General features: G+C 38.2%; 1 protein-coding gene across 1 annotated transcript; it reads right to left on the bottom strand.

Annotated features, from left to right (window-relative positions):
- Positions 1-23,112: 23,112 nt before the first annotated feature.
- On the bottom strand, positions 23,113-32,014 carry MRPS30 (mitochondrial ribosomal protein S30). Its single transcript, XM_059417095.1, has 5 exons — positions 30,645-32,014; positions 28,892-29,037; positions 27,605-27,710; positions 26,341-26,517; positions 23,113-24,348 (listed from the first exon to the last, which is right to left on the bottom strand). Exons 1-5 carry the CDS (start codon positions 31,225-31,227, stop codon positions 24,077-24,079), a joined length of 1,284 nt encoding a protein of 427 aa, XP_059273078.1. The 5' UTR covers positions 31,228-32,014; the 3' UTR covers positions 23,113-24,076.
- Between the last annotated feature and the right edge of the window lie 40,075 nt (positions 32,015-72,089).

Raw genomic sequence — 72,089 nt, 5'->3', positions numbered from 1 at the left:
CCCAAGCCATTCCTGCCTTAAGCCTGTCTAACCTTCAATGCATATGTAACTATCAAACCACTCACCTGTGTAAGGTCAATAGGATTCCAAATCTTGCTGAAGCCAGCCCCAATTTAAATGTCTTGTTACTTCTCCACGTCTAATGCCCCTCTGCTGCAGATCTTTGACCATTTTTAAATGGTCAACCAATTAACACTGAAGACATAGTAACTACATTTAATAAGTATTTATTAGTAACTTCTCATGTTGTATCCCAGGATTATTTAGCATTAAAATCCACTTTTCTGGAAAAGAAATGAGATATGTCCTCTGGGGCTAATAGTACATTATATGTTTATTAAAAAAAGAAAAGAGACATGGCAAATAACTGATACAAGTGGAATTATCAGAATAACAAGAATCTGCTTCCTAATCCCCAGCTCTATGTTCCATGCCTAGGAAATGCTTTGTGACTACAAAGATAGGACAAAGAGGATGAGTACAATAAATGGCCTCCATCTCTTGTTGCTTACTTAATGCTTCCATGTTCAGTACTCTTCCCAGAGCAAATAATTCTTTTACTAAAAATACAACCCCTTCTCCACAGAATCTATGTGGTTCTATGCAGTATTTGACAACACTGAAGACATTCCATGTTGCTAGTCATAGGTCCATTTATCTAGGGTGTCAAAGAAAGATAAGAGAGTCTTTCAATACAAAAGTTTGGGTAGTTAATACACAGACCAGCCAAACTCTTAGACAACTTACCTTTTGGTGTAATATGGCTCACAAGTACTACTCTATGCTGGCCTGAAAAACAGAAATAGGGCAATGACTAATTGATTTTACATTGTGCAAATTACCAAAAGCTAATTATCACTTGAGCCTCAAGCTTGGTACTAACTGGAAAATTCCTATAGGGAAGTAAATGTTATCATCTGATAGTTACTCTGGGCATCCTAGTATTAATAAGCTCTATTTTTTTTTTTCTTTTCTGTACTATGAGTGCTTTGTGTTTTGATTGCCTGGGAATCCACTTCAAAGAGGCATCCACTTCAAAGACAGCTGTCTCTAATAAACACCTTGTCCACAGCACAACTAGATAAAGAGCTAGGCTGCCTCCTCGCACCTGAGGCTCCTTTATTTTAGAGATCTTTTTAGATTTCCTTAACTGACCATTTGGCCATTTATTATTTTCTCTTCACATTTTAGATTCCTGCCCTTATATTTTAAATTTGCCAATAATGGGACACCTGTTTGGCTCACTCAGTAGAGCTTGTGACTCTTGATCTCGGGGTTGAGTTTAAGTCCCATGTTGGGCATGGGGGCTACTTAAAAAAAAAGGAGACACTGTGAAACCCCAGACTCTACCCCAATAAAAGCAGAACCCCAGGCCCGCATTCCCCTCCCCCTCAAACTCTCTGTGTGGCCCCTGGCGTGCCAAGTGATTTCCACGACTTGTTGGTAATAAACCTTCTTTTTCCCAAAGTTTCCCGATGGTTACTGCTGAGGGCATCTTGCAATTATACAAACTCCAGGGGCTAGTCCAGCCCCAACACTGGTTATCGATAGTCTGAAAATAGTAGAAAATATATTTATGGAAAGCTTCTATGTACATTTCAAACAGTCAGAAAAAGTTGGAAAATATTGAATGAGAACCAACATACCATCATCCAATGTTAAATATTATTGTTTTAGTATATGTATTTGATCCTCCGTCTTTTTAAAAATAAATAAAATGTGGCAAATACAACTAAGCAAACATAACCATAGAACATATACATCACCCCACTCTAATGCTATTCTACTTCCTGTCTTATCATACTATAATATCCTGAAGGGTATACAGAGCTTTCAATTCAGATTTTAACACTTTACCACAGATGCTGAATTCCAAAACCAATATAATGTTCTCTGGATTTTTAAAAATTATGTAAATGGGATGATTGGACCATGTTTTCCAACAACTTGCCTTTTTCTGGATTCATTCATGTTAATACATTTATACATTCATCCACTTAAACACTGGTTAGTACATTTAAATGAATATATTACAACATATGTATCTATTCTTTTATTGTTAGAGATTTAGAGGTTTTCCATTTTGCCCATTACAAGCGGTGTCCCAAGGAATACCCTCTTACCTATCTTCTTGTGCCCCTGAGCGAGGGACCTTTAAAGTATTGATCCAGGAGAGCAATGGCTGTGTCACAGGGCATGTTCATCTTCAGCTGCACTGGATACTACACAGCAGCAATCCAAAGTGACTGCATCAATTGAAATGCCTGCCTGGAGTGTGCGAGAACTCCCATTTCCCCACATCCAAAGTGATAGTTGGTAGTTAAGACACAACTTTTTCCCATTCCAATGAGAATGATACAGTAATTCATTGTTTCCATTTGCATTTCCCACACTGATACAGAGGCTAAGAATTTTTATTGTTTTTCTTATATTTCTGGGCCACATGTCTTCACTTTCTGTGAATTGCCTTTTTACTAGTCCCTTTCAGGGACAGGAGCCCCTTGGAGGAGTCAGATGATAAAATAGTACTGGGGGGGAGGTCTGTTTTCCAGTCTCTGAGCTCAAGTCTTTAACCATGTCCATGCTTCCTTTCCCCAACTGAGTGTTTAAGTACTTAACCTCCACAGTCCATTTCCAGTTATGCTATCGCCCAGGCTGCTGAAGCACCACCCAGTGCTTGCTAGCTTTGACTGGTTCCCACTTATAGATGATTCCTCTTCCCCTCCTTCCTTCCCTCCTTCCAGCTTGGTCACACTTTTAACTTCTTTTGTGCCACATATTTGCATAATGAATCTGTAATAGAGGAAGAAAATGGTTGATACCTTAGCCCACCATGTTGCTTGAACTAGAAATCCCTGACACTTTTATTTCATTTCAAGCCAGTATCTCTACCTATTGTTTTGCCTGATTTCCTTTTTCTCTCCAAGATAGCCATGGAAAATCCCTACATTTCAAAACATCTGTATCCTGGTTTTCTGGACATTATAGAAAACTACTAGTTGATCAACTAACAACTATGTAAAGGCACTAATTTTAATGAAATGGGAAAAAATGGTGGAAGAGATTATGAGAGATACAGTGGGACAGAGAAAGATGGATCTTTAAATCTTACCTGTATTGATAATTGAGCCCTTTCTAGACATAGAGTAAGACTAATTCTATTTGGCCACAAGCTGTGGATTGCTCTTAGTGTAATGTTTAGTCTTCTTGATCAAGTTACCGAAATTTCAGATCAGGAAAGATTCCAGTTGGCACTAGGCACAACCTAGGAAAATCTTAGTCCTCCCCCAAATCCCTATTTTGGTAATGGAATCCCAAGACATTCTACTGTATCCTTAGGCAAACTTCAGTTTTATTTCTTTTTATTTTATTATTTTTTAAAAATTTTATTTACTTATTTGACAGACAGAGATCACAAATAGGCAGAGAGGCAGGTAGGGAGGGGGCTGGTGTGCAAAGCAGGCTCCCTGCTGAGCAGAGAGCCCAGTAATGGCTGAGGGAGGCAGCGGGGGTGGGGTGGGGGTAGGGTGGGGTGTTCAATCCCAGGACCCTGGGATCGTGACCCAAGCTGAAGGCAGAGACTTTAATCCACTGAGCTACCCAGGTGCCCCAGCAAACTTCAGTTTAAAACCACAGTACTTCTGGGCTGAAAATTACCTCAGGGATCAAGGAAAAAGTGAACATCGATAAAAGCAGTCATCATGGTTCAAAAAAACTTGTTAATGCTGGATGCTTTCAGAGTTCAGATATTCTGTTTCCTAACTTAGAGCTTTTTGACTTTTTTTTTTTTTTAAACTACCTATATTAACAAAATACCACAGACTAGATGCTTAAAATAACAGTTTATTATTTCATGGTCTAGAAGCTGGAAGTTCAAATTTGAGGTATAGGCAAAGCCATGATCTCTGAAACCTATAAAGGAGAATCCTTCCTTGCTTCTTTCTGGTCTCTTGGTGGTTTATGAGCAATCTTTGGCATTCTTTGGCCTTAGCTACAACTCCTTGATATCTGCCTTGCTGTCACATGGTGTTCTCCCTCCTGTTTCCAAGTCTCTTTTTCTTATAAGGACACCAGTCATAGTAGATTCAGAGGCTACCCTACTCCAATATGACGTGATCTTAACTGATTATATCTATAGTGACTCTGTTTCCAAATAAAGTCAGATACTGAGGTACTGGGAATTAGGACATATCTTTTGGGGACTCAATTCCAAATATAATACAACACAATCTTGATAATTTGCAAGAAATGGTGATAATGGTGATAGCCTTGTTAAAATAGAATTTTCCCAAACTATCAGTGAGAACTAGTGTCTGCTCCTACAAGACATTATATGACAAATGGGTATTTATGCATTTCATCATTTTAAGTAGTTTTATATAAATATTTGTTATGGGTGGAATAGTATCACTCCAAAATTCAGGTCCACCTGGAACATCAGAATATGACCTTATTTGGAAATAGGGTCCTTGCAGATGTAATTAGTTAAGGATTTTGAGATGAAATCATTCTGGATTAAGGGCTGACCTTAAATCCAATCACTAGCATATCGTAAAAGAAACAGAGAACACACACAGATACAAGAAAGGAGGCCAGGGAAGACAAAGCAAAAATTGGAGCTACGCCGGCAAAAGAACAAGGAATGCCAGGAGCCACCAGGAGATCAAAGAGACAAGGAAAGATTCTCTCCTAGGACCTTCAGAAGGTTCACAACTCTGTTGGAACTTTGATTTCAGACTTCTGGCCTCCAGAAGTGTGCAAGAATAAATTTCTGTCATTTGAAGCCACCAAGTATGTAGTAATTTGTTATGGCACCTCTAGGAAACGAATGCAGTATTCTTTCTATATAGATTGAGAAAAGTTTAGCTCACCAACCCCTTACTGGTGAACAATCAGGTTGTTTCCAATTAGAAAAGAACAATTAGTTTTTCTGATTTTCGTGTGGGTTTTTTCTTTTCGCTGTGATAAACAACAACGACGTGAATACAGTACATACTTTTTTGTGCATCTTGAAGTTTATCTTATCTTATCTTTGTGTATCTAGAAGTTTCACTGAGGACAAATTTCTATCCACGGAATTGTTGTTCAAAGGATTTTCAGACTTTTATGTTTAGCAAAGGTACTCTCCACAAAAGGCTACAGCAATGCATATTTCTAGAATATCCAAAAGTATCTCTTTTGTCATTCCCATGATACTCGATATTACTATTTTTCATCTTTGCAGGGGGTGGAAAATTTTTTAATCATAGTTTTAACTAGTATATTCTTTATCTTCAAAAATATTGATTATTTTTTATACATTCCTTCACCATTTTCAGTCCTCCCCAGGTGAATTGCCTATTTATACATTTAAGTCATTATTCTATTCACTAAAGTCATATATATTATAAAAATTATTTTCCAATTTATTGATTACCTTTAGATGTTGCTTAGGAGTATCTTCTAAACCCCCTGGATAGTTTTAATTTCTGCTTATGGGATCAGAGTTCTTTACCTATCTCAAGCTTTTATAAATTCTATTACCTCATTCTTATGTTATTATAATTTTATTTTTACATTTTAATCAAGGTATTTTACTCTGCTATAACTTGTATGTTATATATCAAATTTTACTTTTTTTTCTATTAGATGGCCAATGTGACAATATTATTTGCTGTAATCCTTTTCCCATTAACTTGAAAAGATCCTTTCTTATATACTATTATCATATATGTAATCAGATCGATTAATGGACTTTCTATTATATTCTATAGAATATCTATTCTCATGTCACTCAAATGTCTTTTTTTAACTTGTAGTTTTATATTATGTTGGGAGAATAGATCAAAGGGGAGAAATAGAGGAGACAAGAGGAACAGTTGGGAGTATTTTGCAATGGTTCATATGATGAAGGCCTAAATTAGGGAAGTAGTCATAGGACAGAAAGAAAGGATAGATTTTAGAAATATTTATGGAGTAAAATCAGCAAGGCGTCTTGCTTAATTGGATGTGTGGGAGGCAAGGCGAATAAAGAAAGAGAAACATCTAGGATGAACATGAAGTTTTTCACTTTGTTTTGCTTTTTTTACATAAGCAGTTGAATAAATGGTAATGTTATTACCTATTAAAATGAGTTTTGGGGAAGAAAGATAAGATTTCATTCTGAATGTAATTATCTTGACGTGCCTATAAGCAAAAATACTCGTTAAGCATCAAAGTGTATGATTGTGACTTGCAGGGTTAAGTTCAGGGCTGGCAATCAGACCTCAAGGATCTTGATTAAGAATGTGATTATTAAAATCACAACAGTGGACATAATTTCCCAAGGAAAAGATATCAAGCAAGAGTTCTCAAACTTAATTGCACATCAATAATCATTTGGAGATCTAGATTTAAAAGAAAAAAAAATACAGGCTCCACACACAGAGATTTTCATTCACTGGGCCAGGGGTGAGGGCTAGGAGTCTTCGTCTTCCTCAGGTGATCCCAGAGGTACTGATAGAGGGTTGTAGTTCTTTGTGAGATACACTTTTATAGGGAAGCGAAGCTATAGACCCGAACAAAACACCAAAGAGCTAAGAGCTAACAACACTTAACATAGTCCAGGAAAAAGAACCAAGGAGGGAGTGTGTGAGGAATAATCAAAAAGGTAGAAAGGTAATGAGAAGAAGATACAGGAGAAGAAGAAAGAGAGCACAGACCTTCAGGACCAAGGAGACCCAGAAGTGGAAAACGCAGTATAGGGACCAAAGGGTTTAAAGAGGTGAAGAGTGCTGGGATTAATAATCTAAGCCTTTCATGACTTGAAGGGGCAAGGGGTTAAGTCAGAAGGAAAACCATTGTGGAAATTGTGATATTTCATTCTCAACAAGAGTGACAAAATTCATGTTCCATGTGGACCCAGTGCAGGCAGGAGGGCTCCAGGCACCCAGAAGGGGTCCCCCCGCAGGACCAGCCAAGAGAGTCCCTGCTGGTGTGAAAGATGGAAAATCAAACACAAGCCAGTTGCAGAGGGGGGGCGGGGGTGTTGAAAGCAGAGTCTATTGAAGATATAGAGAGAGCATACAACACAGATGTTGTCCGGCAGACTCAGGAAGGAAAGGAGGGAGTCCCTCCTTTGTTCAGGGCCTTGACCCAGTGAATGAGAATCTGTTTGAGTTGAGGACAGTGGTCTGGTGTATGACATCTCTTGGGTATCCAGGAACTAAACAAAGATGAGGGCCCAGGTGTTAGTTCTTGGAGTTGGGGCGGGGTGGAGGGGGTGGGGGTCTTAGCTTGGAGATGTCTAGCGCCAGTGGTCTGGAATGTACATATGATGGCTTCATCCAGTCATTCTCACTCAGTCCTTCTGAGGTGGTTTTGGCCTATTGATGAGGTCCAGAGCCAATGGCCAGGAAAGAATTCTTGAGAGGTCTTTGCTGCAAAAAGGCGATTTTATTAAAGCATGGGGGCAGTACCCGTGGTTAGAAAGAGCTGCTGCCCCAGGGTTGTAAATGGTGCCTGATGATACACCTGGGAGCTGGGGCCGGTAAAGAAAAAGGGAGGTGTCCAAAAGGGCTTTGATAAGCTAAAGGAGGCTCCCAGGGTAACTGAGGCCTTGCTATTGTCAAGCTAATGTTGTTTTCCCTCTGGAAAATCATCAACATTAAGGCAGTTGGGAGTTTCCTGGAGGAAGGTTGTACTCTGCCTTTATCAAGTATTTGTCAACGGGCTGGGCTGCAAGTTATTAAGAAATTTTATTTACATTTCCTTCTGACTTTGTTTCCCATATCTCTGTGGAGGTAAGGGTGACATTAGGGCTTCAGGAAATTGATTAGGGGTCTCTGAAAGTTAGGCTTTTGATAAGAATGGTTTTTCCTAATAAATGTCTAGGACATTGGTAAAGTGATGGATACTCCTGTCCTGCAGGACTGTGATCTCGATCAGTTAACCACTTGTTTTTCCATTCCCTGATTTTGGACAGCTGGAAGTGCCGGAGAAATGTCACACATATTCCATGAGGTGGGGGGAGTTATCGGGTGTCAGCTTGTACTACGTCCTCAGCTTGTCTTCTGCTCCTTCATCACGTCCTTAGATATGGCCTAGAGAAATCAACTCCTTGTCCCTTACAAGGAAGACATACGCTATTTGCATTACAAGCCATGTGTAAAGAACTGGGATAGGGGTGCAGGTCCTAGCAAAGAATAGAAGCAGGAAAAGGTTTAAAAAGCAGATTTTTAAGGGGCACCTGGGTGGCTCAGTGGGCTAAGCACCCTGCCTCTGGCTCAGAGTCCTGAGATCAATGGAGACCCGCCCCTTCCCCCAGCTCCTGCTCTCCCCGTCTCTCAAATAAATAAATAAAATCTTCTAAAAAAAAACCCAAAAAAACAAAAAACAGATTTTTAAGGAGTCCTTCAGTTTCCTTGTCTCACACAGGGAATGTGTGTTTGTTTGGGTTCATACTGTAAGGTTTTATACACAAGATAAACACGACACCAGGCGAGGTAGGCACAAGGCAAGATTTATTAAAGGCACTCTCCAGCGAAGTTTCAGGGCTCAGGAGAAGGGGAGCCAGGAAAGTCATGCCGGGAGGAGGTGGGCACCCTTGGGCGAGGTTCCACGACTCTGGAAAGAGGAGTAGGGGAAGTCGCACCGGGAGGGAGTCGGCGGGGGTCTTTTATCGGACCAAGGCAGGGCATGGGCTCACGTCCATATATGGTAGGGTATTTCCTCCACAGGGGGGAAAAACCTATTTCATAAACTGCTTAAAATTCCTGGGAATTTTAATAATTTGAATAACAAATAAATTTAAACAAATTAAACTTATAAATTTAAATAACATGAATTTTCATATGTAGACTAAAACAGATGCATTCATACAAATAACTAATTCATGAAGATACAGCATAAAAGAAGAATAAACAGCATGATTTTCTTTAATAACTTATAAAATAAGTCAATAAAAACATTCACCTTACTTCTTGAAAAGTATTTACTTAGTATTGTTTGAGATTTGATAGTATTTATTATTATTACAAAGAACTCTGCATTTGAGAAGCAAAAAACAGGGACAGTGACATTTCCTTTGAAGAAGAAGAGCTCTTTGGAAGAATAAATGACATTACTGCATGGGATTAAGTACTTTGCATATGGTAGTTACTCAGTGAATGGTAGTGGCTCTCTTCTTTTTAACAAGGTAGAGGAAATAAGGCACAGCTAAAAAAGGCCTGATTGTAATTGGTAAGAAGGAAATAACCATCATAATAAAACTGACAAATTCCTTGGTAAAACAATGACCACATGATCTCAAAGTTGATTGGGAAGTTAGCCAAGCTGGGGAAAACTGAGCATTGTAACATTTTAGACTTTGAGAATTAAATATCCAAAATTTCAGAGAAAATATTGGCATCAACCCTTCAATGGGGAAAAAATAAGAACATTTTTAGCAAGAAGCTAAAAAATGTACTTGAACCTGCTGAAAAGAATGGAGGAGATACCCAGATAACCATGAGCTGGAACTGAGATGGATGGGAAGAAGCTACAAAAACAAATTTCAACTCAAAATGAACATTGTTTAGTAATCAGTACCATTCAAACTGGAAAATGGCAGCCTTGGAAGAGAGGATATATCTTCATCTTTTAGGCAGAGGAGTGACTATTTTGGTGTGAGTTTTAGAGGCTATGAAGGCCTCTAAATAGTGAGTTGAACTTGATGACCATTAAATTTCCTTTTATTCCGAAAGTTTATGAGTCTAGCTTCAGGAGCTAGTGCTGTGTGGGGGAAAAAAAAAAAAAAAAAACAACAGGAAAGAGTAATATTACAATGGAGAAAATCCATTGAAAGAACAAGGCAAACCCCACACACCTCTCTAGCACGTAAGAACATGACCACTCTGTCATTTAGAAACAGGAGGTTTAAAAAAGAAATTTAAAAAAATAATGTTAATGACAAATTAATCTGCCATGACAGGCTTAGAAAGACTGATTCATCATGCATCAATCTAGGGGGGGGATTTTGCAGACCGTCTCATCCAATACCCTCAATGTATGAGATGCAGAAACTCAACTCAAGAAAAAGTGATTGGGGGGTGGGGTGCCTAGGTGGCTCAGTTAGTTAAATATCAGATTCTTGATTTTGGCTCAGGTCATGATCTCAGGATCGTGGGATGGAGGGGGCAAGGGGTCTGTCCTCTCTGCAAGGAGTCTGCCTCTCTGCCTCTCTCTCTCCTTCCATCCTTTCCTCTCTCCCTCACTCGGGAGCTTGCCCACACTCTCTCTTTCAAATGAATAAATAAATCTCAAAGAAGAGAACAGAACAGAACAGAAGAGAACAGGAGAGGAGAGAAGTGATTGGTCCTAAATCACTTAGCTAAGGACAGAAGCAAGACTTTAATCTAGACTTTCAGAGCCACTGCCAAACTGATTTTAAAACTTCTTTACATTTGCAGGTGACAGAATTAGCCTGAAAGAATTGTTCTTTCAACTGACATTTAAAACTTTAGGTTCCAAAGGTTGTAACAAATTACACTCTACCAGATGATAACTGTATAGATATTTTCACCTCTTTTACGGCTTTCCAAATACACAGAACCTTTATTTTCCAATTATGAATCACACCCAGGTGGTGAGATACAGAAATCTTGCAAATATGTTGAAAGTCAGAATTTAATCATCTGCGTGCTTGTGAACTATTCCAACATTAAACATATTTACACCCACATTAGCTAATCTTATATAATTATCATGTTGAAGTTTTTATAATAAAAAAAAGTGCGATACTTTTTCCCCTTGTAAATGAGTGTGAAGTGAATATTATGGAAATGTCATGTTTATTTCTCTTTTAGTACATAATACTGCTATTATTCAACCACCTCCAAAATACCCCAAAAGACTATTTATATAATGTAGAAACTTATAGTAATTTGGGAAAGTGATTATGAAGTAAATATGTGACAACATGCATGATCTCAAAACATAAAAAAATGCATGGATATACGGCAGTAAATCAAAACACTAACAGCATGAGGTTATCCCCTCCTCTGTGTTTTTCAAATTTTCTATAATGATCACATACTTCACAGCAATAATAAAAATAACATATGCTACAGATTAAAATGAACCTAAAAAACAAGACAGTATGAAAATCTGATTTCTAAACTAAATCATAAAGCGCACCTATACTCCACCTAAAGGGATAAAATTCATTAATACATAAGATATGATTTGCTATATACACATACATTTTTTATTTTTAAGTTTTTAAAAATGATTTTGTTTATTTACTTGAGAGAGACAGAGACCGTGACAATGGCGAGAGAGAGCATGGGCTGGGAGCAGAGGGAGAAGCAGACCCCCCGCTGAGCAGGGAGCCAGATGCAAGCCTGGATCCCAGGACCCTGGGATCAGGAACTGAGCTGAAGGCAGAGGCTTCACTGCCTGAGCTACCCAGGTGCCCCTTCAAATACGCTTTTAAATCTTAGAATACTTCTACAGAGGGTTGTTGTAAATAAGTATTTGTCTATATGGAGTCTTGAGTAGTTCATGATAAGTAACTGAACAATCTCATCAAGTTTCAAATGAATAGGAATGCTGAATGCAGAAAGCTTTCATGTTAATGCAGTACCTGGCATTAACAAATTCGCTCACCATATGCTTTCCTTTTCCTCCTTAGCTTCCTGTGCATCTATTCGGATGATGAAGAAAGTTTCTGGATCTTATTCAGCACGAATCCAGCTGGAGATCATTTTCAAATTAATATGCAACTGATAGGAACATTGAATTTATAAATTCTTTAAAAATAATCATAATGACTTAGAGGTCTTTGTTTATCAATGGTTATAGGTAATTTGGTTTTCCATAGCACTGTTTCTCATCCAATTTTGTCAGTTGTAATTGGCCTTTCAGACATAGTAATGGTTTATTCTAAAGAAATCCTATCAACATTAAAGAGATTTTCCATTATAATGAAACTGAACAAAGAAAGAACACATATGAGATAAACTGAAACTAGCTCTTGACTGGCAGTTGTTTCAAGGTGGGGTTTTTTTTTTTCCTGACATTTAAACAATTCACTGAAATGTATGCTAATTTAAAATATATTTGCAAATATTATCTTCCCGTGAGGACCATATACCTCTCAGAAATAAATACGTGTGCACCTTGAAAATCATGTGCAAAAAAAAAACTAAGGAAGAGAAAAAATCATGTGCAATAGCTAGTAGTTTATAGACACATATTTCCACTGATTATGTACTTGCATATTATTAATCAATATCAAAAACATCAGCTAAGGGTGCCTGGGTGGCTCAGTGGGTTAAAGCCTCTGCCTTTGGTCCAGGTCATAATCCCAGGGTCTTGGGATCAAGCCCTGCATCGGGTTCTCTGTTCAGCAGGGAGCCTGCTTCCCCCTCTCTCTCTGCCTGCCTCTCTGCCTACTTGTGATTTCTGTCAAATAAATAAAATCTTTAAAAAAAAAAAATCAGCTAAATTGCAAATTATGTAAAACTCATTATAAAGAGTACTATAGATTGGATATCCACTGGTATCCAGAACAAGAACAAATGGGATTCCTAAATGCCTAAATTGATCCCTCATTTATTTTCCCAATAGTCTCTCTACTACTTTTTTTTTTTTTTTGTATATATATATTTTTTAAGGTAGGCGCCACGCCCAACAGGGATCTTAAACTCATGAGCCTGAGATCCAAGGGCCTCATGCTCTACCAACTGAGCCAGCCAAGTGTCCCTAGTCTCCTTACCTTTGAACTCCTACATTTAATGAACTTATTTATCATCTCTCCACACAACTGCTGCCATTGTTTCTGGGCATGGGTAAATACCAACCCCCACCTTACAGGCAATGGCAGAGTAACAAAGCTTATGATGACAACATTTAGTACGAGTATTTTATTCTGACTTTCCAATTCAGTAGTTCTCTCCAGATGTGTCTATAATCTTTTGGTGGGCAGATCCTAACATGGTTCCCAATGATTCATACCTCCTTCTATTCATGCCTTTGTGTAGTCCCCTCTCCCTGTTTATGGACTGGACATAATGACTTGGCTTTTGATCAATAGTTTTGTTAGCAGACTCTCTCTGTAGGTTCTCTCTGGCAAGTTGCCATGTTATAGGCTACTCTAATGGAGAGGCCCAAATGGCAAAAACCTGAAGGATGCCTTCTCTAATGGCCAGGAAAGAACTGAGGCCCTCAATGCAACGATTTGTTAGAGACTATATACATTTAAAGCAGATTTCTCCCTATCTGAGCCTTGAGATGAGACCCTACCCCTGGCCAAGACCTTGATTGTGGCCTTGTGAAAGGCTCTGAAGCAGGCCCGGGTAAGCCATGCTTGGACTCCTCACCCACAGAAACTGTAAAGCAATAAATGTGTGTTGTTTTAAGAAGCTAAGTCTGCAATTAATTACGTAGACTGGATGACTAATACAGTGTTTTGAGTTCTTAATTTTTTTTTTCAGTTCTCCAATATTTGACGCTTTTTCAAGTCTTCAGTAACTTCTTTTTATAATTTCCAGTTCTCTGCTAAAATTTTCAATCTTTTATCTCCTTGAACATAGTAGCCATATTAATTTTAAAGTCTATCTCACTATCCAAATATTTGGTGCCACTTTGGGTCTATTTCTATTGTCTACTGTTTCTGCTGGTTTTCATTCCTATTGTCTTTCTTCTCCTGTGTCCAGTTATTATATGCAGATACTATTAATTTGAAATTTGAAAAATTATTTCTAAAAATAATTTGAGGCCTAAGTAAATGTTCTCTTTCTCCAGATTTGCATCTTCCAGATTCCTAGGGACATTAGAAATCACAGGTCATATCAGTCCACTTTCAAATTTCAGACATTTCTGAGATGTCTAGATGACTCCATTGTAAACTATATTCTGCATGAAAGGCTTACTTCTTTCTGGCTCACCCTACCATTACTGCTAGGATGTAGTGCTTCAGGTTTCATACCAAAGAATTCTACCAGTCTCACATTTAGAGGTCCATACTCTAACTTTTATCCTCTGGTCTCAGAAACCTAGCTTCCTCTTCTAGATTAATAATTCCCCCTCTCCAGAGCAAATGTATTCTCAATACCAGGCTCATCTTTCTGAAGGCTTTCCATTTTCTTCCAGATACCAGCTTGACAATGATTTACTACCTTGTTAGCTCTCTAATGCCTCAAGAGGGTATTATATTTAGTCAGAAAGATCAGAATAATCTAGTCCATCATTTCTGGAAGTAGAAGTGGAAGTTTGGGTTTTTTTCTTTTTTAATGGGTTACCTCACAGTTTTCTAGCCAGTCTGTGTTTGAATTACCATTTGGGCACCTTCTCTTAGTGCTCAATTCTGTAAAGAGCATCCTAACTATTTGTCTATGACAGGGGAGGTCAACACTGGAGACAACCCAATGTAGGTTAAAAAAGGAAAATAAATACTAAGAGTAGTATCTGAATATTCTTTGGTTGCCAATTTTGATTCTATGAAAATGGGCAAAATTTCTCCCAACTTCGTGGTAACTGTCAAAACAAATCCAGATTCACTCTGCCATTCATTTAGCAGAAGAGGAAGGGAACAGAAGTTCATATATTTTGCTGAGTAACTGTACATATCATCCTTCAACTCAAAGACCAGGTTTTGTTTATTTCAAATTAAACTGAATTTCTCTGAATTTATCATCACTATTACATTTGTTGTTAAAAAAACGAAGATTTCTAAAGCCTAAAATATAATTGTAAAGGTTGACTTTTGCCACCAATAATGTGAGTTCTTAATAGCAATATGGACCTCAGGCGCCATCAACTCAATGCCTCAGGGACAAAACATGTAACGGAAATTAGAGGTATGCCCAATGATGTTGGCCAAGTAAAGAGAAGAAATAAGGCGGTGGGGGGTGCTGTGACACCCTGCAGAGTATGTCCCATCTCAAGGGACCCAGAGTAGATAATTTCCAGCTCCTGTCTAATGATAATGTGCAGAGTGTACATAGATCTGGCATAGAATGGGAACCTGGAGCTATCAGATCTAATATTTCAAAAGAATCTGAAATCTGGATGTTTTATAAGCCCTTTCTCTTTTATTGTTGATAATTAAAACAAAAAACCCACACTGGGTGGGGCAAAGATAAATAGCATAAACAAAGCTCAGTTGCTAAGTAAAATTGTCACTGCTGCCTATTTCAGCTTTAAATCCTGGCCACCTTCTTTATTACTCATGACTGAGAGACAATACTTCTTGAAAGACTTCAGAAAATCCTAATAAAGTGCTTATAACATAAATATTGTTAGTTTACAAATAAAAGCAAAGTTTTACATGGACTGAACACCCAAAGAAATATTTCCCAAGTGGCTAAGTATCATGCAAGCTTTCATTTTCCCAAGATGAGGACAGTTTTTAGTAATTCAAAACTGGAATTAAAATAATAAGAAAGCACAGCTAGTAAATGTATAAAGCTACTTGGGGTATTATATTGCTGCATTTTGAAATACCTCTACAATACGAAAAAAGCCGTAAGGCCATAGCAAAAATTAGTATAATGATCCTCATTTTATATATATATATAAATATATATATTTATATTTATTATATTATATTATATTTATATATATATAAATATATATATATATATATATATCTCACACCTAAAAGATGCTAAATTTGCATCTTTATATCACACCTATTATCATAACAACATTCTGAGGGTGTATTTTGAATTAAAATATGAAAGCACCAAGTTTATAATCATTTACACAGTTACTTAATTCAAAAATAAAGATGATTAGTTTCTTTTGTCTTCAGAATTTTTCTAAACTGGCTGATATATTATTGGCTTTTGCCAATTAAGTATATATGTCACCAAGAGAGCACTACAGTAAAACTTCATTTATTTTGTCCCAAAACTAAAGAGGTAAAACAAACAAAAACAAAAACAAAACCCAAGGCGATCCCATTGGCAATTATCAACTTGGAATTCCCATCAATTCAATGAATTTCTAGAGAATATTACATTTTAAATCCAATGGCAGGTCCTTTCCATAATTTTAGGAACAAATCAAATTACTATAAATACAACTTTCTTTTAAAAATAAAGAAAGTCAAAATCATAACCTATACATTAAGCCTCAGACTTACATATAAACTATTACACAAGTTTTAGAAGCCAGCTTCAAGTGTCAAAAACTATTAACAATTTTACAAAGTGACATGCAGAATTCTGTAGGATGACAATGAACAAAAAATGCAATCGAGCTGAGACAGAATTCAGTAATTTTTACACAGAGAAGAACTAACAAATGTGATTGAGAAATGGAAATTTATTGGTACTAAAAAGAATGGCTTACAGAAGCGTTAATTTAAAGCAGGCTGAAAGTACTCTTAAAGTTATCTTTCACATAAGCTACATTTAGTGCAGAGATAAGCTTACTTAGATAGTAACTATTGCCAAATTTTAGTCTACAATGCACTTATTATTCCAAGACAGTAACCATGGCTATATATTTGGCATAAAGTTACTTAAACATTCTCATTCTTTGTGGAATTAATTACTTTTCCCCAGTTTTTTTTTTAATTGCTATTGTTGGTTTTATACTTCTCATATTGAACTTTGTACAACTAAGGCCTTTTTATGACAAATTCAACCTACTCCTATTAAATATTGGCCATATCGATGCTGTACACCGGTGGACCTGTTTTATTTCTTTTTTCAAAATTCTCTAGTGATTTTTTTCCCATTTATTTTGCTTTTTATACTTTCTCCTGCCTCTGCCCAAAACCATTCTTCCAATTTCTGTAGTAATAAATGAATAAATTTTAAAAATTATTGTACCTAACATTTTATGTGAATTAACCTTACCTCATATTTAATTTAGTTCAAGCATTATCCAAAATGGGCTAGAATTTAATATAAAATGCAAAATACATAGTAATTAAGTTGTCTATTAAGATATCTCGTGAAAAAATCTAAAGCCTTCCTATTTAGTATCAGTGTCCAGGGGCCAACAACATAAAATGAGTTAAAATACTTGTGTGATGAAACTTATGTGAATCTTGTTGAATAAACATTTTTTCTAGCAATTAATATAATCAAGAAATACTTTTTCAAATCCAATTCCACAATGAGGTTATGATGGAGAGGAATTTGACATATTAGAGTCTATTTAAGAAAAACAACTAATTTCAATTAAAATGAAATAATTTTTTTCTTTTCTTACCCACTGAGCCACCCAGGCACCCCGAAATAATTTTTTTTCTGATTGTAAAAATAATATGTATTTTCCAGGAATTTAGAAAATTTTAAAATTAGGGGGAAAAAAATTCCCCAGTAATATAATCAAACTTGGTCAGTTACAATGGTGATATATACAGTTCAGATAGGAAACAAAATTGAAATCAAATTATAATTCTGAATGTGTTTATAAATATGGTTAAATCCATGGGACTTGATAAGGTTATTTAGGGAAAGACTGTGGATAAAGAAAAGATGGAGCCTAGACAAAACCTGCAGGTATAGCAATATTTGAATGAAGATTAGAGGAAGAACAGCAAGGGGGAATGTGAAAGAATGGTCAATGAGAAAGGAGGAAAACCCAGTGTATTTTTCATTGAAGGCAACAGGATACACTGTAACACTACATGAAGAATGAAGGAGTGGTCAGCCACACCAAATGAGTCAGATGTACTGAGTAAAATAAGGTCATAGAACTAACGGTCTGGTAGATTTTGCTACATGAAGGTTAATGACTGTCTATGCTGATAAGTAGTTTTAGGGGAACCCCAAAATGACTGGACCTCTACAACTCGTGAGAATCAACTAAAACATTCTTTGTTTTTAAGGTTTTTACATTTTTTAAAGATTTATTTATTTATTTGAGAGAGAGTGTGAGCACGCGCATGAGGATTAAAACCTTCCTGGGACTCTGCACTGAGTGTAGAGCCTGACTCAGGCTTAATCCCACAACCCTGAAATAATGACTGAGCAGAAACCAAGAGTCAGCTGCTCAACCAACTGAGCCACCCAGGTGCCCCTCAACTAAAAAATTATTGATTTAATGAGCTAATTAGATGGTCTTTTACAAAATAAACATATATCAATCAATAGTAGTACAAAAGCCATTTTAAAAAGCTATAAACAATATATTGGAAAGAAAATATTCACTCACAATTACACAAAAATTTAATCATAAATAGTGGTGCCTAGGTGGCTCAGTGGGTTAAAGCCTCTGCCTTCGGCTCAGGTCATGATCTCAGGGGTCCCGGGATCCAGCCCCGAATCAGGCTCTCTGCTCTGTGGGAAGCCTACTTCCCCCCTCTCTCTCTGCTTGCCTCTCTGCCTGCTTGTGATCTCTCTCTGTGTCAAATAAATTAAAAAAAAAAAAATTTAATCTAATCATAAATAAATGTGTGGCAAGCTTTATAAAGGAAACCGTAAATTTTGCGAGATATAAAAGGTGCAAATAATAAGGAGATACACCAAATCTCAAGCTAAAAATTTCATTAGTTCATTGGTTTACATGCACTCAACAAACTCTCAGTGCATACCTACTTCTCTGATTCCAGCACTTGGACTGGATCAGCAAACAAAATACACAAAGGTCAAAGCTGGCAGTCTCACTTGACTTCCGTGGGAGTAACACTTGTTTCACGGTTAAACATAAGTCCGAAGTCAACTAATATAAGGCTTTCATTAAAATATCTTTCTACAGGGTGCCTGGGTGGCTCAGTGGGTTAAAGCCTCTGCCTTTGGCTCAGGTCATGATCTCAGGGTCCTGAGATCAAGCCCCACATCGGGCTCTCTGCTCAGCAGGGAACCTGCTTCCCCCCTCTTTCTGCCTGCTGCTCTGCCTGCTTGTGATCTCTCCCTCTGTCTGTAAAATAAATAAACAAAATCTTTAAAAAAAAAAAAAAATATCTTTCTACAAATACTTACCTATGTTTCTCTCCTTTTTTAAACAAGAGTAAGAGTTTTACCAAAAGCCTTACTTTTCTCCTTTGAACCACTAACGTCTTCTAATAGCCTATTTCCTAACATAATATCCATCCATTACCAAATTTCCGTGATTAAACCTACCTTATTAGGATGGATTCTTTTAATAACTGTTGAATTTGGTACATAAGCATTTTATTTGGGATTTCAGCATTTATACTGAAATGTGCACTTAACTTACACATCTCTTAGTGATTTTTTTTTTAACTGGAAAAATGAGCATTTAATAAAACAAACTGAGTATCATCCCAAAATTTAGGTTTCCTGGAAATTTTCAAGAATCCATGGGTAAACTTCAGTTGCTTTGGAGTTTCTCTTGCATGGAGTTTCTCGGAAACGTTTTGTTTCTTCCATGGACAGTTTAAATTTTCTATCTTTACTTGATTTACTCATATTTATATTTCTCAGGGGAAAATGTCCAAATTTCCTATATGTAGTATTTTCTTATCCAGAGTGTCCACCATGTATATTACATCACCTTTTCCAATTTTAAGTGTTTTCTTTTCCCTCTTGATTAGATTTGCCAGAATGTTATCTTTTCCTTACGTGGGCGAGGCTACAATATAGAACCAGTTACTGTATCTATTTGTCAATTCTGTTTTCTCTTCCATGTCATCAACTTCTACATTTACACTTTTGTTCTAATTTTCCTTATTCTTTTTAACTCTCTGAAAAATGCTGATTTTTCTTATTTTATATAAACACATGGCATTATAAATTTGCCATTCAGTAAACTGGCAAATGAGCTTCAGATCTAAGACTAAAGAGCCGAAGATCTGAAGCCATTCCAGAGCGTTGGGGTTAATGTAGAATATGAAATCATCCATAGTGCCTGGCTTGCTAAAACGTAACCCCAAGGCCACTGGGCGCTTGGAAGGTTTCAGAGAGGGGCTTAGGCCTTGGAATGCCGAGGCCTGAGGGACCACTATGCGGTAGGAATGCGGTGGGGAGTTTGCCTTCCCTCAAGCTTTCTCAGCCGGAACAGCTGCCCTGTGATCTAAGATATGTATCCATTGTCCCTAAAGCTGTTTAGGATTCGTAGAACATGCTGATCAGCGTATCTCTCCCGTAACCAGACTCTTCTATTTTCTCTAAGACCCCTTGCCACATATCCCTTGCTTGAGAAACAGAGTGATCAAGACTTAAAATCATCCTGAAGCACAAATAAAGGCAGAGCAAAGAAGAGCAAAGGGTCTTCCTCTCTGAGCGTTGACCCTCTTGCCTTTTCCTCTTTCACAGCAAAATTTCGAGTAATCTTTCATCTGTAGATACAGGGATCGCTGACCATTCCCCAGCACCAGAGTTTTGAGATTAGTGAAAGTTTCTTTGAACTTCATGTTTTATTTCTTAAAAAATATGGGGCTTTTTATATTCTACTCCATATGTTTAATAGAAATACAATTTTTCTCAGGGTATTAAAGCAAAGTTGGTTGACAGCTGCAGAGGGAAGATCAATCATGTTTATTTAGTGGTCATGTCCTGCAGCATCTTCATGTATCCCTAAGAGTAAATGTGTTTCGAATAACTCTGCCTATAACCTACCAGCTTTACATGCAATTTATTACATTTTAGTCTAGCTTAAGTTTTATTTTTACATTAATAAAATGTTTTCCTGGTCCAAAAAAATCAATTTGTCAAGCAGAGGAAATGTCTAGATTATATAAAAATATATGTGACTAAAAATGAAAAGGCAAGAAGATAGCTGTCATTCTTAGATTGTGATATAGCTCTGGGAATGTTTGATTATACACTGAATATTCTGTCCAGGAAAACTAATAGCAACTCTATAGTTATTTAGAAAGACACTTTTATTTTCAAATGATTACATGTTTCTGATTAAAAACTATGTTAACAACTTTTAGATGTACTGTGATATGGAGAGTGTTCATATAATTCTGACTTTTAAGCATTTCCTGAAGGGATGCCTGGGTGGCTCAGTAGGTTAAGCATCTACCTTCAGCTCAGGTTATGATCCCAGGGTCCTGGGACTGAGTCCTGCAGTGGGCTCCTTGCTCAGCAGGAAGCCTGCTTTTCCCTCTGCCTGCCACTCTCCCTGCTTGTGTTCTCTCTCTCTGACAAATAAAGTCTTAGAAAAAATAAACTCCTGAGACTTTCTGTAGTCTAATCAATGATTTTATACACAAGTTCTATCCCATTTTTAAAACTTTTTTCTAAGGTACCAAAATTTCTTAAGTCAATTTTACTAATTATTCCTTATTTTTAGTTACTCCAACTTAAGATTTACATCAACATTCCGCATACTGATAACAATCTACAACATATTAATGATCTTTTAACACTGGAATTTGGTTTTGCCCTCAACTGCTTGTAATTAATACTGCTAACTTGGCTTCATGCTTAATTTTGCCTGGTATGACTTTGTGTACTCAATTTTATAGCTCCATTCATTGGTTCCTCCTATTATCATTTGCTAATCAATCGCAGTACACTTTCATAAACTTGTGACTTGGGTTCTGACTTTTTTTCTTCAATTGTTCTACATTGCGAATTATCTTGGCTGGTCCTAGATTTCTCATTGTAAATTTCCTCTGGAAGTCTGACAGGGCTACACTGTCTCCTAACGCTCAGTGTTATGTAGAAGTGTGAGCCCAGTTAGATTTTTGTTTCTTGGTAAGTAATTTTTGCTTTCCCCAACTGCTTTTAGGCCACATGCAACTTGCGTAAATGAAGTTACTGCCTATTTCCCAAGCACATCCTGCAGCTTTCCACCTTCACTCACAGTTCCACCCACTTACTGTCCTCCTGCTGGAAAAAGCCACCAATCAGGAACCAATTCAAATGCCACTTGTGCCAAGACACATTTTCAGGATTCATACTGTTCAGTATGAACCCATCCTGTATCTAGATTTATGTAACTGTTGTACTTCTGTAACACTGATATCTACAGTGTACTATTAAAGAATATACACCAGAGTGGTTTTAAGAAAGTTCTGGAGTCAGATCACCAGGGCTCAAATTTCAACCCTGCTGCACTCTAGCTATATGATCTTCAGGAAGTTGTTGGGTTTTCTGTGCCCTGTTAACTCATCTGCAGAAGGGAAATCGTACCTAGCTCCTGGGATGTTTCTGATGATTAAATGAGCTAATATACGTAAACCATCTAGACCACGCTCTAGAATTTAGTAAGCACTACGCAAGGTCCTGGCCTGTATTATGATATGTATGTATGTACATACGTGGGATGTGTTCTCCATTTGGAATGAGGAAAATTATTACAAGAGAATGAAACAGGTGCTACTAGAGGTTTCAGTGTTCAAAGGATGGGACAATTAAACATGAATGAAATATAATCAGCTTCAGGAAAGCAATGGTATTTCAACTGAATCCCAAATATTTTCATTATATAGAATTTTTTTTTTTTTAAAGATTTTATTTATTTATTTATTTGACAGAGAGAAATCACAAGTAGATGGAAAGGCAGGCAGAGAGAGAGAGAGAGAGGGAAGCAGGCTCCCTGCTGAGCAGAGAGCCCGATGCGGGACTCAATCCCAGGAACCTGAGATCATGACCTGAGCCGAAGGCAGTGGCTTAACCCACTGAGCCACCCAGGCGCCCCATTATATAGAATTTTAAAAGCACTTTCATATGCATTTAATCCTTGAACTCTTGGAGCAGAAATAAAGGATGGGAACTCAAATTGCCCAAGATGCAAAGAGTTAGAAAGTGAAAGCTGACTTTAAGAGAAATACCAAGTACTTGGAGCTTGGTGGTGGTTCTCTGTACATCTGCCTTTTTCCATCATGGATGAATGCGGAAGCAATACACGGATTGAACAGACAGGACCAAAGGTAAAGAACAGTATTCTAAGCTTTGGAAACTGCTTAAATAAACAAATGGTGGTATGAAAGGACACGGCTTTCTGGGTAAACTGAAAATAATGTGCTAAAAATGGAACACAGTACAGTGTCTTGCAAAGCAAGACTTTGGCTGAACTGAACAACATCTTTCAGATGCTATTCCTTCAGTTTGGCAATCATCTAGGGCAATAATCCCTAGGCTTCTAGCTAAGGATCGATCAATGTAACTGTGGCCTCTGTCTTGAAAGACAGAGAGTAAGAGAGGGAGGTCAGGAGGGAAGGAAGGAAAGAACAAAGATTATCTGTCATATGACTATAGTACCTAATGGAGTGTTTTAAATATGCACAACAGAAGGTTATATAAAAAATAAAGAGTTAGTATGATTATACAAAGGTAATTCTTTTTTCTCATTAAAAATGGTTTGAAGGAATCTTAAATTCTCAACAAGATTTAACAATTTTACCAACTGGCAACTGATTTTGAGAAATAGTGAACCTGTTTCCTCATCTTTGGGATAGAGCAAAACATGAATGGAAGTATGTTAACATTGCCTTTTTTTATTTTTATTTTTTTTAAAGATTTTAAGTAATCTCTACACCCAACATGGGCTTTGAGCTTATGATCCTGAGATTAGGAGTCGCACACTCTACTGATTGAGCCAGCCCGGTGCCCCCGGGTCAAATATTTATTGAGTACCCTGTGCCAAGAGTTAGGTGCGGACACTAAACAACAGTCCTGTACTTGTTAACGTTACCTCTGAGTGCTAAGAACATAAGTTGCATTTAATTCATCAGTTATATTATTAATCATCTGTGAAATTGTGGAAAAGTCACTTAACTCCTCTGGGCCTTGGTTACCTATACTTGCAAAATATTGTTCCATCAAGGATAGAACAGTTTTAGAGTAGTTCGAGCAGGACTCTGAAACTGTATCATTTATCAATGAAAAAATTAAAAACAAAAAAGAAAAATATAACATGTCTACTTATTCTCAAACTTTGAATTACTGTCCTTCCATTCCTTTCAAAATCACAAGCAACTAATACCAAATATTGCGGATAGCTCAACTGGTCTCACCAACTGGTCATTATGAATAAAATTACCTTAAAATCAACATACTCTATTTAAAATTAAGTCTTTCAGTGTGTAGTTTGAGAAGAGTAAGAGGTGGAAATCACAGGTTAACATAAGAAATATCTGTCTCAAAACAATGCATTTGACCAGTCTCGTTATTGAAATTCCTTTTATTTTCCCTTCAGTGAAACTGAAGTATTCCCAAAGTCCTGAATCAGTTATTTCTTCTTAGTTTTCCAACAGCTGTCATTTGTCCTCTTTTGGTCTGTTCAGTAGAAAGTGAACTATCTGGAGTAGAACATCATCATTAAAACCTTTCACATTATTATCTTCAATTGTTTCATAAAGAGGCGTACTTTGTGTCCCCCAACATATATTTTTACGAGGGTTATTTTGATCAGCTTGTGCAGTCAGTGCCAAAGTATTTAACTGATAGCAGAAAAAGGAGAAGTATCTTCCATCTGTGATCACGCCCTGAGAGACAAACGGCCGAGTAACATCTGCTTCACTCCAAAACCCTACAGAAAAGAGTTATACTGACATTTATACATAGAATACATTTTACCGCAACGAAACACTTACACAGTAGAGGGTACTAAATATCCCCTAAAACCTAAATATCTTACCTACAAATTCCTTAAGATCTCCAAGTTTTCCTCATCTTCTCCATTCTAATCCTGTATTCTATTTCTGCATGAAACATGATTTGCTCCCTTATGATATCCCCAAACTCAAGACATATTCTCAACAACTTTGCTCTTCAACAGCTTAACTCACTTCATCTAAAAAAAAAGGCAGCAAGTTCTATCAATGCAGATCTCCCGTACATCTGGTACTAACTCTGTCCAAATACACTCATTTTCCCGGTACCAGTGGCATCTAGCACCCAATAACCATTACGGCCATTTACTTCACTAAAATCTACAAAAAAAAAAAAAAAAAAAAAAAAAACCCTTCAGGAAAAAAAATGGACTCTCTAAGGATTGCGATCAAGTACCATAGACAAGTTCTATTCTTCCTTTACATATTTTTAAATTGGCTTTATGAGCTGCTGTTATTTTGCCTTGTGTATCTTGTGTCATAGGTTCCAGGATGCCTTTAATACCTTTACTACTCAAATTTTCTGGCTACTTCTTGCTCTAGACTGACTGGCTTTAACACTTTTAAATCCCACTGCCAGGGCCAAGCAGTAATGTTCTTCCCTCATACTTTCTAACAGCCTTTCTATCAGCCTTCATGAAGATAGCCAATGAATAACATTGTTAGCATTTGTAATTAAATATAGGAAAAAAAGTAGCACTTTATTTTTAATGCAGAAACAGTGCCATTCTAATGTTTTTGTGAAAGATTCCTGCTTCTGCTTCTGTCTAATCCTGTTCTGATTCTCTCCATTTAAGGAAAAAATTGTGAGTAAAAGATTAAATCATATATATATAAATGTACATATATATATATAAATATATATATGCAGATTGATCCTATATGAGTTCTCAGGAGGAATTTAATATAGATTTAATTGTTTTCTAGGCTCATATTTATATATATATATAAAATCTCTCCATACACACACACGGCAAAAAAGGGTGAGCCTAGAAAACAATTAAATCTATATTAAATTCCTCCTGAGAACTCATATAGGATCAATCTGGTTACTTACAGTTCATTACTTCAGGTTTTGTAATAAAATCCAAATGCCTCACAATGGGCTCTCAAAGTCCTCTGAGCTTTGGCCTCTGGTTTCCTTTAATCTCATCCTCCATTATTCTCCCCCTCCCTTTCTTTATTTTCTTTAAACACTTAAAGGCTGTTCCTAGAGGTCTGGTCTTCATTCAAATGTCCACCCCGAGTTTCTCCATTTTTTTAGAGACCACCCCGAGTTTCTCTATTTAAATAAATTCGGCCCAATATCTCATTTATACCCGCACACAGTAAGTCATTCTATCCCTTATGTAGTATATTTCCTCTGTGCTATTACCACTAGCTAAAAACACGACGTGTTTATTATCTCTAACTCTCCTCACTATAAGCTCCAAGACAGCAGGATCCCCTTCGTCATTCAACATTACATCTCCAAGGCTAACACTGCTTGGTTACTAGAAAGAATTCACTATTTACTGAATGTCTAATAAACAATCTTCTAATCCATATCCTGGATACAGCCTTTAAAGAAAATTTAACCCATCAAAGCATTTCCTTTTCCAGCTTCAGAAAGCTGCGAGCATCTACAGAGTTGGGATAGGTGGCTAGTCTTTCACCCGCTTGAGACCATCAGAAAAAAATTCATTCACACACAAAAGTGATCAAAGTAAAAGATCAAAATAACTATTTAAACACCACCTGCCAACTGCAAATGTAAAATTTCTAATCGTAAATTTTAAAACAACTGTGTTTTGTGTCACTGCAAGTTTTCAAAATGTTAAGATTCAACCTACACTTAACCCAAAGAAACCACTAAATTCTTAAAATGTCACGCATGCCTTCCAAGAACAATGCCATAAAATTAGTTTTACCTTGATACATAGCTTGTGCTCCAGTCCAAGCAAAGAGGCTTGCGATAGCATTAGCTCTAAAAACAACTTCTATCTGATCGGCGCAGTTCCGTTTCAAAAGCCTTTCCCTTTTCAGTTTGTCAGGTAACAGATGAAACTGTGTGTGACCATAACAGTATGGATCTGCTGTCTTTGAGCCTGAAGAGTAAAATAAAAACATTTCAGATGAAATCTGCATGTGAACATCTGGAGCACATGTCCTTAGTCTCTGCTTCAAACCCACCTTTCTCCTCTACATGTCCTGTAATCAGTATTCGAAATACACAAGTGGGAAGGTTGTTATTTATTTCACTGATTATAATGAAGTTAAACTTCATGTGAAAGTAAACCTGCCATCATCAAGTCCACTATGATGATACAGGATAAGTCAAAAGAATGCTATGTAAAGTTTTCTTAAAATTCCCTATTATGTAGTTTTTTCAAACCTTTTATTCATCATTGGGAGCTATGGCATTTTCCTTGTCTTATTCTACAAACGATACAAACATTTCATTACAGTCTCCTTTTTCATTTTAATGTAATAATTACATACCTTGTTCCTAATTTAAAAAAAAAAAATTTATAGTGTATTTCCAAGTAAGGAAAATGAGAGACAATATTTCATGAAATGCTCATATTCCTGACTTTAGTAGTAAAGTAAATCTTTTCAACCAAAAGTTCCCACAATTTACACTATAAGAGCACAGCGACACAGAAAGCACTGATAAAATACACCTGGAGGACAATAAAAGGCTGGTTTCTTAAAATCTTTAAGTTAGCTAGGAATTAACAGACAAAAAGACAGCAAAAGTATAAGCTACTCAAGGCCAAACATCAGGCCTTATTAATTTTTATATTCCTAATGGTTACCACAGTGTGTGGCACAAACAGAAGACTTTTACAGAAAAGCCAATCACTGCCTCAAATCTGGCTCTGCATTGGTTTACTTGTGAAAAAGGAAAAATTACTTTTTCTACATAATAAATCAACAAAGCTTAATACATATAACAAAAACTATTTTTTAAAGTTAAATGCTGCTAGTTTAGTAGAAATAAGTTAAGATTTTTAAATGGTGAGCTAAAAGAATATTTTTCTCCCAATTTTCAAACATGTTACAACCACCTCAGTTTATAAATTGCACTGCTTGTAAACTATCTGAGTTTTGGTCATCAAGAATTAATTATTTAAATATGCACAGGATCCTTTGGATACATTGATGGCAAAATATTTCAAAAGAAAAACTTACCAATAAATACGGTATTTTCATACTGTCGTCTGAATAATGGAAGTTTGTCTGGCTTACAAGTTATAACAGGGATGTCGACAGGTACAGAATAATCCAGGGGCACAAACTTCAAGAAAATGAAAAGTCATAAATGAATTCACAACAACACCAGTACTAATGTACATATTTTACTCACATTCTTTGCTTTTTGGTTTTTTTTCAAAGATTTTATTTATTTGTCAGAGAGAGTGAGAGCACAAGCAAGGAGAATAGCAGGCAGAGGGAGAAACAGGCTCCCTGCTGAACAAGGAGCCCATTGTGGGACTCAATCCTAGGACCCTAGGATCATAACTTGAGCCAAAGGCATACATACCCTTAAGCGACTGAGCCACCCAGACATCCCAACTCACGTTCTTAACACACTTAAAAGTCTTAAAATGAGATGTTTTTTTACGAAATGATTTGTTAACACTACCATCTACTGATGGGCCAAATCCAGCCAGCCACTTGATTGTACAAATAAAGTTTAATTGCAACACAGTCAGGCACATTCATTTATGTATGGGACACAACTGCTGTTACATTATTTAAGAACTAAGATGAAGAGCTGCAACACAGACTTATGGACCCCCACAGCCTCAGATATTTACTGTCTGTATTTACTGTCAGATATTTACCTTTGGAGAAAACATGTGCCTGTGTCTGTATACAGCATTCAAAATATAGTTATTTTCTCTGAAAGAATTGTGAAGAGCTCACAATTATAAAAATGCCTTGATTTACGATTAGGTACTGTAGTCTATGATAAACCACAACCATAACTATTACCAATTGTTTATATATATTTTTAAAGATTTTACTATTTATTTGAGAGAGAGCACACGCTGCGTGGGATGGTGGGAGAGGCAAAGGGAGAGGGCAAGGGGGAAGCAGGCTCCCCACTGAGCAGGAAGCCCCCTGGGCTGGATCCCAGGACTGACCCTGGCATCATGACCTAAGCTGAAGACAGACGCTTAACTGACTGAGCCACCCAAGTGCCCAATATTTTTTGAGTAAGAAAAAGAAAAGATATGTACGGTCCTAAAAACTTGATGCCTTAATCCTGCTTAAAAATGATTACCTGACCTTTGAGGACTATACATACCGTAAGAGGTTAAAAAGCTGAAAAAGAATTTGGGATGAGAAGTATGCGCAAGAAATTCAAAAGGGATCCACCCAAGACTTTTTACTTTCTTAAGCCCATGACCTAGGCTGCCTATGACATTTCCTCATCAGATGCCAGCTGATATATGTGCAATAAATCCTTACCTCTGGGAGTTGTTTGGATATTCGAATCTGGTTGTGCGGTTTATCATTTATTTGGTATCGCAAAGCATCAACTCGACCTTTCCGATGACCCTTAGAAATAATTTCTTCACCTCGCAACCAGTAAAAGTGAACCGGGCATTTACAATCTATCAAAAGATATTCAAAATTTTATTTAATCATTTAGATAAATTTGGTTATTATTAGAATATCAGCAATACAGAACTTAAGAACAATTGTGCAAATTAAAAATTATCAAAAATTACTCCTTGATGTAAGATAAAGTCTGGGTGACATGATGATTTAAGTTAAATGACTGACTTAAATATTAAACTCAAACAATTATTGTCTACTTGTGCCATACATCATACACTAAACACTGTAACAGTTAAGAATAAATGTAACAGGAACATTACTCAGCAGAAATAAAAAAGTTTTTAATAGGGCTCAGAATTACTAAATCAGTCTTCACAATAACCATCAAAGGTATGTATAGCTGTCATCACCTCCAGTTTAGAGAAGAGTCATCTGGATCTTAACAAAGTCAAGTTTTCCTAAGCCAACAGGAGTAGTCAAAATCCAGGAGACTTCTCTGAAGACCACTTCCTTCCCAACTGAGACAGAAGTAACATGCACACACACTACAGGACTCAGTTGAGCACACATCTACAGTTATAATAACTGTAGATTAATTCAATAAATATTTATTAAGACACCTACCAGGCAGTATATATAAAGTAATGAATGCCTCAGAAACACTGATTTTTAAATTTTTTTATTAGTTATTATTTTTAACATATAATGTATTATTTGCCCCAGGGGTACAGGTCTGTGAATCGCCAGGTTTACACACTTCACAGCACTCACCATAGCACATACCCTCCCCAATGTGCATAACCCCACCCCTCTCTACCAATTCCCCCTCCCCCCAGCAACCCTCAGTTTGTTTTGTGAGATTAAGAGTCTCTTATGGTTTGTCTCTCTCCGGATCCCGTCTTGAAAAACACTGATTTTTAAAACCGTCCATTAATTTTTCACGTGTCCACTGAGCAGTTAATAGAAGCTGCCGACGGGTTCCTGGGAATGGCTAGGTTTGAATCCTGAACTCCTACCCACCACCGACAGGCTCTCTGACCAGGGTCATTTTACCTTTCTGCACCTCAGGTTGGTTTTCCCACTGATAAAACAATATAAACGCCCTACCTACTATAAACGGTTACTGTGAGGATTAAATCGCTCGGCATCTATAAAAATTTGGGAGGGGCCTTGGTACCTAAGAAGCATCGAGTCACTGTTACGTATTTAAATCTGTATCACTTTTAATGTCACGCTTCTACGAGAAAGTACTATTTCCGTCACTGTCATCTTAAGAATGAGAAAAACCGCTTTCACCTAAAAGAGGTTCATGAAGTGACATACAGTCATGGAGCTTTTCGGTGGAAGGGCCAAAAGCCAAGTTCAGGTGCGCCCCGCCCTCCGAGAGCCCCTTCTGCCTAACACTGACTGCTCTCCGGTTCCGACTGACCGGACCCGCACAGCGCGGAACCAAAGACTGGAGTCGTGGGAGGCGGTGCGGCTAGTAAGCGGCGGCGCAGGCCCGGAGCGAACCCAGTCTGCAGATTCTTGGTGCAGGGGCCGCTACTAAACCTGGTGGCACCCAGCGAGGCGCGAAAGGCCTAGAAAGAGAATGAACGACGCAGAAAGAAATGAACAGTCCGCCTCCTTCCCCGCCCGGCGTCGCAGCCCCAAGACTCACCGAGGGCGGCGCTGGCCAGGGCGGGGTTGTGCGCGCCGAGCAGGCCCACGAGGGTGGCCACCAGCTGATCCAGGAAGGGCGAGGCGAGAGCCTCCCGTTCCTGGTAGAGCGGAGGGCGCCCCTTGCGCCGCAGGTAGAAGTGCTCCTGCAGGAGGCAGTCACACGCGGCGGCGCGCAGGGCCGCCAGGTCCAGGGCGGGCGCGGCCTCGGCGGGCTCGGCGGGCGGCGGCAGGCCCGGCAGGAACGCGGTCTTGGTGAAGTCCTGATACCAGCGGTCGGCGTTCAGGGCGAAAGTCTGCGGGTAAACCACGTACTTCATGAACTGCATCTTGGTGAGGATTCGCAGCTTCTCGTCCACCGACTCGGCCGCGTGCACCGTCGCCTGCCACCGCTCCACTCGCCGCTGCCGTGCCGCCTTGCTCTTGGCCGTCAGGGAGGCCACAATCGGCGGGTAGCGCGCGACGGGGGCCGCCGTGACCTCGGGGCCGGTCACTTCTGGACCCGTGACGGCGGCTTGGGCCGCAGTGTGCAGTGACAGCCTCGGCCCGCGGAGCGCCAGCCGGCAAGACCTGGCCGCCGCCATCTTTGCTCGGGGTTGCCGACCCAGGGGTTAATTTCAGGAAAGGTCGCGGCTCTCGTGCGTAAGGACCAATTGGAAGCGGAATTTGAGCCAGGCTTGGGCAGGCCGATGCTGAGTGGGCCTGAGATTCGTTGCGTCATTCATTTTTTAGCCAATCAGATCCCTTCTCCAACTTAGTTTCCAGCGCCCGGGAGGCTCTGTACACCGAAGCAGGGTTTGAGTGTCTGTAGTTTTTCCGCAAACCTTGGCGGGAGGAGTGGGGATTCCGGTTGCTGCCTCCTAGGCTGCTCTTCCGACCTCGACGCAGACCTCTTGCCCAAAAACATTTAGGAATGTTCTGCACCGGAACCTCTAGCCCCTCTAGTTGAACTCTAGTTAAATTTACTGATTTCACTTGGGTGTAGCACACCCCAGCTCTTGTCTTAGTTCCTGGGATTTAAATGTATTGAAAATAGCGTTCTAACATGTTTTATTACTAATACATTCTTATTTGTTAAATGATGCACGTATCACTCATAGGTCACCACTACTAATCTTTGGAAAAATAATTCCATATGCTAATTAGATACATAAATAATTTCCCCTAATTCACAATACGTTTAGTTGGATTTAACTGGGGGGAAAAACACAATAATAAGAAAAACGGGCGTCTGGGGGGCTCAGTCTTTAGGCATCTGCCTTTGGCTCAGGTCATGCTCTCAGGGTCCTGGGTTCCAGCCCCGCATCCGGCTCCCTGCTCAGCGGGAAGCCTTCTTCTTCCATTCCCTCTGGTTGTGTTCCCTCTCTCGCTGTGTTTCTCCCTGCCAAATAAGTAAAGTCTTAAAAATAAATAAATAAATAAATAAATAAACCTAAGAATTGTATTTAAATTTTGCTTTGAATTATAACTCAGTATTTCAATATGAGTCCATACCTACTAATCTTTCAGCAACTTGAAGAAAGGAACTGTTACATTTTTAATCCTCAGCAATCATTCAATACCTGTGCCTAGTGGGTAATCACTAAATACCTGCTGAAAAAGACACCTGAATTTCTAGAAATTTAAGCTCATTTCAGATACTCTAATTCATTGACTCACTCTTCTATTACTGCTAGGAACTGGAAAAATACTTATTTGGATTTATTGCAATAGTTCTCGAGGGTATTGAAAAGCAAACATTTGTTGCTAAAAAAGAAGTTATAACTTAGGTGTACCTTTATATTAAAAGTGATGATGCAATTTAATTATGAAGTTGCAAGTCTATTAAACTGACATTTAGAAATACCTACTTCAAACTCATTACAATATCTTCTGGAAGAAGTTGCTAGCAGAATCTCAAATACCCTTTTGACACTAATACTACAGAAGGAAGGCATAAGAAAGCTAAGATCTTTAAACCTTATTCAGTATTTCAAAGAGAAAAATGAGGTGCTCAATGTTACGTAAATTGAAGTGACACTTATTTGTGTGAAAAAATAATAAATCTATTTTTAGAGACTATATCACAGAAATCCTAGCTCAATAATTGTAGTATTCTCATACCATTCCAACCTAGATTTTAAGATTAGAAATCAGAACAAGAGACTAATTTAACACTGTAAGCCAGAACATTCTTTTCAGAAGTTGCTTTTATACTTTCTTGATTATTTCAATTGAAATTGAAATTTCAAATTGTCCAAAAATTGCTGATTATCTACATTATGAACGAAGGAGGGAGGGCCTGGGAAAGGAAAGAGCGTACTTAGTGAAGGATAGGACAGCACCGTACAGTATGAACACAAGAGCATACTGGTGAGAAAGAATCAAGCCAGGACCGTGGAGAAAAGTCAGCATTCTTTCTATGTTACAAAGAAAGAAATATAAAGCTGAGTCATACAGCATGGTAAGAGCAGTATTGAGACTGAAACTCAGGTTATCTTCCTGTTAGTTTTATTCAGTGAATAATTGTTTCATGCATTTTATGTGGTTAGGGAGTGAACCAAGTGCTCAGGATACTCAGTAAGCCAGACAAAAGCTTATACTCTAATAGAAGGAAACGTGCAATACAATATGAAAAAATAATAATATGATTTATTAAAAGTGGGTACATGCTATGGAAAAGAAATAGGACAGGGGAAGTAAGGATCATCAATGCCATCTGCAGAGGGAGGGCTTGTTTGCAGTTTAAATTGTGTGGTCAGAGTAGTGCTCAGGGAAAAGATGACACTACTGAAGGAAAAGGCCTGAAGGAAGTGAGGGAGTGACTGATGTCAATATCTAGAGAAAGAGGATTCCAGCAGGCAGAACAGCGAGTGCAGAGACCCTGCCATGGGAACATGCCTGGTGGCTTCGAGAATAGGAAGGAAATGGTAGAGGTGGAGCGTAGTAGGAAATGCCATGAGGAAGGAAAAATCCAGAATTTATAGGTTCCCAGAGGCAACTTCTAGGATTGTTAAGGCTCTTAATAGTCTGAGAGGAGTAGGAAACCATTAGAAGTTTCTACTCAGATGGAGTTCATAGTATGACTTAGGTTTCAAAATACTTTTTCCATGTATTAGGTCGTTTGGGTGCTAAACAACAGAAATTTATTTTCTCCTGGTTCTAAAAGCTGAAGTCTGAGCTCTGGGAGCCAGCATGGTGGGGCTCTGGTGAGAGCTCTCTTCCTGGCTCGAAGAAGGCTGCCTTCTTGCAGTGTCCTCCCATGGCAAAGAGAGTCTGAGCTCACTCATATCTCTTATTATAAGGTGAGAAGCTTATTAGATTAGTGTCCTAACCACATGACCCCATTTAACCTTAATGACCTTAATAACCTTCCATAAAGTCTCTGTCTCCAAATACAGTCACATTGGGGATTACAGCTCAAACATGTGAATTTTAGGACACAATGCAGTCCAGAACACTATGACTGATTGGAAAATAAAGATTGTGGAGGGCCAAATTTGAAAGCAGGGAAACCAGTTAGAAGACAATTTTCCATATTTCAGAGCTGATAGTGTCCAGAAAGGACAACAGCAGTAAAGATAGTGGGAGTGGTTCCAGATTCTCAGTTGAGTAAGGGTAGGAGAAAGTCTCCAAAATTTGGGGCCTGAACAGTCAAATAAGAGAAGGCCTATGGACAAGAGAAGCATTTTTCCTTTGATTTCTCATCTGTTTCCGGGTGGGTGTTGTAGAGGGAGGGGATTTGGGGAAGGAAATAGGAGAATTTGTGAAATATGAATTTATGTATTTTTATGTGTTTATTTGACATTCTCCTAGAAGAAAAGAGATAATAAAGATTTAATATCCCTATTAAAGTTGCTGCTGGTCTTAGATTTAAGTATTCTAGTCAAAAGCTATGACACTCAGCCATGATTTTTGAACACTCTCTACTTCATTCTCTCAATAAATATTTATCAAGTGACTGCTATATGTCAGCACTGTTCTAGGCACAAAGGGTACAGCAGTGAAAATGACCCTCATGGAGGTTACCTGCTAGTGGATAAAATCATCCAATCAATTATATCAAATGAGCAAATATACGTGTTTTATGTTAGATGGTGATAGGAGGCAATAGGAAAATACAGGAGGGAAGGAGACCAGATCATTCTGGGTGGGGTGGAGTGATTTCAATAGACAGGGCAGAGATGGCTGCCCTGAGAAGGTGACATTTACAATAACATCTGAAGGAGATGAAGGTCTAGAACCATGTGGATGTCTGGGCGCCAATCTGAGCCAGGGCAACAGCCACAGTATATCTGGGAAGTGGGAGGAACAGCAAGGGGGCCAGAGGGCTAACGTGAAAAGGAACACTTGCGTTTGGTCAGTGGTAGCCAGTATCTTATTCAGAAACAGGTTCTGATGAGGTGTGTGATGTTTATCATCACAGATTTTTGGGTCCCCCCCCCCCATTGTGGTTGGGCATCAGAACATTCTGTTATATTGGGATGAGATGAAAGCCGCCCGGTGGATTGTGGTCCTTTACCAGAGCTTCTTATATCTAAAGCTGAGAACATGGGAAGGAAATGACAACAGGATATTTTGTCCGTGCAGATGCGGATGGGAGTGACGGCGGGTCTTTTTGAGCTGTTCCCGTCATATGTGTGTGTGTGTGTGTGTGTGTGTGTGTTTAAACCAATGGCGAATTTTGTACCTGGTTGCATATACAACACATTTAGAGAAAACTGAAGACACAAAGTAGTACTGGAGGAGAGGTGTGTGTGAGTGTGTGTATGTGTACAATTTTCGATGGTTGGTTTAAAATCAGTAGGAAGGAATCTAAGAGTCTACATCGTACGCCAGGTCCTATATTAAATATTTCATATGGGTCATCCCCCAAAATCTCATGATCATGTTCCAAAGGGAATAGTATTTTTCTTCTGTTTTTCTTGTTTTTGTTTTCATTTTTTGCAAAATCACAGAACTCTTGCTCACCACAGATAACGAATAGCTAAAACATTTTTTTAAAGGGATTTATTCATTTATGAGAGACAGAGTGTGAACACGAGGGGAAAGAGGAGCTGAGGGAAAGGGAGAAGCAGACTCCCAGGTGAGCAGGGAGCCCAGGGTAGGGCAGGATCCCAGGACCCTGAGATCATGACTTAAGCCCAAGTCAGAAGCTTAACCAACAGAGCCACCCGCCCCCTCTAGCTAAAACAATTTTGAAAAAGAATAATAAAGGATCAGCCTACTTGATTTCAAGGCTTTGGAGACCATAATCAATGGAGGAAAGCTAGCTTTTTCAACAAATGGTGCTGGAGAAATTGGACATTGACAGGCCAAAATTGAAACAAAATAAAAAACCTTGAGGCATCTATTCCATCTTCTGCAAAAATTAACTCCAAGTGGACCAAAGACTTAAATTTAAATATAAAATTATTAGGAAAAAAACAAGAGAAGAAAATCTGTAGAGGCTAGGGCTAGGCCAACTTGTTAGAGTTGACCAAAAGCATGATCCATAAAAGAAAATTAATAAATTGGGCATCATCAAATTAAAACTTTTGCTTTGCAAAATACCCTGTTAATACCCTTAGTGAGGAAGGCACTCATAATGAGCACTGGGTATTGTATGTAAACGATGACCACGAGTTCTATTCCTGAAACCAATTTGTGCTGTCTGTTAACTAACTAGAATTTAAATAAAAATTTGAAAAAAAAAATCCACAAAAATGCCCTGTTAAAGGATGAAAAAGACAAGCTGCAGTTGTGAGTGAAAATCATTGCAAACCATATATCTGACAAACAACTGGTACCTGGCTTTGTTATTTCGCATTCACTTTCCTTATTTAGTCTAGATTAATTATACCACTTGACAAGTTTGTTACAGGGATATATGAGGTGACATATGTAAATGATGCAAAACAACATTTGCTGAGTATCAAATACTTTATATATGGCAATGGTTTTAATTTCCTCAGCAACATACTTTAAATCAGAGCACTGATCTTCATGAGAGGTAAGAGATTAAGAGCTCAAGCTCTTAAGTTCCAGAACTAGCACTAAACTATGATCTCTGTCCATGAAGTCTGGGCTGTTTACATCCGTGGTTTTGTAAATTAGAATGATTTTTCCGAAGCGATTCAGGAATTCTTTAAAGGTAGAAAGTCAACTTCCTAAGACTATATGCACAATTTAGTAATAATAGGAAATTAGTTAGTATGAAAGTCATCTATAACTACTTAGTATAAAAGAATATTTCAGAGTTGCTTATGTGCTATTTTGACTAGTTCTTCATGGTTCTTCCTATCCAAGAAATAAGAAACAAGAGGGAAACAAAATATTTTCTCTTGGCCTCAAAAATCTTATCAGAAATACTGGGGTAATAGGACAGCATTAGCAATGGTCAAACAGTTCTGAGTCTGCTAAGCTATTCAACACAGGGGATCACAGCGGAATTCCTATGAATAGTGTTGACATGATACCAGAGACAAACCTAAGACACAGATTGGAGCACCTGGGTGGCTCAGTCTTTAAGCGTCTGCCTTCGGCTCAGGCCATGATCCCAGGGTCCTGGGATGGAGCCCCCTGCTCGGCAGGAAGTCTGCTTCTCCCTCTCCCACTCCCCCTGCTTGTGCTCCCTCTCTCACTCTCTCTCTCTCTCAAATAAATAAATAAAATCTTAAAAAGAAAAAGACATAGATTGTGCGGATGACTGGAGAAAGTTAACGGCAACAGCAAATAATTACTTATCTAACCTTGCTCCCATTGAATAAGAGCATTTCAATTTTTATTATAATCAGGATAGATCCTCCATTGTGGGTGTGGGTGAACAACTCAAGCTTTAATGGCCTGCAAATCTACCTAACAACAAGAAAACACGGTCATGACAAGGGATGATTCACTAAATAAAAAAGAGTAACTGGGATCAACTTCTATAGTCTATATCAATAGCATAATGTGGCAGACAATTATCCACAGAAATTAAGGCTCCTACATCAATTTTTAAAAACCCACAAAATTTATCAGGTTCCACAGCAAAATTTTTACCCCAGGCACTGGTAAAGCTCCAAAGTTTGTGGGATTTAAGTGGGGTGCTTTCCTTAGGGGCTGTACTTTGAATCATGATTAACACAGAGCCCTGAGCTTTCATATTATAATGATCTGTCTTAAAAGGGTGAGTTGAAAAATAACCTGCAAAGTACTTTTCTTAAGAACTTGAAAAGTATAACGTCCTGTCGCTGTTGTTGGCGTTGGTGCTGGTGCTGTTGGTAGTGGTAGGTAAGCAGTACACTTATCGCTAGAGGTATAACTCTTGCTTTGATTAGGTATGTATGTTGGTCATAGATATTCATAACTGAAAATTGCAACTTCAAAAACAACTAAAATGAGAATACGTCGTGATTTTCACTTTCCAAGATAAGTTTAACAAGTAGATAACATCTCAGATTTACAAGAAACTGCTAATTACAGGATTCTCAAACTTCTTGGTTGGCTTCTTCTATTGGCATTCTGTTGATCAGAACTTGCAGCTTTTTAGCCTGTTTACATAATATATAGTTGATGTTTACAAAGGGAAATCAGAGCCACTCCAGAGGTTCGGTGGCCTTCTCAAAATCAATGTAATAATAATATTAGTTAAATTATAATTTAAATTTTATAATATTTATTAATTTATAAATATTTACTTATATTTATAAATTCATAATATGTATAACGTAATATTTATTTATATAAATATAAATATAAAATATTTATAATAATATTTATAAATTTATAAATATTAATTAAATTATAATTAAAATATAATTAATTAAATAATAAATGCCCAAAGAAAACAACTCAGAGTCCAAGAGATGGGCCATGAAAATCTCTCTTCATTCCTCTCCGGAGGCAGCCTCCTGTATATTCTTCTAAAGAATTATATTCCTGCGTAAGATCTACATATATATATATATACACACACACACATTCAAAAGGACGTGTGAAATGCTATTTATTCTTGTTACTGACTGCCTATTCAAACTTGCTCTGAAAAGCTGTTTCTTTCCTGCATTTGGAGAAAATTTAAGGCAAGTTCTATTATTTTTCTAGTTGATCTTAGATAAGTCCTCCAGTTGCTTCTAGGCAGAAAAAATATCTTAGTTGTGTAATTACATGCTCAGCTCACTGCAATAAGAAACAGGGGGAAAAATGCCATGAACTTTATTTAAAGTTCTATGTTCTCTCCACGCGTATCTCCGTCTGCCTAGGCTGTCTGCTTGCTGTAGGAGGTGGCTAGGGTGGGCTTCCTCTTCCTCAGTTTCCCCACAGCTGCTTCTCCCCCTGCTCACTAGGCTGCCAAGTTGTGAAGCAGGCACCAGTCCAGTATGTTCTCAAACACCAGAAGCCCAGTACTAAGCTCCTCCAAAGTGCACCATGACAAGGTCATTTTCTAGCTAAGCTGGAGATAAGGAAAATCACCTCTCCTGTCCCCTCAATGATGAGGTTAGGTGGGGGAGGCTCCTGGCATACCCTCTCAGTATCTCCTGTATTTTAGGTTGAGGGGAGGGGGTAAAAAAAAATACGAAATCATGTTTCATAAACTTCTTTGCAATTCCTGGCATGGGTAGCCTAGCAATTTACCTAATATGGAGTTAGCTGGTCCTTCCTGTCTGGGGGCTTCAGCTGAAAATAAGACAGAAATAGTCACACACACACACACACACATATATGATATTATTATTACATATAGTATGTAAGTAGTATAGTATATATTACACTATAGTGTAATAAATAATAGTAAATATTCTAATGTCATGTATGTATGTGAGAGAAAATGAGAGAGAGAAATGGAGTGGGAGAGAGAGAGAGAAGAGAGCTTTATCTTTTTTCTTGAAATTATTTTAGGTATCACATCAAGGAACCAAATATACTCATCATAATTTTTGAGTTTTATTACTTTTTTTTTTTTTAAGGCTTACTTATTTATCTGACAGAGGGAGAGAGTGAGAGAGGGAACACAAGCAGGGGGAGTGGAAGAGGGAGAAGCAGGCTCTCCGCCCAGCAGGGAGCCTGATGCGGGGTTCTATCCCAGGACCTTGGGATCATGACCTGAGCCGCTGGCAGACACCCAACGACTGAGCCAACCAGGTGCCCCGAGTTTTATTACATACAAGCATTTATTACATACAAGCATTGATCACCCACTGGTATGTATGGTTATTTTATAAGAATAATCACATTTGATTAATCAAATCACCCATTTCCCAACTTTTGCCTTACTAAGAAAGTCCCTGGGGAAAGCAATCTTTCCAGATCATAAAGGCAAGCCTCGCAAGGAAAGGCTGCCTGTCCCCCAACTCTTTTTTTTTTTTTTTTTTCCTTTCTGGAATGAAGATGCAGGAAGACATAAACCATCAGGATAAAAGCCCCATTCTAAGCATGGATAAGTAGCAGAAAGAGGTGTGTCGGGACATTACTATATTCTTTAAGTCATGCACTAACCCAGATGCTTGCCTCCAGACTTTCTGTTCTGGGAGGGGAAAAAATGAACAATACTGATTTATTGCAATGCCGTAGATATGTTTATCTGCAATCTGTTTTCTTTTACTCTTGGCTTCAGAGCAGCAGACCTGGCCACTGCCTCCCACAAAGCTCATAAAGCTATAAATATTTTATATTGATGCTTATATAGCGAGAAAACATATGATTTCTTTTTCTGTTTGAAGAGGATTTGTTTTAAATAAAAAGGGAATTAATCTCATAAATAATATGAACAGTGCTCTAGGGCAGTAGATAAAAATGTAACTCACTTTTTTCTGTAGCTGCATTATAGTCCATGGTACACATTTGCCATAATTCATTTAGGCAATCTCTTGGACGAACATTCAGGTTAATTCATTTTTTCTAATTTCTTTTTTTTTTTTTTTTTAACATTACAAGCAATACTCGGATAAGTATTTTTAGTACTGATGCTTTTACTTTTGTGGGCTAGACGCTGAAGAGGGGAGTTTCTGTGACACAGGTAATATGCATTTTTATTTTTAGATATGTTACCAACAATTTATGCACCTACCGTAGTGCATAAGGCACACATTTTCTCACACTCTCATCATATTTGCCAAGGTATATGAAATGTCACCACTCTTTTTTTTTTTTTTAAAGATTTTATCTATTTATTTGAGAGCGAGTGCATGACCTGGGGATGGGGGGGCAGTGGGAGAAGCAGACTTTCCGCTGAGCAGGGAGCCCAATGGGGCTTCACCCCAAGACCCTGGGCTCACAACCTGAGCTGAAGGCAGATGCTTAGCCAACTGAGTCACCCCAGTGCCCTGAACTTCCCCATTCTTTGTATCTACATATATCTTCCATAATATAAATTCCATGAGAGCCAAAATCTTGTCTTTTTCACAGCTATCTCCCTAGCGTGAGAATATATATTTCCATCCCAAACAACTCAGACGATATCTTATCTCTGGGTGTATTCTTTTTAAACACATACATATACCCTAAGAATAATAATGTAATGAGAAACAGCTCAAGAAGGAAAGGTCTGGTTGGAGAATATAGCAGGAGCTTCCAATTCTTTTGGTGGCCATGTGAATGGGCTGCCCTCCTGAGCCGAGACAGGATTACAAGGGGAGAAAGGAGTAAGTGGGGCCGGCATGCAGAGCCCTGCACCTCCAGGGCAAACTCAAGGGGCTCAAAAAACTCAGTAATCAACACAATATTTTCATGAAACATCTTTAAGCCAATCAAAATTAATATCAAAAGGTCCATGAGGAACAAACTATGAACATTTTAAATAAAGACAGGAAGAGCAGAAGTGCTGATGTACTCACCATCTACTCAGAGGCTAGAAGTGACCCCCTGCTTCCTTACAAACTAAACTGGTGATTTCACTTCATCCTATTCTCTATCTGCCTGTTGTTTCTGGTCCTTCCTCCCCAACAAGGACTTCTTAGGAGGACACCAATGAAACTGAATATACTTTGGGGGCAGTGGCACACGGAGGACTAGAGAGAAAACCTTAAGCAGGCCAGGAGACTCGATCTCCCAACCTTGAGATCATGACCTGAGCTGAAATCAGGAGTTGTTTGCTTAACCGACTAAGCCACCCAGGTGTTCCATGAATATATACGTAAGTACATATATATATATGTATATATATATGTGTGTGTGTGTCTATACACACATAATTTTTTTATATACAGGGCCAGATTTTAATATGGCTTAGTACTCCACCAAACTGATTATACCCTAAGCACGAGGCTATATATCCTATTTCTTTGTCCCTGAAATATGAACATGCCTGCAATACAAACTATCTGAAATCCAAACATATATTTCAAATGTTCTTTCAACTTGCACAACACAGTGTTCCTTAACTTATGCACATGGCAGTAATCTGTTATATTTAGAACATATGGCTGTGTTTGATATATCAAATGTCTTTTGCAAGTGAAGTCATCATCCCAGTTTTATGGAAAGTTGTCTGCAATATAACATAGGGGAAAAAGGAAAAACAATAATTTTCCTCTCATTATTCATCAGATTTTTTTTTCATATTCACATCAATAGGAGTTGGTCTTAAAATTAATTTTTTCTAAAATAACTCAAGTAGTTAAAATAATCTTAAACAACTTATAAACAGCCATCAAAGTGTGTTATTCACAGTGGGAAAGTAAATTGTTACCATCTTTCAGGAGAGTACTTTGGTGATTTGGTTCAGCCTTCTAAAGGCCCATTACTTCTGACCTTAAAGAAATAACAGTTCAAAGGGAGTGACTCAATATAATTTCAGAAATTAAAATATGTATCTCTATATATACTTTGTAGATATTTGTATTGTATTTACATACACACAAATACACACACACACACACACACACACACACAACTTGTAAAGATGACCATAGGTTGACTGCTGTCCACTCCCAGGAAAAAGCTTAGCTTTGCCCAGGTAGGGCCAGAGACTCACCTCTCATGCACCATTACTCCCAGGAGCAGATCTAAGTCCCTGCTCTCTTATCAGGATACTTAAAGATCCCCGAACTGCTGAACTGCATATAGGATCAGTCCTTCTTCCCGGACTGCTAGTCTGTGACTCTTTCTACCCAGCTCCCTGGTTCTGCACCAGCAACGCGTTTCCCTTCTCTTTCCAATTAGTGCTTCTTCTTCCCTTTCTCTCCCGCATTTGAGTTGCCACTCCGCCCCTTCCTCTCCTTCCTCTATTTGATACGGTCATGTATGAGAGGGAAAATAGCCCTGAAAACACAGCCTTCACTTCAGGGTTACAGGAATCCAATCATTGTTTATCCTTCAGTAAAGACCGAGGTGGAGAAAATGGTCCCAGGATAAAAGTGAAAGAGGGGAAGGGGGAAAAATGTCAGGAATAACTTGCTTGGCACCTGGCAATATAATCTTTGTTATTTGTAGTAGGAAATTGGTGATTGTAAATAGTAAACATTTGTAAGAGCAAACAGCACACGTACACACAATATCTAACAACAGGGGACTGTTTAAGTAAGTTGTAGTACATTTACATTAAAAAATCCTATGAAAGCATTAAAATAAAATTTATAAAATAATAAAATGCTTTGGAAATAAAGATATGTTTAAACACCAAGATGAAAAAAGTCTTGCAGAAACGACGTGATCTAATAAGAAATAGATGCACACAAAGACACAGAAAAACCCAGGAAGGAAGTATAATTAAAATGTTGACAAAAGTTGAAAGCAGGTGATGAAATTATTGGCATTTTTCTATTTTCTTTTTTTTTTTTTTAAGACTTTATTTATTTATTTATTTGACACAGAGAGAGCACAAGGAAAGGGACCAGCAGGCAGAGGCAGAGGGAGAAGGAGGCTTGCCGAGCTGGGACCCCAATGTAGGACTCAATCCCAGATCCTGGGCCCATGACCCAAGCTGAAGGCAGCTGCTTAATGGACTGAACCATTCAGGCATCCTGTTGGCATTTTTCTTCCCTGCAATTTCTAAGTTATCTTTACTGGATGTGTCTTTACTCTTTCTTCCTTTTACAAATCAGAATAAAATTTAACTTAGAAGAGGTTAAGAAAAAAGCTATGATATTACCAGAATCTCAATAGATGCCTCATATATTATTCCATCAGATAGTCAATTACCTGCTAAATATATCAGATCACATAGTAAAATTCTAACACAAAGTAGAATCCTGGCCTACAACTTGGGCTGACAACGAAACAACCACAACAGAAGAGTTGCAGAGGTATCAGAAGAAGACAGGTAGCAGGAAGAGGCCCGACCTGGCAGGCACAATGTCATGTCCAACCTGTCTGCTCTACATCAGTGGGAGAATAAACAGAATGTTAGACTTGTGCCCACAATGAAATACAGAGAAATTGATGGCCTTGGCAAAGGAATTTCTTCTTTTATAGACTCATGACTCCATGACTCATTGAGCCCAGCAGTAATCGGAACATGAAATCTTTGACGTGGGCTGAAGATTTTGGACCTGAATTTATCCTTTATATTGTAATGACCATATCTTCTATGGAGAGGCTTGTATGCCACATAAATTTTGCATATGATTTTTGAGGTGATGGTCAACTATGGCAGAACTATGAACAGAGAAATTATGCCATATGGAAAAGTAACTGCTGACAGCAAAGAATAAATGTTGGGGCGCCTGGGTGGCTCAGTGGGTTAAAGCCTCTGCCTTCGGCTCAGGTCATGATCCCAGGGTCCTGGGATCGAGCTCCACATGGGGCTCTCTGCTCAGCAGGGAGCCTGCTTCCTCCCTCTCTCTCTGCCTGCCTCTCTGCCTACTTGTGATCTCTGTCTGTCAAATAAATAAATATAATCTAAAAAAAAAAAAAAGAATAAATGTAAGGGGTCAGAGTGGGGCTATTGGAATTGTCAAGAGAAAAATGTTGAGACACTGAGCAAATTGGCTGAAGTGGTGGTAGAAAGAGTGATCTATAGGAGAGACATTCTGGATGTAAAATGAACCGAACGCATACATGGAAAATAAAAGAAAATGAGAAATATTCTAGAACAACTCTAGTGGAAACAATATAGATAGTAGCATCCTTTTCCAAATGTGAAGGAAAGAAGGTTTTTGTGGGAGGATGATGAATCCAGTTTTGAAAGGCCTCTTACCAACTCTTTGATATATGACAATGGAACTCAGGGCAAACGACTAGCTAGATATACAGATGTTGGAGTCAATAAACACGTGGTAGGTTGAAACCACAGACATCAGTGAGATTGCCTTGAGACATTGTTGAGAATGAGAGGAGAGTGGTTTGGACCTCAATGGAAACCAATATTTTAGGAGTTGACAGATTAGAGAAACTTTGCCAAGGCAAAGGAAGAGAGACATTTTCAAAGGTAGGGAGAAGGTCTAGAAAGAGTAGTTTGGTAGAAATCATACCAGAGAATCCCAATTAGTGTTGAACCATGAAGAGAACTCCAATAAGAAAAAAATCATTCCAATGGATCTGAGAACAAAGAAGCTATGAGTGTCATTAGTGAGAACATACTTGTGGGGTCAACTGAAATCTAGTTTGCTCTGGGCTGTGCAGCTGAGGAAATGGAGTCTGTAAGTTCTTTTCAAAAACTGTAATTTAATATTGAATACATGCAAGATTTTATTGATAATATTTTTCTAAAATTTAAAGAATAAAACAAAATAAACAGCCAGGTATCCATCACTCAGTTCAGGAAGTAGTACATTACCAGAAGCTTTGAGGAATTTCCCCTCCTTTGACACCCCAATTTTATCCCTCCTTCTCCTCACCCAGAGATAGCTTTGTGTTTGCAATTCTTTTGCTTGTCTGTGTAGTTTTCATCATCAGTGGATATGCTTTAAATATTTATTTTCCAAATGTCAGCCCTGGACTTGTGCAGTGAACAACTTGTGTGACTGTTCAAGGTAGTCCTAGTTATATATTGTTTAGTTTTGATGTTTTGGAACTTTTTATAAATGGAGTCATGCCATATATATTTTCATCTGTGATGAGCTTAACTATTTAACTTTAGGTTTCTGCGATTTATCCATTTTGAATACGATAATTGTAGTTTACTTTTATGTTATATAGTATCATCTTTGATGGCAGGTAATCAATAGGGTAATCTTCTTGTTCAACATTTGCATTGTTTCTCACTATTGGCTATTTCAAATTGAAATGGAATGTTTGGGTCATCTTCAACTTATTAGAGTGGCAAATATTTTTTCAAAGAAATTACTTTCACTTACTAGAAATTTATCATCAGCAACACTTGATATTGTGAGACTTAAACTTTTGCTCATCCGATGCATGTAAAATGATATTTTTTGGTGTGGTTCTAATCTACATCTCCCTGACGACTGGTGAATTGGAACATGCCTTAATATATTTACTGGTCATTTGTATTTTGTCTGTTATAACATACCTGTTTAGGAGTTATTCATCTGTTTTTAAATGATTTTCCAGTTTGTGGCCCAACTTTACACTTTTCTTTTTGTTATCACTTGATAAATATAATTTCTTAACTTCATTGTGGTCATTTTTATGTGTTGTTCATTTTAAAATCTTGTTGAAGAGATACTTCTCAACCCTGATGTTATAGATATATTATCTCTATTTTATTGATTTTTTTCCACATTTTAGTCTTTAATTCATCTGGAGTTGATTTTTGTGGATAGTGTGAGATAAAGATCCATTTTCCATGTGTTTCCTTATGACTAATAAATCATTTCCCTCCATACTACGGGCAGCTGAGACCAATATAGGTGACATTCAGTACCACAAATAGTTGCATTTCTGGATTTCCTGAAAGCCACCTTCCTGTCTCTAATAGTAGCCAAGGGTAAAAACTTGAATTTGCTAGCAACATTCTACAAGATTCTAAATTTTTCCCCAAACAATGGAGCAAAAAAGATAGCTGGAGACAGCAGAGAAGGGTATGCAAGCTTCAGGAGATGACAGGACATTAAGGTTTATAGACTGGGTGATTAGAATAATGCACCACAGTGTTCAGATTGGACAGGAGGATGGTGTCTGTTCACACATGCACACGTGAGCACACGTGGATACACACAGAAACAACCCTCAACATTCTCCTTATGGTTTTTGAACATTATTCAGCAAATATTAATATTCCTCAAATTGTCTTTTGTATAATGAATTTGAATTTCAATGCATCAGAAAAGAGGAGACTTCAACCTCTAGTTCAAAAAGTGGAAGGCAAAGATCGTTAGAACTGATGGCACCTAGAAATCTATGAAGATCAGTCTATTTCTTTTTTTTTTTTTTAAGATTTTATTTATTTATTTGACACAGAGAGAGATCACAAGTAGGCAGAGAGGCAGGCAGAGAGAGAGGGGAAAGCAGGCTTCCCACTGAGCAGAGAGCCTGATGCGGGGCTCCATCCCAGGACCCTGGGATCATGACCTGAGCTGAAGGCAGAGGCTTTAACCCACTGAACCACCCAGGTGCCCCCAGATCAATGTCTATTTCATTCAGGAACTTAAATTACATGAATTATGCAGGTCATCCTTAAAACGGAAACAATAGCATTTCTACCCGATAGTGATATTATGTTTAAATAAAATGATGCTACTTCCAAGTGCTTAAAAGAGTGATAAGCACATTAGGAATGTTTAATAACTTTTAGCCATTATTATGATTATCTAGCGCCCTGTCAGCTTTGGGAGCGGATCAGGGAGATGGACTAGTCCATACATACTAATGAGATAAAACACACTATTTTTCCTGAGCCTGCCCTCAACTTCTCATCTTCCAACACTCACACAGTATCTATTTTATGTTTGTGGGAAGTTTTCACGTATAACACGCCAACATATAGCACTTAGGATCGTAAAAGAATATTCTGTAGAGCAGTGATAACATTGCTTTAACACAGGGTCCTCAAACTAACAGTTATTAGCATTACCTGGGAACTCGGGGGAAATGTATATTAGGGAGCCTCACCCTAGATCTACTAAAACAGAAACTCTGGAGGGTGGTGCTCAGCAATCCATATTTTAGCAAATGCCTTAGTTCATTCTGACACATGCTAAATTTGAGAACCACTCTTTAGGGTGTCATTCTGCGTCACGGTTGGAGAAAGAATTTACCGCACATGGGACACTTAGATTTCAATTAGCAGGCTACTTGCAGAGGGATGGGCAGGGTTAAGTGAGCAGCCGAGGGATGGGGAAATGCTCAGAGACGAGCCAACAGTAAGCAGACATGCCCCCCTCGAGTTCTGAAGGGCCAAGAAAGAAAGCATGTTACGAGAGCCCTGAGAGAGCTGTCGTCTGAAGGAGGAGCACTTGATGGGACCTGTCGTCATGGGAAATCCAGGTACAAAACACAGAGGACATAGGGAAGAAATACCCTAACTTCTCTCTTGAGACTCTCTCCAAGCCAGATAGAAACCAGTCAGCAAAGGAGCCCCCAGGGGAAGGCCGTTCTCAGGACTCAGCTTGGCAGAGAAGGGCTGAGAACAGATCTGGAAGCTGGGTGCAGATGGAGAAGCACGGGTGCATAGACTGTGAAGCTTGTGCAAAGAGGAAGCTAGAAATGGGAGCTGTGGCTGGTATTCGAAAGACAGATCAGGTGTCTCCTCGGTGTCTCCTTTTTGTTTGTGCAGCTAGTTAGAAGGACTGGAATAGCAGACGCTAGTCTCAGATGAGAAAATTTGGGCTTCACTGAACAAATGCCAAGTGCGTATCATGTACTTGACATTATCGTAGGCACAAGGGAGTCAGCTGTGAAATAAAACGAAACTCTTAATCTCCTGAAGCTTAGGTGCCAGACCAGGGAGACAGAAAATCAACAGGTATGTAATACTCTTTGTGGTGGATAAGCGCTCCGGAGGATAATGAAGTATAAGACACAAGAACAGAGAGCGATGATGTAAATTTTCATCTAAGCTGATCAGGAAAAACTTCACTAAGGGACATTAGAACAGAGAATGGAAAGGAACGAAGGAATAAGCCTTGACGGTATCTGAGGAAAGAGTTCCTAGGCAGACACAAGATCAAGTGCAAAGGTTCTCACGTGAGAAGGAAGAGGACGAAGAGGGGTGTGCGGGAGACAATATCAAAGCTAGCAGGAGTCACTTCCGTTGTATTCATAATTCCATGATGAAATCATTTTGTTTATGGTTGGTATCCAGGGTTAAGCCCTAAGCCCTCGTTCTGTAAAGAAATAAGGTTTTTTATTTGTTGCATATTTACAGCAATACAAATTCACTCCATAATATCTCTTTCTTTCTGTAAATCTTTGTTGTTGTTACTGGTTTCTTATTTTGGGAGAGTGATAGGTCCCATCCAATAAATCCAATGATATTTCATAACTTGAGAGTATCTTAAAATTTAAATAAAATTTTAAAAATTTTAGTATTAAGATTAATAGCACAGTTGTAAAGATATTGTAGAATTCTATTTCCATATTCCCCTCAACCAGTTTCTCCTGTTTTTAACATTTTATGTTACTGTAGGTCATACCTTAGAAACCAGCATCTGTGCATTTCTATTAACTAAACTCCATTGCATTTGGAATCTAATAGTCTTTCTGTAATTTTTCTTTTCTTTTCCAGGATCCCATCCAAGATATTATATTACATTTGGTTTTCATGTCTCATTAGCATCCTCTGGTCTGTGATAGCTTTCTAGATGCTCCTAGTTTCTCATGACCTTGACCAGTTGGGAGAAGTACTGGTCAGTTAATCTGGAAAGTACCCCTCAAAGGGGTTTGTTTGATATTTTCTTCATGGTTAGATTGGGTGATGGGTTTCAGGGAAGAACACCACAGAAGTAAAGTGCCATTCTCATCAAATAATATTAAGCATACATACTATCAACAGGACACTTTTTTTTTTTTTTTTTTTTTTTGATGATTTAAACAAGGAATGTAACAACAATTGAAGATTTGCAGATGGGGTAAGCACTATAAAAATATTTGGAAGTTCCAGGGGAAACTGGGTATTTTTGCAATAAAACAAAAGGATATATTTCTGTACTTTGCACACACAACACACACACGAAAAGAGATATTTTTGTACTTTATGTATGTATGCATAGAGATGTTTTTAAAAGTAAAAATGGACCACAAGATGTCGCTGTTAACTAATGTTTGAGCAAGAAAGTGGCCTGGAAGAGCAGTTAGGTTTTGCAGGGCCTCTGTGGTTAGAAACCATTACTTAAAAAATCTTGGTAATAATTAACCCCCCAAATGTTTCAGTTTTACAAAACCACTAGAATGTTTTGAGTTTGGGATGCTACATTTTTTTTCTTTGAGTTTCACAAAATATTTTTTCTTGAATTCACACCCAAGTATGTTTATTTGGAAATTTAATTTAAAACAATATGGTTTGCTAATGAAGTTGAATGCTCTATTCTTAAATAGAAAACAAGTCCACAGAAATCACTCCGAGTTTATATTACCCTTTTGACCAGCAACAATAGCGTTATTCTCACTAATGAACATTTCCTCGAGAAAAAATTCAATAGAAGATGAAAGAAGAGCATCATACAAAATGCTTTACAGGACTAGAACTGGTCTCATCCCCAAACAATAACTGAGAAATAAAATTATTAAATTTGCATTGCTTACTTTTCCACAACAAAATTTTAAAAAATGACTCTGCAGGTAGAGTGGAAAGAAGTCTATTTTTAACCCTCTACTTCCAGCATATTTATATTTAAACTTTCCTGGATAGAACAGTTTTGATTTCCAAAGCAGATCCTGTAACTCTGGCTCTCTGATGGTTTTGCTGTTTCCTCACCCTGCTTTCTTTCTTTTTTTTTTTTTTTTTTCTTTTGAAGATTTTATTTATTTATTTGACAGAGATCACAAGTAGGCAGAGAGCAGGCAGAGAGAGGAGGAAGGCAGAGGCTTTAACCCACGGAACCACCTAGGCGCCCCTCACCCTGCTTTCTCTAGAGTCCTTTCTCTTCTCGGTTTTCTTCTGCCCCTGACAGTACCTTTCACTTTTTCCATTCTTTGTGAATTTATGGTAGCCTTGTCCATTGCTGAATAATAATAATGACTAGAAAGTTCTTCCTAGTTGAGCCAGCCACTTCTCTATAGCTTTTACCCACTGGTCCTACTTTTGTCCTTGGGAGCCACACAAAGTTAAGTCTTTTCCTGTTTCTACATAACAGAATTCCAAACACTTTGTAACAATTATCACTTACTTCCCTAAGCTTCTCTTTCCTTTTTCTGAACTCACCCAGACTTTCTGGCCATTTTAATATCAGTACTACTTTTAGATTAGTACTACTTTTAGTATTAGTACTACTTTTAGATCATCCTACTACTCTCCTCTGATACTATAGTCTTACAATCATCTTAAAATTGGATGCCCAGAATGGAAATTTAATATGGCAGACCTAGCTGGAGGAGCCAAGAAGGCATTGGAACCATTTGGGTAGCCTAATGACATCATTCACTTTCTTACTTTATCAATCCTTTGTAAACCCTGTGCTAATGGAATACTGCCACCTAGGTTCCCAGTGGTCTGCTGTGTGTGTGTGTGTGTGTGTGTGTGTGTGTGCGCGCGCATGCGCGTGTATGCCTCTGACCCCCGTCTATCTCTCTGGCCTTATTCTGAACCTTTATGCTTCTTACATCTAGGCTATGGCTGACTAAGTAGAAGACATCTATCCTCTCAGCTTCATTTCCTCTTTTAACAGCACAGGCCACGATGTGTATGTCTGAGATACAAATATACCTCTCTCCATATGTATATCTCTGTGTGTGTATGTGCGTGTGTGTTTTCAATGAGTTCTTTTTCTTTTTCTTTTTAAAAATATTTTATTTATTTATTTCACACAGAGAGAGACAGAGACAGAGCACAAGCAGGGAGGAGCAGCAGAGGGAGAAGCAGACTCAGGAAGGAGAGCCCGATGTGGGACTCCATCCCAGGACCCTGGGATCATGCCCTGAGCTGGAGGCAGCTGCTTAACTGACTGAGCCTCCCAGGTGCCCCTCTTCAATATGTTCTTATGTAATTTATGTAGACTCCTTTCTATGAGATTATCAATAATACAGAAAAGGGGAAAGTCGTATTTGTAGATTTCTTGTAATAATGTAGCCAAAGCAGGCCAGCTGGAACTGGACTTGAAATCCCACATGTTTGAATTGTCATCTTGATTTAAATAAATCTATGAATTAATGAACTCTTTTGGAATAGAACACCTAGGCTTGATGGCTATCAGTAAACAGAAAACGATGGGATAGTAGGATAACGAAGTGGCTTTGAATGTAAGAATAAGAAACAGATGGACTGGTCTCAGGTCTTACGTTTCCCATTTACTAGCAATAATACACTGGGCAGCTTTCGTATTTGGTTTGATCTACTCCGAGAGTCACTGGAAGCGTTAACGGAGGTGAGGTATATAGGGTCTTAGAATGGCACTTGCTCTATAGAGGGCACTTGATAAAATATAGCTATTATGATTAATAACAAACAGTTCTCAAATAGTCCGTGCTTTCTGTATACATAGAATTGACATATATTTAAAGAAGCACACTGACAAGTTTACAGTTATACCAGAATTCGTGCCCCGCTCTGTAATCAAGTTACTGGTTATGAGAAAGCCATCAAGAACTGGAGAATTGGCTTCCTGGGATGGGTTAGAACTATCTCACACAGGACTGATTTTTAACTGAAGCTGGATCAGCAATCTAACCGACTGACCTTCCTTTCGTTAGTGTGGTGACAGTAGCATTTAGCTCTGGTTGGTTGGACCACCAAACATGAGTCTGCACAGAGTTCTAAGACAGAGGGTAGCTAAATCTCCTTCATTTCTCTCCTCACTACCTTTTTAAATTCTGGATCTTCTTTTTCACTTGGGGTTCTCCAAAAATGGAAACTTCCTGAAAGAAAATGAAAACCTTCATATAATATACCACACTTCATTCCCGCAGTCTTTTAGAAAATGACTCCAAGGAAATCAAGACCTCTACATTGGTTCCTTTAAATGAAGACAGTTTGGAAGATTTCAAAAGGCTTTCCCCATTACCTCATTTCCATCCGCTGGGTGCCTTTAAGTAGCTAGTTCAGCAGGAAATCAGACAATGAATGTCTCAATATTGTATTATAAACTGAAGATTCACCGACTTCCCTCCCATCTCCACTACCCATCGTTCTCAATCTCTCCACAAGAAACCGTCATCTGGGCAAGGGTCTTACAATATGTTGCCGCAACATAATTTGATTCAGGCACAGTGACAATTTCATCTTCACTGACAATCTAGTGATTTCTTTCCACTGATTGCTGTCAAAATGGTGATATTAGACTATGTCATAATTACAATATAGATATGCTATTATGAATTATGTGTATTATTATCAAGAGAGCAGACTGAGCCCTATGCTCTTACAGGCTCTGTGGTACTACCAAGTTTAAATTAGGCAATGTTAGAAAATTCATGAATTCTCTTTAGCAATTTACTAAAGAAGTTCTGTATTCACAAATATATTGTCAAGTTATTTATACAGATATCCAGACCAGGGATCTACAAGATCTATAATTTTCCCCTGCTTTTCTTTTGACTTTATTTAAAGGATAATTTTATCATATATAAAACCAAAACGTTTTTTGTTTTTGTTTTTGTTTTGTTTTGTTTTGCATTGATAATTTGCACTGAAAGATATGTTCTCAAGTCAGGGAATTTCAAATATGGATTCATAGTCCCCTTCCTCTCCAGTCTGTAAGAACAATTTTTCCCTTTGAAAGGAATCTGTACATTAACTTGAGAAGTAATACTTTCAGAGTACATTTATAAGCAACAAACGCAATCTCATTAAGTATCTTTAATTTAATTTCAATGATATTGATTTTATCTGAAGGACACATTATTCTTAATTTTTCAGATGCATAAGACTGAAAACAAATTACTGTAAACCCCACTCTCTGGCCTTTTTCCTCAGAGGAGGAAAAAGGTCAGGAATGATGTATGTTCTAGGAGATGTATGTTCTCTCAAGGAGAGCAAAAGGTCCTCTAAAAGCCATCCCCTTGGGGCACCTGGGTGGTTCAGTGGGATAAAGCCTCTGCTTTTGGCTCAGGTCATGATCTCAGGGTCCTGGGATCGAGCCCCACATCGGGCTCTCTGCTTGGCAGGGAGCCTGCTTCCCTTTCTCTCTCTCTGCCTGCCTCTCTGCCTACTTATGATCTCTGTCTGTCAAATAAATAAATGAAAAATCTTTAAAAAAATAATAAAAGCCATCCCCTTCACTTGTCTTCTTATAATGGGAGACATGGGGGGAATTGTCTACCAACATGGTGGCTGGCTTTCAGTCTGTGTGTCCTCACTGGCACTCAGCACATTCTGAGCCTTGGGACAGAATCTCTGTGGGAGCTTGTGCAAGTTCATCACTCAGCCATGTGGTTATAGACCACAAACGTTCCAGGGAAACATCATAGAGAGGGGGCCTGTTGGATACATGGCCCCACATTCTCAGTTGGTCCTCTTTGACACAAGTGAAATAATACAGGCTCTAAAACATGTTGCCTTTGCAATTCAAGGGATCACTAAACAATGTATATTGTGATGTTAACTCAGCTTCGAAACTTGGCCAATGAATACCAGGAACAGCATACTGACTTAAAACTGGAAGACAGATTTAGCTTGACTTCATGCTTGTTCTGTATAAGATAGAGAAACAAAAGAACTACAAACTTCAACATATGGATATAAAATGGGTAATCACATCACAACTTACTTATAAGTGATAAATTTGTGGGAACATGAAGGGTTATGATGATTAATTTCATGTGCACATGCCTCTGCAATGTTACAAAACTCACACGAGTTTCCAAAGAAAAGCATATTTTTCCTCCTGCTGAGCAGATACCTCTGCTTCTGCTCATTTATGCACTATGGACATCAGTAGGGAATCTGGCTGAGGGACTCTTGCTATTAATGACTTTGGATCAGGATATTTCCTTGAAATTGATATTGGAACTGGAAATCATCTTCAGTTAATGTCTTGAGTTTAGATGACTTATTGAATTTGGAATGGCTCATTTTAATGTGCAGTTCTAGAGGACTCCCATGGATCATCATTAAAAACTGTATATTAAAACTCTGTTACTCAACACTATCTATTACAGGACATGGATTAGAAGCCCTTCGATGAAGTAGAGTGGATGGGCTATGGATCTATTTCTGCATCAACACGTAAGCACTGAACTACGTAAGGCTGGCAGCTAGTCACTGACCTCGTCTTTGTTACTGCCCCTTCCCCCAGGGATTACATAGACAAATGTAGTTTCAGGTCTTTTCTCCCTTCCTGTCCATCTGCCACATAGTCACTTTTCACCAGCACTTAATTCTCTATCAAAATATTTTTCCAGAATGAGAAAAGAACCAACTTCCAGGCAAGAGAAAAAAGAGAATGAGTGATTCTAGTTAATGACTTCCAGATAAGAATTTGCTTATTTTCCTAATGGCCTACTGTGTCTTGCTAAGCTTTCCTGTCACAAACAGAACAGATAACTTTAATGGGAGAACTGCCTCAGGATCTTGGGACAGAGCCACAGCACCTCTGTCTACATAAAATATTTTTTTAAATAAATAAATTAATGGGAGTGGCAAACAAGTGGAATCTAAGAATAATATAACCAAGTCTTCAGGCAAAATATTTTTACAACATGTGAAATTAATAAAAGTAAAATCTCCGAAGGCTACATGCATAATTTTTTGTCTACCATGAAAAAACATGTTCTGTCCATAGGCGATGGTGTGGAGAAAGATGTGAATGTAGTGAGAACATATTTGTTCGCTCGAAGGCAGGATTGAGAATTCCAGGCTAGCCTTGCGTCACACAGATGTCCTTCTGCTCTTTTCCACCATAATGATCTGAGATACGTCTCCCAGAGCAGCCACTAATATGGAACCTCCCGCTAAACAAAATGTAAACGCTAAACAAATAGTTAATGATGGTCTTTAGTTCACCGCAGTGGTCTGGCCACATCAAACATGAAGGAGTAGGTGGTTTCCAGAACACTGTCGAATAACAGAAAACAATCTGTTGCTGAAAATAACATTGAGTGGTGGAGAGAGAGATCCCTAAATTGCTTCACCTTCATAAATAATAAATGAAATATAGAAAAACTATTAATAAAAACACAATAGCAGATCAGGACTATCATTTAAGAAAACCATTTCAGTATGTCCTACTATAATGAACAGTTAGAAAAAAAGTAAAAATTGGTCACCATTTTCAGAACTACTCTAGCAGGGAGAGGACCGTTACTGCCTCCAGGAACATACTTAATTTTTGACTACTTTTATCAGTCTGTGAATGATGCCCAGGAAGAAAAAGAGAAGTCCTACTTTAAGGAGATGCTGGATTTAATGTTTGCAAAATGGCTTGTTTGCCTAGAATTGTTTTTTTAAATAAAGTACAAAGTATTATTATAGCATTTGTGGCATTTAAACGTATAATTAAAGTGACCAAATACTTTCCATAAACCCTCCTTTATATTTAGTCCTTTACAAAATTTTTGCAAGTTCGTAATTTGAAGCTAAAACTTTCCATGTTCTACATATTAGTAGCTTGGAATCACTTAAAAATTACTCAGACAAGTTTGAATTTTAGTGATTTATCTGGGATAATTTGAAAGCCACTGATATGTCTATGTAAGGCAAAAAGAATTCTATATTTTGGAGTAGACCTTAAAAGCAAATGCAGCATGTGGGAAACCACAGGGAGCTTACACACAGTTGGAAAATAATAGTTTAATGTATAATAATGTCATCACAGATTAAAACCATGATCTAAACATGTTCTGTTGCAAATTTTACTTTGGAAATGCATTCTTGATACTGGGATCAGTTCTTCCTCTCTCATGGGACTTACTGCCTCATAAATTGGCTGTTTGAGTGCTGTACAGAAAACCTAGAATATAACATTTTCCTATTTTGAAAAAGACTGCATTTCTAGAAGTAGTATAGACTCCAGAATTTTCCATTACATCATACTTCACTTCATCATTTAAGAAAAAAGTAAGCATGTAAGCCTTTGAGATGAATTATGATCTTATAAACAAATGCTATAAATTCAATCATAGGTTAATTACAATACTTTGGCTTTTCCTCTTTAACACTTAGCCAATCGGCTTTATGAGACAGGGGGTACAGGATGAGGGCAGAGCAGAGGGAGGTGAATAATCCCTTCGGCTTAATGTTTTATGTACACATTTCTTTTGTATTTGTTTAAAAATCTAGTATCCAGAAAGTGCTGCTAGCCAGGTTATTCCCTCTACGTTATAAATGAAAGGAAACAAACTGATGAAGATTCATTTTTTTAAATTCTCAGAGGTCTGGTAAAGATAGTGGCATATTTTGCACACCTGAGTTGAGAGCACAGATCATCACACATTTATTGAGAATATTCTATGTCCCGCTGGCTTAGGCAAAAGCAGCACCAAAGATTTAGACACAAGTAGAAAGTTGTTTCAAGGAACTGAGGGGAACAGAAAGTAATTTCAATTCAGGTGTTGGAATGGTACTTTGAAAGTAAATTTTCAGGGCTTAGGGATATCTGGAGAAGAAAGTTATAACAGCTCTGGACAGTTGGCAAAGCCAGTTTAGAGGATGGGAAGCTATCCCAAAATTTCTCCAGTCAGTTTCCACACACTCTGAAATTTAATGAGGTCCTTGTTTTTCATTGTGTGGTCCATGGACTGGCATTGGCATTTTCTGGAAATTTGTAGATATACAGAATTTTGGGGCCCCATTCCAGACCTACTAAATAAGAATCTGCATTTTAAAGAGACTGTTAGGCAATTCATATGGATATTAAAGTTTGAGAATCACTGCCCTAGATTCTGTCTTCCAAATAACTTTCAAACCCAGCAGAAAGCAGAAGTTTATATTCCCATCTGTGTTTGAAATTTGGGAAGACCCCTCTCCAAGAGCACCTTGAATCATGTATATTTCAAGCAGTGAGAACGGCCTGAAATAACTCTTGATTCTGTGTGAACGCAAAAGGTTCACAAGTTCCTGTTTGCCAGGGGCATTTCAGAGTGATAGTAAGAAGCCCCGGGGGTCTGAAGGCACAGGGGATTAGGACGTTGAAAGGTAAATTAGTGAGGATGTGGATCTTCTGACTGGGTGGGGATTGTGACAAGACCATGACTATTGGCAACAGCAGCACAGGCTCTGGGCAGAAGGGAACAGATACATCAACAATGGAGACCAGAAAGGATCAAGAGGGCAGCTCATGGAACAGAAGTCCCTTCTATCTCAGTCTTAAAAGCTTTTCCTTCTGCTCAGATACCCTCCAGGAAGGGTGAGAAAGAAGGGTGATGAGGAATGGGAGAATTAGCGCACGGGGAGAGCCTTTGATTTAGCCAGCTAACCTGACAGAGACTCCGTTCTAAACTGGAAGAAACTGGGTTGCCTTGCAGGGTTACGTTTATAAGTTTTTTTCTCTATTAGAAGATAAGGGCTATGAACAAAAACAATTCTTTTATGGAAAATGAAATTGTACTTCTGTACATCTGACTAATAATATGACAAATTTTAAACCACCATATAGGGGTGCCTGGGTGTAACAGTGGGTTAAGCCTCTGCCTTCAAATCAGGTCATGACCTCAGGGTCCTGGGACTCTCTGCTCAGCGGGGAGCCTATTTCCCCACCCCCCACCCCCACCTCTCTGCCTACTTGTGATCTCTCTCTCTCTCTGTCAAATAAATAAATAAAATCTTTAAGCACACACACACACACACACACACACACACACACACTATAAACAAGAGGTCTCTTTGCTTAAAATCTTTCAGTGACTTCAAAGGTCACCTGAGTGGCTCAGTCAGTTAAGGGGCTGGCTCTTGGTTTCGACTCAGGTCATGAACTCAGGGTCATGAGATTGAGCCCCATGTTGGGCTCTGAGCTGGGCATGGAGCCTGCCTTAAGATTCTCTTTCTCCCTCCCTCTCCTGCCACTTGCATGTTTGAAAGAAAAGAGAGAGAGAGAGAGAGAGAAAGAAACAAAGAGAAGAAAGGAAGGAAGGAAGGAAGGAAGGAAGGAAGGAAGGAAGGAAGGGTGGGTGAGTTATTTAAAGTCCTTCAGTGACTTCTTATGTCTATGAAATTAGAAATTATAACTTGGCACATACCATTTAATTTGGTTCTTGCCTACCTTTCTCGCATCACATCCTGAAACCATCAATGGAGTCTGGGGGTACAGAAAGGGGGTATCAAAGAAATATAGGGAAACCTCAGTGCAAGTTTTAAGCCATTTAGACCTATATTGGTGAGAGTGTGTATATGTGTTTGTGTCTGTCTCTCTGACTATAGTACATATGACAGTGTTACTCCTTTACCAGTTAACCTTGACCAAAATAATGTTACATTAAAAATGTCATCCCAAAACTGAATAAGAGGGAAAATAGCCAAATATATAACTTACATCAATATCATATGAAAAATTTGTTAAAAATTCTAATTCTTGAAACTAGATTGGCTTAAAACACTAAATCCCTTGTACGAACTTATCTACACATTGGTTGAAGATTTTCTCAGCTGGGCTTGTCTGGATGGTTCTACTGGTCATAATCAGACTCACTCATGATTCTGAAGCCAGCCTGGTAAGCCGAGGGATGCTTTTTTTTGTTATTGTTTGTAAAGATTTTATTTATTTTTTTGACAGAGAGAGATCACAAGTAGGCAGAGAGGCAGGCAGAGAGAAGAAGGGGAAACAGGCTCCCTGCTGAGCAGGGAGCCCGATGCGGGGCTCAATCCTAGGACCCTGAGATCATGACCTGAGCCAAAGGCAGAGGTTTAACCCACTGAGCCACCCAGGCACCCCTGTCAAGAGGTGCTTCTACCCCACATGTTTGATAGCCTCCTCATGAGACCAGAGACTATCCTAATCATGCCCTTCTCCTTGTGTTGGCAGAAACTTGAAACTCCAGAGTCAATCACGCTATAGCTTTATAAACCTATTTGTGTCATATATGCTAATTCATGTCATATCTGACCAAAGATAGCCGGTCACATGAAACCTTTGTCAAGGGGTGGGAAAGTCTGTTCCTCCAATTACAGAAAAGCACTGAAAGTTACATGCTAAATAATATGGATTTATAATTTGATATAATGGATGGAATGAAGAATGAAAAGTAATCCACTTCAACACAAATCACTTTTTCAAAATAGCTGACACCACATCAGAAAGATCTAGCAGTTGGTAACAATTAGAGATGCAAAATGTGGCCCAGTGGTGGTTAATCCCTCTGTAATATGTCCCTATAATCAAGCCCTTTTTTAATTTTTATTTTAGAAAAATTAATTATAAAATTAATCAACAAATTACATTTCTTAATTTAGATACTAATGTGATTTAATTACTTTCATGTTCTATAGAGATGTCAATAAACTATAGCCTATAGGCCAAATCTGGCCAACCCACCTGATTTTGTAAATAAAGTTTTACTGGAACACAGCCACTCTCATTTGCTCACTTACTGTTTATGGCTGCTCTTGCACAGTTGAACACTTGAGATAGAGATCATATTGCCAGTTGAGATATTTTCTGAAAAGCTGGAAATATTTATTCTCTCACCCTTTACAGAAAACTAGACACTTCTGCTTATCATATTAGAGGCATGTACCAACCAGTTAATTCCTCTTGGGTATCACCAAAGATTATCTTCTCTCAAAAAGAAGAATTACTAATGGAACCAGGATCTCAATGCACTGGCTGACTCCAAAACCAATGCTCTTCCCAGCATTCCACACCGTGCCCATAGTCTTTGCACTGCTTTTAACAAAATCCTATCTATTCTGATGTGGAAGGGAAACTAGAGGGACCAATGTATCATTTACCTAAAATCATGCAAAAAACTTGTAAAAAATTGAAGCTCTTGAAACAAACGCTATGCTTGAGACTTGGAAATCTTAACAAATGACGTAAGTGATCCTAGTCACACTAAAAGAAGAAATAAGAGGTATAAGTGAAAGAAATGACTTGTGATGTCGGATTTGAGGACAGTTGTAAAATCTTCACATCATTATGGTGGTAAATTGAGAAGTTATGAGGTGGAGGAAAGAAAGGATTAGTAAGGAGAACTAAGTCCTTCATCTGAAGTCATCTAAAATACACCTGGACCACATTATATTTCAGACCTTCCTCAGCTTCTCACCTTGGCTCTCCATTTGTTAATCATGATTCTCAGGGGAGTCTCCAATCCAGAAGTAACGCAGGTAAATAGAACACTTGGGAGGACAATGGTAATGTCTGCATGCTATAGATACACGGATGTCTGTTTTATGAATGGACTTTTCTAATAACCACACTTTCAAAAAGCATTTGGGGCAGGTTCTAACAACAACAAACATGGTACAGTAGTAATGCAGTAAAAAATAGATGATCTTAGTGTATATCTATACTGTAAATTTTCTTTGATTCAAAATGTTGAATGTGACTTTTCTTTTTGTTTAGAAATTTCAGTAGAGGACTAGCCTAGACTGATTGTTATTGGCACTCCATTTCCCGGGCTCAGGGAGATGTCTAGAGTGGGCTCCAGCCTCTAAGCTATAGGGCTTGATGAGAGGGGTTGGAAGCAGCAGTCTTATTATCGCTGCTTATCTAACATACATTGGGGCAGTGTTGCTTTTCCCATCCGAAAGCCATGTTAGGCACTGAAAACCTTCCATAAAGACTGGAGAGTGCCTGTCCAAAGAAATGCCTGGCATCTGGTCTTTCCCAATTCAAGACCTCCTGAGATACAAAGACAAAAAGCCCAACTCAAGCCACTATTAGAGAAGATTCCAGAGAGAAAAATTCTCAGGATAACATTTGGAAAAGCTAAGAGAATATTTTATACTACTCTCTTTAGTCGCTTTCCTTCAAGTATGAGGACAAATTAGAGCTACTTGATATGCATCTTCTGAAATTTGAAAATAGAGACATGTCTCCTCTTCTGTAGAGAGATTTCTGAGGCCTGGAGGTCTATTAGAAGAGGCTATGGCTTCTGGTCTTCAAGGGGCCATGGCACAATGTGTCTAGGAAGATGGGGCAACTTTATTGTTGACCCAGTTTTCTGCAGTATTTTAAGAGTATAAGAGAGGATCTCAAAGGATCTTGATGTTCCATGCAAAGGAGGGTGGGCTGCTCAAGAGGTCATAGAGGTCAAGTGATTAGGCATCCATACTAGAGAAAGTATTGATGATTCTGTATCTTTGGCTTGCCAAAAGGAGTCAGGGCTGTCCTTTGGAAAGAGAAAGGAGTCTGGGCAAGGTGGAAAAAAAAAATATGCCCATACATTACCTAAGCATCATATTTATAGAAGATAGTGGGAAAAGATGAGAGCAATCAATACCAGAGTGAGGCCATAGACATTTCACTCCCGCCCACACTATTGCTCCACCTTGTCTCCAAGAGCAGAGAGTAAGTGTCTACAAAGTGAAGAGGATGAAGCATCTTTGAGCCAGAACCTGCCATCTTACTCCAAGAGCTGTGGAAGCAAGATTTTAGCCTGTGATGGGTCAGGAAAGGAGATGATCTTTGAACTGAACTGACATTAAAGTTTTTACGACAAGAAGGAATATATCCAATACTCCAACAAACAAAGAGAAATCTCGACTACAACTGAAATCATCTCTGGGAGAAAATTCCCCATGAGTCTCTTGCATGTCTGCACCGCCTTTTCAGGGATAGCTGAATTGTATAGCACAGAAGACAGGTACAGTGTCCCCTGAAGCAGAAGGCCACTATAATAAAACTAATATCTCCTTTCAGAGCAAGAGTTAGCAAGTTTACTGCCCATACTAAACAACTTGGGTTCTATTAACTTGAAATTCCTCTCCCATAATATAACCTACTATGTGTGCAGTTGTGATATGGTCCTATGTCACTTTGTGAGAATTGAGACTTAAGCAACTAGCATAAAAATGATAACTCTCTGTCAACTACTATTGTTGAGAGTAATAATAATCTATCTTTTAGCTCCAACTAAAGAATCTTGTGCCTTCTACCACTATCAATGAAACTGTGGCAGGCTAACTTATCTCATTTTTTATAGTTTTAACAGAGCATACATGAGGCTGTGTACATCAGGGGATGTGGAGAAAAGGAACCTTTGTGTACTGTTGGTGGAAATGCAAACCGGTGTAGCCACTATGGAAAACAGTATACAGTTTACTCAAATAATTAAAACTAGAACTATTATATGATCCACTAATTCCACATCTGGGTATTTATCTGAAGGAAATGAAAACATTAGCTCAAAAAAATGTACCCTGTGTTTATTAGTGTTATTTACTATAGCCAAGACACAGAAGCCTCCTGGAAAGGATTCTTGGCTACTTTTCTTGAATTAGTGATGTATTTATTGAGTTCCAGAGACAAATGTAAAGTTTCTCTCACCCAACTTAAGTATCTTAATTCCATAATTTCCTGTTAATAATATCCATCAAAAGGATTACATTGACTCTTTCCAAGCTGTTATTCAGGGGGAAATGTATGCCTAAATGTTCTTATTTTGACTTGTTTCTTATTAAGTCTTACAGTCTTTACACAGTTTCTTTTTCCTCTGAGAGCAAATGAATTATGAAAAAAAAAAAAAACAGCTATGAAATTGATTTCAAGAAAAGTAGCCAAGAATATTTTCCAGTGGGAGTGGTAACTTCTATATTTCAGATGGTTTTTATATAAATTGTCCCATTTGATTTTCACAAGAACATGAGATAGCATGGCAGGCATTTTTATACATATTTCACTAAGTTAATTCTCTCAGAATCTCAAGTGGGCTATTGTGGGGATTAGAAATAGAATTGAGAAGTGTCTCACACCCTTTAATTATTCAATAAATGGCAGCTGTCATTGCTATTATTTTACGTGTCTGAGAAGTGAGACTCAGAGCGATTACTATTTCCCTCCATCTTCTGACTCACAGTCAGAAGTGCCTCACGGAGACCCCAGTTAGTTTCTCCCTCCCAAGAATGGGGATTGATTTATCAATAGAAAAACGACCAGCCTAATTGGTCTGATGGTTTTCCACCTGCAGGACCTTAAGTTAGGCTCAACAGTTACGTCTAGACAAAGGGGCTCTGCCAAGCCCCTGATCCCATCAACCTCCTACACTCCCAGTGTTTATCTTTAGAAGAGAAAACTTAGTCCTTTCCTCTTAAAGGCGGGGGGGGGGGGGGGGGGGGGGGGGGGGGGGTGGGGGGGGGGGGGGGGGATGGGGAACACCTTTTGAAACAACTCCTGCTGTCAAAATCCAGGCCTTGATTTGTGAAGTCTGGTCTTGGAAAAGTACTAAATCAAAGTAAAATGGATTTATATTTGTAAACTTTGTTCCCCCTTAATGGGATTAGAAAGGCTACTCATATTAAACAAACAAAAACACCAGTCCAACACTGAGACAGGTAAGATAGTAAATTAACTGCACACAAACTCTGCAAGTCAGTGTGAACTCAATCCTAGAAATTTTATTTTAAGATAGTCTGAAGAGTCAAAAACCTCCCTATTCTTACATTTTTACACCTCCTCTTTACCTGAGCCATGCGCACTGCTGGGGAAAGAAAAGCCACAAACGCAAATGCAATGAAACTGGTTGGAGAGCAGTTAAAAGGCAGGTCTTCTAAACCTAAACTTCTCCAGATGTGAAGATGTAAGTGCGAGGATTTAAATAAACTCAGACACAGGCAACAACACGGCCGTTGAAAATCTTCTCAATATGCAGAGAAGAAATGCACAACATTTTCCAGAATATACAGCAGTAAAAAGTTTTCTTATTTAAAGAGAAAAACCATTTTTAAGCATTCCCCAGTAAATTAGCTCTGAATATTTCAAGCACTAGGAGAACCTGGTCATCATCATCCGTCTGACCCATTGTCTGCTCACACTTCTGAAAGAATTCTTGAAATCTTTTAATTATATCTGTTTACATTTTTATCTGTTCCCAAAGAAGACTTAGTGTTGTCTTCGCTTTCTGGCCTCGGTTCTCACTGACATCAGATTTCTCCATGTGAAAATAAAAACGTGAAGTGTGTGATTTTTATCAATCTGTTTTGTCTTTGTGGCTTTGCCTATATAAGGAGGTTGCAACCAAATCTGTAAGCTCAAGTGATCGTCTCATTTGATCTGAGAGAGAAAGGTCATGTCAGGGCTTCAGAAGCTACAGGGCCGGTGAGGGAGTCAAGTTGATAGAACAAGGAAAGGGGCCAATAGATAAACCCATATTCTCATCCTAAAAGTTTAAAAAACTAAGAAGGCTGGCAGAAGCTGTAAGGTAAGGTCAGCAAAGAGATCGGACAACTGGGTTTGAAGACCAAGGTGAGGGAAGTGGCCAAAAGAGGCACAGACCCAAATGAATCCATCTGAGGAACAAAGAGGTATCTGGGCATAATGTCTTGAGGAATCAAGAAATAGTCATGCAAATTCTCTGGGAGTCTCCCAGAAGCCTTTTCTCAAAGAGTGACTATGAGACATGAAGAGGCATTTTAGGTGTGTCTGGTGTTTGTGCAAACATCTCCAAGTGCAGACATCTAGACGGTATTGTCCTGCGGCCGAATCACCAAACAAAATGAATCTTGACTCCATGGACGCTGCTGTTAGCAAGCTCGGCCCTGAAATTCTGATGTTAAAATTGCTTTCACAGCCTACTTAAACACCACAGGGTGAGATCGATAATATTTTTCCCTGGAGAAGGCAAGCAGAATTTATGTTTATGCTTCTGCTTGTCCACTCTGCTTCCAGAACTCACCCCTACACTCAAGTAAAGGTAAAAGAATAAATGAGCTATTTCCTGTTGTGGCAATCAGATATTTTAAAATAAAAATGGGGAAGGCTGCCTCATTGACCTCCTCATATCACCAACAGTGGCCTCGTGAGAGTGGTACAGAAGGATTCCTGGCATGAAATAGCTCATTCTCAGTAGGTATTAGAAAGTTCCAATAGTTACAAAGGGTTGTATGGGACTGGGTTGCATTGAAGTGACCGCAGTAACCCCAGTGAATGTTCTCCTGAAAAAACACACTTCTCATCATCTTATCTTGGATGCCCCAATTCTATTGACTGGACTGCTCTATATACTGTGGACTATATACTGTGGACCCTCTATATACTGGCACACTAGCTGAATCCCTTCCCAAGACCACAGATAGAAAGCAGACTGATGCATATAGTTCTTGCCCAATATGGACTGATTAAATGCCAGTGGGTGCTACAGGTCTGAGATAGGATCTCCTAACCCTCAATGCTTAATTTCACGGTACTCTGAATAAATGAAATAATTGAGTATTCACCGTTCTCAGTTCTTTCTCATTGATATCTTCCCATAAAACTTCATCTGTAGGGATTATACCTCCCAGGATGTTGGACAATATCACTAGGCCACCTCTCCTCAGCACAAACACACACATACACACCTTCCTGGCCAGTTATTTTTACTTTTTATCATCTCCAAAGAGATGTACAAGGAGAGAGAGTCATAACAGTAACCGTCATTGGGTTGTGGAGAGGGAAGAGGGATCTCAGAATACGGCCCATTTAGTAGGTACCTAGCTTCTAGATTGACGATTTACTGTGGAAACAGGAAAAAGAGCAGAGAGGGAAAATTTTGTTTATTTTTACTTGTCAAAGCTTGGGATACCTCTTGTAAGTTTTTGATCCAATTCTCTTTATAGTTTATGAAAATTCTTCATGGACACTCGTAATGGGTTTATTGTCAATGCTGGTTTATAGTAATCTAACTTTGGTGATTTTCCTCTGCCTTCACAGATACTTTTGTGCAGAGTTGAGACCAGCTGGATCATGGGCTGCAAACCATATGCCATTTACACCAGAAACCTCTTTCCCCTTTGGTCCTGCTTGCAATTACTCCCATCTTCTGATTTCCTGGATTTTTGGCACCTTGGTCCAGTTTTTACATCTGCTTCCTAACCGTTGGGTTTGGTGAATATCCCATTCCAAGCTTCTTGGACTTGGGTTCTGCATACACTTCTGGGATCTGTTCCTTCCTTTGGTTTTGGTGACTTCTATCTGGTTTTGGTGACTTCTATCCCTGACTCCCAGCCCACTATTATTCCAGGTTTTGTACTGATACAATCACTGAATGGACTTATCCCCCCATTCACCCAGAATGACAACCAAACACAAGGTAGTAATGATTATACAGTATAAGTATAGTCTTGAATCACAGGAGTTTTTCCTTCTGGAGTATAAGTATTACATTACTATTATGTATTCATTAATGTTTTTGTGTGTAGTCTATGGCCTTTTACCACTAAAGACAATTCCCCCATCATGTGCACTAAAGAGAAAGTATACTCATTTAGACAAGAGCCTATGAGAATATGTTATGTTTGGAAAACGAACACAAAATTTATACATGAGATAATTTAAAGGTCTATATAAAAAGCTGAAACAAGCATATGAAATGTGATGTAAGTAAAATTTTGAGTTAAGATGTGGAACCCTTATGCTTACAGTATTATTTTAAACTTAATCTAATGAAAATCAACTGATTCAGAGGATAACTCTCACACTAGTCACGCTGAATTGTATTAATCCTCATCTTTCCTTATCTTTCTGGACACAGAGATGGGAAGAAAGAAGAATTTTGACATTTGGTGCTCTTGACCAAGCACTGAAGCAGTTGACAAGGGAAGAAAGGCTTGTGCTCTTGAACTGACTGGGAATGATCTCACAGTGGATCTTAAAATATGCCGGTTAAATCTTGTTCTAAAATGTAATTATCTAGTTATTAAAAGGAAGCATCGTAAGTTAGCTGCTATTGTTGGCAGCTGAACGAACAGCAGACCTGATTTAGAGAACTTAAGAGAATTTTTCAGATATCCTCCAAAAATCAGAAGAGCACCACCATGAACAATGATGTCACTATCTTTATGGTGACTATTCTAGTAATATGTTATCTGTGGAGGTCCTGTCTCTCTGACTCTCCAAACTTTTATCATGTAGTTAAAACATCTATATTATTAATATATTTCCATGGAATAGTATATGTTTATTCATCTGATCTCAAAATCCCTTTTGGAAAAAAAAAGGCATGAGATACACAGCATACTTTTGAATTGTCGTTTAATTTGCTTAGTTACATATCATCTTTCCCTTTGTGAAAGGATATGATTGATTGATTTTTTAAAGCTTTTGTTTATTTATTTGGGAGAAAGAGAACACAGGCAGGGAGGAGAGGCAGAGGGAGAAGCAAGCTCCTCACTGAGCAGGGAGTCCAATGTGAGGCTTGATCCCAGAACCCTGGGATCATCACCTGACCCAAAGACAGTTGCTTAATTGACTGAGCCACCCAGGTGCCCCTTAATTTTTTCTTTAAAAATCTCGGTCTTATTCTTTGGAACTTGAGGTCAACATTCTTTGAGATATTACGTCTTTGAGGGGCACCTGCATGGCCAGTTGGTTAAGCCTTTGCCTTCGGCTCAGGTCATGATTCCAGGGATCCTATGATCGAGCCCCGCATCATCATTGGGCTCCCTGCTCAGCGGGGAGCCTGCTTGTCCCTCTGCCCTCACCCCACTTGTGTGCTCTCTCTCTCTCTCAAATGGATAATAAATAAAATCTTTAAGAAAAATATATTACATCTTTGAATCTAAAATCTTAATCTGATGTGACCTAGTTTCCCTCTACATTTTAAATACCTAATTTTTAAAATTGATTTTGTTTGCTGCTATATAGAACATTGAATTATACTACTAATGAACAAGATGATGAGGACTTTTTATTGTCTTTCTCTACTTTTCTTTTTTAATGGCACTTTTTCCTTCAGAAAAGTCTATAATTTAGGATATACAGTCTGCCGACCTTGACCCATTTCACTGCTGCATTCGTTATTTCATTGTGATGCTGTATTGGGGGGAATTCGTGTATATTGAAGAGGGGCTGTGCAGGGCATGGAAGATGAGCGGACAACAATAAATCAACAACAGTGAACTAGAGAGAAGAGAGCAAAAGCAGAACTTACGATTAAGATGCAGGAACATCTCTGAGAAAGTAGTTTAAGTTCAGCAGGACCATAGTCTTCTATAAGGATAGCATGATATGCATTGAACAACAGTAGTCACAATTAGTTATTAACAAACTGTAAGCTCTTTGTTGTCAGGATCTCCGTCTATTTATTCTTTGAATAACCTAAAATATTGAATTATCTATTAAAAAACTTGTTGAACTCCTCAAATGTAGTAGATTTTGTTGTTCATGAATTGGGAAGTCCTTGGCATTCAAGAGTTCAGTGTTGCAGGAAGGAAGACAGAGGGTAAGCCAGGAATCACAGATTATTATGAACTGGTCTCCAAATGTTTGCATTTATACAATTCATCAACAAAAATTTTAAGGCATGCATCCTCAATATACATACTTTTATTCATAAATATTTTATACATACCTCTATTAAAGCTTAATATCTCAAGCTACAATTTATGCTAAAAGTTCATCATTAATGACCTTTGGTATAAATCCACATTCAAATAGCTTTCTTAATTATTTCAATTTTTTTATCTGATTTCCTTAGATAATTTTTATTAATCTTAGCAAATGTTTTTTAATGTGAGCTCTGCCATTTTCTCCCTCATAGGCGCTTGCATTATTGGCATTATGTTTAATCCACGGTTTCTTTGCAGAAACTTTAAGAAGCCATTCTTTAAAAGCTTACTTCAGGGGTGCCTGGGTGCCTCAGTCGGCTGGGCATCTGCCTTCAGCTCAGGTCATGATTCCAGAGCCCTGGGATTGATCTCCATTCTCATTCTCTCTCTGCGTCTCCCTTTCTCTCTGCTTCTTCTTCTCCCTCTGCCTTTCCCCTCCCCTCTTCTCTCACTCAAATGAATAAACAAAATCTTAAATAAATATATAGGCTTGCTGCAAAACTTTAACTTGATAACATAATACATAAATCTAATAATCTGGGCACATGGCAGATTGCCAGCAGGGTCTGTGGCCCAGTCCATTGAGAGGTAAATCCTCCTAGCAGGCATTCATATGTAAGAAATCTCTTACATATACACTCAACCTTCATGTTCCCTCCCCAACCCATGTGCAATGCTATTCTATGTAATACCATTGCTCAATAAGGAACCAAATAAAAGATCAGAACATAGAATGGCATTTTCTTTTCTTTTTTTTTTTTAAGATTTTATTTATTTATTTGACAGACTGAGATCACAAGTAGGCAGAGAGGCAGGCAGAGAGACAGGAGGAAGCAGGCTCCCTGCTGAGCAGAGAACCTGATGTGGGGCTCTATCCCAGAACCCTGGGATCATGATCTGAGCCAAAGGCAGAGGCTTTAATCCACTGAGCCACCCAGGCACCCCTAGAATGGCATTTTCCATTTGAATAAGTGAAATTTTTCTTCTGTGAAGAAAAATGCCAATGAGCAATCTGATGGAAAACCATTAAGAAAACACAAAGTTTGAATATGAAAAGAGCTAAAATTTGTCCACATGGGGGAAAATAAGCAGTCTGCCAAAATATAGAATACAGATACAGTAGTAGAAAGATGTAAGAAGGGAAAGACATTGAAATGACATTAATGGAAGGTTTATGAATCTTTTTGTTTGTTTCTTCTCTTTTTTTTTTTTTTTAAGATTTATATATTTATTTGAGAGAGAGAGGTCACCAGCACAGGGGAGAGGCACAAGGAGAGGGAGAAGTAGGCTCCCTACAGGGAGCCCCTCAAGGGACTCGATTCCAGGACCCTGGGATCATGACCTGAGTCGAAGGCAGACGCTTAACCAACTAAGCCACCCAGGTGTCCCCACAAAAACATTTTTAAGCAACTTCTGCTCTGTTAATAAATATGTCAGGCAACAAAATGTTGCTTCTTGTCATCAAACTTTGATACAATAAGAAATAATAATATAGTGCAAGTAAATAGAAAAAAAAAGGATACCTCTTTGACTGAAAGCCATTTAACTTTTCATGCAGATCACTTTTGAAATACATGTTCAGATAAGAATTAAGACATTGAAACACATCACACAGCTACTAATTCCTTTGACTTATTTATTTATTTAAGGTTTTATCTATTTACTTGAAAGAGAGAGCACAAGTGGAGGGGACAGCAGAGGGAGAGGGAGAAGCAGACTCCCCGCTGAGTAGGGAGCCTAATGCCGGGCCCAAACCCAGGACCCTGAGATCATGTTCTGAGCTGAAGGCAACGGACTGAGCCACCCAGGCATCCCAGTTATTATTTCTTAATACACAGATGCTAAAACATAATTTGTTATTAAAAGTCATCCAAGAAATGCAGATTCACATTGCTTCCCAGAAATTTCTTTTACATGTAATTGGCAAAATGAAGAAATTTAACATCTTAGGTTCATATGTGTATCTTTTAGCTGCCCAGAGAATGCAAAAATATTTTAAAACCCAAAGATGATATGGATCTAATTTATGGTTTCCTGTCTTGCTAAATTAAGTGGATATAGACAACATTCAGAATACACCTTTTTTAAAACTGAGGAAATGCCATCTGAGCTATTTGTAACAGTTACTTTTATTTAAACAGAAAGACAAAGGCATTCATGCGATTTTTCAGGCCAGCACTGGTTTGATGTGACAAAGAGAAACAATCATCAAAATGCAGCTCCTTAAGTAAGTGTCTGATTTCACACTTTTAGAAAATGTGAAATCTTTCTGGTTGAGCCAGCAAGAATTGAGAAAGATTAAGAAAGTGTTTAAAGATGTTCATTAAAAAGTAGTTATAAAGATGTGAAAGAGACACAGCACCAAGCATGCCAAATAGAGTAAAACTGTCATCAAAAAGATTCAACAGCTATGAAAAGAGTTCTTCAAAATCTGCCATGTTTTTCTTTTCTAGATAACAAAAATCTATCAATTCCAAATGTCCACATTAGTCATGCATAAAGGCACCACTGTTTCACAGAAAACAAATAATCTATTCCAAGGAATCCTTGCTTTTTATCACATGCACCAAAAAGGCTAGAAAAAGTCAGCATCTTAAGAGTGTAATTCTAAGTGAAGTTTTAGTTCTCAGTGAACTTTTTAGTCATAAGATGTTTTGCCAGAACATGAGCATTATAGCTATTTGGTTTTGCTTAAAGTTTTGTGGTCACAATTTTTGTTATTCTATTTTTATTTTATTTTTCATGACACTGTTTTAAAGATTATAGAAGAACAACATACTCATATTAATTTGGGAAATAATACAAGACATAGAAAGAAAAGGTTAATTTTTTTCCTTCTCCAAAATCTCTATGTTCATTGCTCTAGGAAATGTGCTAATAGCCAGATGTGTTTTCTTCCACATAGGTTTCCTTGCTCATAAATACTTATCAACTCATAAATACATGTATATCCCTTTTGATTTTTTATTCTTATTAAAAAAAAACTAAACAGTAATTCTGCAACTTGCTTTTTAAATTGAACTGTGTGTCCCTGCCATTCAGATCAATACAGTTGATGATTAGCACAATTGTTTTAACAGTTACACGGTATCTATAGTATGGCTTATTCCATCATTTGTGTGTGACTGTGTGTGTGTGTGTGTGTGTGTGTAAATGATATTCAGGGATCTCCCC

This window comes from Mustela nigripes, chromosome 12 (assembly GCF_022355385.1).
Source record: "Mustela nigripes isolate SB6536 chromosome 12, MUSNIG.SB6536, whole genome shotgun sequence".
Classification (NCBI taxonomy): domain Eukaryota; kingdom Metazoa; phylum Chordata; class Mammalia; order Carnivora; family Mustelidae; genus Mustela; species Mustela nigripes.
The sequence above is the reverse complement of the archived record's forward strand: the minus strand, read 5'-3'. Positions and strand labels throughout refer to the sequence as shown.

Bases quoted from the DNA above. Each gene is read 5' to 3' on its own strand.
- MRPS30 (XM_059417095.1), bottom strand. From the start codon at position 31,227: ATGGCGGCGGCCAGGTCTTGCCGGCTGGCGCTCCGCGGGCCGAGGCTG. The intron at 29,038-30,644 runs GTGAGTCTTGGG...ATCTTTTGATAG, and splicing joins CCTGGCCAGCGCCGCCCTCG to ATTGTAAATGCCCGGTTCAC. The intron at 27,711-28,891 runs GTAAGGATTTAT...ATTTTCTTGAAG, and splicing joins TATCCAAACAACTCCCAGAG to TTTGTGCCCCTGGATTATTC.